Source organism: Solanum lycopersicum, chromosome 10 (genome assembly GCF_036512215.1).
Source record: "Solanum lycopersicum chromosome 10, SLM_r2.1".
Taxonomy (NCBI): Eukaryota; Viridiplantae; Streptophyta; class Magnoliopsida; order Solanales; family Solanaceae; genus Solanum; species Solanum lycopersicum.
Window position 1 is genome coordinate 2924534 of NC_090809.1, and position 68993 is coordinate 2993526.

Genomic DNA, 68993 nt, shown 5'->3' on the forward strand with positions numbered 1-68993 from the left:
TATACTTGACTCACGAATAATCTATTTTTTATAACAAGAAATTTTTTTAATATATCATCGAACTAAAGAAAAGAAAAGTCCATATTAAAAGTTTAACTCATTATTATGTCATTGTGTTAGGAGAAAATGTTCATACATATCACTTATTTTTCAACTTTGGTTGTGCAATTGTCTCTGCACCCTCTATTATATTTTATTTGTCATAACTTAATTGAATATCGACTTTATAAAAAATATAATCCGTCTTTTATATTTTGTGATCATATTTCAAAAATATATATAGTGTATTAAAATATTTTTCAATCTTATGACCTTAACATATACCATGCAAAATATTGAAATTAAAAGAAAAATACTATTGAATATATATTAAAAAATGAATGGAGAAAAAGAAACAAGATTTGTTTATAAAAAAAACATCATCTTCTTCCCCTCTTATGTGCATCATTTTAAAAGCAAAAACAAATGCCAATGTGATTTGCTATCGTCGATTGAAATTCAACAATTTAAATTATTATTCTTTTTTTTTTATCCTTGAAGGATTTAATTCAAATTTTAGGCAATTATGGATGGGCTGAATTCCTTAGAAGTTAGAAAAAGGATACGCTTCGTACTAAAAATAATAATTAAAATTTTAATCAAGAGAGAAATAATTTTATCTATGACGAAATAATTGTGGTTGGTGTAACATAATGTCAAATATGATGAATAGAACCAGAAAAAGAGAGCCAATTGTCAAATTTCTGACTTTGCAGTATGTGCCAAAAAAAGACAATTTTAGAAACGACAAAGAAGTATTGAGAGAGATCACTCTTCTAATAATAATAATAATAATAATAATAATGCACCTGTCACGATAACATTAAACAGTACTTGGTTGAGATGCTCATTTGTTATTTAATTAATACATAGTTTTGTATTTGTCTCTTATTATTTGTCACATTCTAAGGGATTATATATAGGCCTAGGCATCTAGTCGATCGAGCAAAAATGGGTACTATATTTAATGTACTTTTGAAAAGATTTGATGTGTAAAATGGTTTACGTGATAGAGGGGATGTGTAGTGGAGATTTGGGTACAATATTATGGGGTAAATTATATTTAGAATTTTAATACTCAAAGTTGATGGATTTAATGTATTAAAATATTATTATATAAAAATTTGAAGAAAATTTTATATAATGACCGATGGTGATGATGTCTAATATTAACGATGGTTATGAAAGCAGACTGTAGATGGTAGCTTGTGATTGACAGTAATGATTGGAATGGTGGTAATTTGTGGTAAATGATGGTAATTGATAATGTTTGTGATGATTAATAGTGAAGACTGGTGATGGTGACTGTTGATAGTTGTGATAGTGATGGTTATTGTAATTTTAAACGATGAGTAGTTAATGGTGTGACGACTAGCTGTAATAAACGAGTATAATAATAATTGTGGTTAAAAATAGTATGGTGATCAATAATGTTTTGTGATGATGGTGATGGTTGGTAGCTGTGATACCGATGGTTGGTGATTGTAATTGTAAATGACAGTTATTAGTGACGATAAGTCATTGTGCTGAATGTCGATTATAATAATTGTGATTAAAAATAGCATTGTGATCGATAAAAGATGGTAGTTGATAATGATTATAAAACAACTAGCAACAAAAATGAATGGAGTAGTTGAAAAATGTCTTCTCCATGAAAAATCTTAATAAAGAACTTTATAAACTATGTATGTCCAACGGTCTAAAGTTTGTTCTAAAAAATTGTAGAAATTATTAGAATTCATAATATGTGTACTCATAAAGTTCATAGTTTGTGACTTGTATTGTATTAATTAGATTATATATTCCCCCTTATCAATATCTCCTTATTCGTCATATATATTAGTAGTCACACCATCAATTTGTTTGGCCTTACAACACTTCTTTATAGATGGTATCATAGACCAAGTATCAAGTAGTGTTATAGATCATGAGTCTTTAGGATTACATTGTATCAGTTAAACACTTCAACTTATAAAATAATTAGTTAAACACATTCAGAATTTATGTGTCATGTTAATATCAAATATCCACAAAACACAACAATAAAAGTTGAAGTGCCTAAATCTACATTCTCATCAAAAGATATTTATCTGTCTTTTTAGTTACAGAAGACAAATATATCCACTATTGTAAATGGTATATGCGGATATCTTCCGTTATACTTTTAAAACATTGGTGCCATGCCATTCAAAAACTAGAATATACATACCGTTTATACTAACGGACATATACGTGTCATAATCTTATCCACTAACAACAACTTATTAAATATCATATCGACCGATAAGATTGCGCCACATGTCCCTATTTAGTCTTCCGTTAGAGTGAAGGAAGTACGTGCTCTAGCTTTCTGACGGCAGGGACAACAATATCTCAAAAGTATGATGGGGATATTTACATACAATTTGCGATAATCCAAGGGTATATTTGTCCTTTTCCCATCTATGTATAATGCCCTTTTTTTTCCCAAGTAACCATAGATACCTTCAAATTAAACAACATTTTTCCTAAACAAACTAGTCATTATACCTTGATTATCTACTATAGTCTTCCTTTTTATCCTCCACCATTTGCCCATCCCAAAGCTAAAAGCTTTTTCTTCTCCCTCACTCTTTTGTCCACTTCTACAAGAACCCAAGAAAAGCTTTACCTTTTCCAAGCTAATACTAAATTAAACTAACCAACTTTTCTCATTGAAAGTTACCCACCTCAAATCCATCATCACTACACACTACACCTCCCCACATCTCCATTTTCATCAACCAAGTAAAGGGTATTTCTCTGTTTCTTGAACTATAGCTTCAAAACCCTTTGTTCAGTTCTTTCAGACAAAATATCAAACAGTTAGAGTGCAACAACAAAACCCACCTCAAATTCATCACCACTACCTCCTACAGTCTTGTTGGAGGAAAGAAAAACTGGGTCTTTACCTGTTTCTGGAACTGTAGCTTCAATCTCTTTTTTTGAGTTCTTTCAGGCAAAATATCAAACACATAGAGTGCAACAATGAGCTAACATTTTGTGTCAATTGGTGATGATACAGAAAGAGATTACCTTGTTTTTACTCAATGGGAAGACGACAAATTAATGGTGGTATTGATTTTTGGGGAATCGTGCCACCGCCGAGTATGGCTCCGGCAGAAACAAATGGTGGTGGTGAACTAGAAGGAGATCACTGGAGAAACTTTGACAACTCTGTAAATGCTGTATCGTTTGGTTTCGTTGCGACTGCTATTCTTATTTCTATGTTTTTAGTAATGGCGATTTTCGAAAGATTTCTCCGGCGAAGACCGTCGTCTTCCGGTGGTGATCGGAATAGTTCCGATCAAATGAGAGTTCAGAGGAAACTTGATTATCCTTCTCCTGAGGTATGCTTTTATTTTCTCACTTTTTTACTTAGACGCAATGTGTGTAATTCGTTTCGTTTTATATGATATTATTTAATTAAATAATTAAGTTATGAATTAACGAAATGTTTTATTCTCATATATCAAAATTAATATTAATTTACGAAAGAAGTTTTAGTAGCTAAGTTAATTGATTATCGAGAGTTGGATTAGGACTTGTAATTTAATATGTTACTCCTTTCTATTTGCATTCTCATTAAAATGGTTTGGTTATGTAAAATCTACTAAGCTAGAGGTACGATTTAGATGTGTTTTATCTTTTTAGATTTTATTTATGAGATTACATTAAATTTGTTGTTATTATTATTGTTGATTATGTAAAAATTTTCTCAACTAAATAAGTGTGGAATTTTTTTAAAAAATAATCAATATCTTTTTTATTATGTTGCATATTATTGTTTTGAACTAAATTTAAAAGCTAAAAACACAATAAAAGAGAATCTATTGCATTATCATTATAAAATGAGAAGTTTAAAGTTTAGAAATTTTGAACATGAAAAATTAGAGAAAGTATTATTTCATAAATGAATTGAAATGTTTATTATACCCTTGGTCCATTTTTTATTTCTTGTTCCTATATTAAACATTAAATATCTATTTTTATTTGTTTAATTAAGAAAATTAAAACTTAATTTATCGTGATGTTGAGATAAAATGAGAAGTCCAAAGTTAGAGTTACTAATTATGGAAAATTAAACCAAGTATTATTTCCTAGATGAATTGAAATATTTATTACACACTCTTTGTCTATTTTTATTTGGCTATTTATTAGTATATGTTTTTCCTGTGCTTTTTGAGAGTCAGTTTAATTAATTTTTAAAATTAATTTAGATTATATTGATATTATATATTTTTTAAAAAAAATTAGATATTAATTTTTTTTTATAAAAAGTACTATAAATTGCAATTTTTTTAACATATTAATATGATAAAAAATAATCTTAAAATATTAGTTAAAATCCTATTAAAAGAGTTGATACTTTTAATTGTTCATTTAGAAAATTAAAAAAATTATTTATTGTTTGGTTTTTAATTAATTTCAAAATATATTTATTATATTCAAATAGTAATATGATAAATTTATCATTTTATCAATATTCTTTTAAGAGATGTATCAAGTCAAATATGAACAAGTAAAAATAAACAAAAAAAAAATATAAGTTAATATTTTAGCCTTTTTAATATTAAATTATGTTACTGTCTCGATCATACTAAGACGCATAAATTAAAATAGGAATACTTTATTTTCAAGGACCGCAATGATTAGGCTAACTAACTTTTTGTGACAGTTAATTGTTTTTTTCTTACTGTCATTATTGCGTCTCACATAATTATGACTATTACAATAATAACTTATAGCTGTATTATTTGAATGTGATTCTGTTCATAATTATCATTTTGTAGACCTTAGTAAAAAATGAATCATTCTTGATCATCATGTCCTTGGAAAATTTATTTTGAATTTTTGATCCAATTTATCTAACTTTAAACCTAAGACAAAAAAAAGAAAAAGTTAATTAACATTATATTAGTTAAACATAAGAGTTTTTCATAATTTATTTGACGGAACTCTGAATTAGTGAGACTCACAAGCTTCGAATAACAAATGCTTAAATCGGAAAAGAGAATGTGTCAATTATCACAAAATATAGGGTGATGAGATTAGGGGCGGATTTAAGAGGGGGTGAGGATGTTCACTTTATCTCTTCGATAAAAAAATACATGATTTTTATATAAGGTATTTTTGAATTTTAAAAGTTGGCTCAGTGATTAAGTTCTATGTTCAAGTTTCTTAGTTCTAATTTATTTTTAATTTTTTTATAGTTTTATCCCTAGTATTGTTTTAGTTATAGTCCTTTTTCACCAACTTTTTTGTAAATAGTTTCTAAGAATATTTCACATATTTTAGCAGAAAAAATGCTGATCAACATTCTTTTATCATATTGATATTAATGATATATGTTATTTGGACTTTTTAAAAATATGAACAGGTACATTTTAAATTCTCTAAAGGTAATGCATTTGTTGAGGATTATATTAAAAATATAATTGAATAATATAAGTGTCTTTTCTCTAATAGCTTAAGCTTTTAGATGATATAGTCACATGCTTCAACATGATATTAGAGCAGACAATGATTCTGAGAGTGAATTTCATGGCCACTCATGTCAAAAATAATTTTCACATGCTTGACTTATGAAAAACAATCAGGCCCGAACGTGGGGAAGGGTATTGAGGATATAATAAAATAATAAAAATGTGTTATCTCTAATATCTTAAATTTTTAGATGAAATAGTCACACGCTTCAACATAATATCATAGCAGACAAAGAGACTCATAATTCAACTTCAATACCTTAATACTTATCGATTATTTTTAATCAGCTAACTCAAAGAGACTCATAATTTTTATCAATGAACTTAAATTTATTGGAAACATCTCATTCCAAATATTTATTAGACAAGAGGTTGCCATGATGGCCCCCATTGTGTTTTCTGCATGGTACACTACCAAGTATAAAAGACTTTTTAGAAAAAGGTTTTTCTAGTTGAAGCCCATGTTGTGTGTGTCCCATTTTTATGCATATTAGAAGACATTAAAGCCCCATGATATGCTATTTTATACAAAGAGTTATTCAGAACAATAGTTTTTTAAATTGTCATTCTTGTCCCAGCATCTTGTTGAAAGAGAAACTATAGCTTCCAATGACATCCCACCATATTTTGACTTTGGAGGCCATGATGACATATGAGCTTATGTTGGGATTCAATATTCTTTTTTATAATCGCGGTGTTCGATTAAACTTGTGTGTATTTTTACTAACTCTACAAGGTACCTGCTATTTTCCCTTAGCAACTAGCAGATATCGAATAGTTTTGTCATTTTTATCTTCGCTGAAATTTTAATACTGACAGTGACAGTGTATATAACTTAAATTTCATTCTCTTTCGTTGATGATTCTAAGCTACATATGTGGAGACGTCTATATAATGTTCTTCTGTTAATACTTACAGATGACTTTTTACGTGAATGGAGTATCAGTACTGATGCCTGGGGAAGAAGTTCCTACCTTCATCGCACATCCTGTACCCGCGCCTTCTCCTATGGAATCTACATCTCAACCCCTTCATCACCAAAACGACGCGTCTCCTTCAAGATCAGCCTCAACTTCTACTAGTCATAGCTCCAGTTGACAACAATACAGATATGACATTGAAATTTATGGTTGTCACAATCACAAAAAACTCTATGTGTAAGTAGATATTTGTTAGGAAAAATGTCCACTCATACATTAAAACTTGAGGGCTTTTTAACCTTGAGGAACTTGTTATTGTATTTACATTATAGTGTAATATGATTTGAACACTGGCTTTCTTATTCCAACCCCTTCTTTATATGGAACTAGGATTTTTGTAAGTTGTTCTAAAACATAAAAGAAGTAAAAACACAAAGAAATCAAAAGGATTAAGTAACTATTTTTTTTATTATTATTATAAAAGTATTTTTCGTCTTGTATATACGTTTTTCAAGAAGGAATTGTTATCACCAATGGAAGTTGAATCCAATGATCTCTCCCTCCTACCTTCAAGTGTTGATCTTTGTTTGTGTCGGTGCAGTGACGGAATTCGAACTCAGGTTGGATAGAAAAATTGAACCCTTTTTAACATTCTGTCAAGGGTCACACTTGTGTCGGTGGGATCAAAAGTTAATATATATACATATAAAATTTAAAAATTGATATAACATACGTATATATACTGTAGTATTTTTCAGTGAAGTGGGTTTGACCCACTATAGGTCCGCCCTTGCGTTGGTGTTGAGGTTTTACCCTATAATTTATTAGCAAAAGAGATTCAAAGAACATTTTAGTACATCACACACATATTTAAGATATGATTACTCGAATTTTTTTCATTAAATTTCGTCCAATCAAACTAAGACATTTTTTCTTTTGTCCCTCCTTAAGAGCTACTCTCTTGGTGATTCGAACCAACAATTCCATGATTGGATGTGTCGGAACAACAACAACATACTCTATGAAGTTCCACTAATTAAGAGTGTCTACGAAGGCACTAGGGTAAAAATAACTTTTAGTGTCGATAAATATATACATTAACAAATTAGGGAGCTAAAACCTTTACTAATATTAGTTAATTCTCATCCGATCCAATGTGGATGAAGGTTTTAGGGACATTTACAAAGAGTACTAATTACCGCTAAAAATACATATTTAGTTATAATTAAGTTATTCTCATTAATCAATTGCCGCTAAACATAAGCCTTGGTGTCGTGAGGATAGACTGTACACAGACCTTGCCACTATCTCATACTACAACAAAACATCTTTTAGCGACAATTAATATACACAATAACAACGAAGGATAAAATCTTTATAGGTATTAATTAATTAACTTTATTATTAGGTGAGTCTCACACATCTCAACTAATCAAACTTATCCAAAATCTTCAAACTTACATAAATCCCTCCAAAAATTTTTCCTGTGAACACCCGCAAATACCTTCATACATTTTTTCTCATACATAAATTCCCCCAATTTATTCTGCTTAAAAATAGGCAAAAAAATGACCAAATGAATGATAAACAAAAATTTCATAACAGAAAATTACAAAGAAAACAAATATTCACTAATGACTCTTAATTTAATTCAATAATAATTGTGCATTGTGTGATCAATGCACATTTTCTACATCCCCAATTAGTGCTACAGATTATTATTATTATTATTTGCATATATTTATATATTTCTGTTGCATTTTTTGGGTTTGCTTTTAAGAGCATAGAGTTTTTTTTTTTAATTATTGAACAAAAAAATGGCCTTTAATGATAATCCTTTTGCAGAAGAAGCTAATGTAAATCCGTTTGCGGTATGTCTCTAGCACGATAGATGAATGCATTGTATCTGTTTTCTGATAGTATTTGCATTTGACTCGTAGTTGTCTTTGTTATTCCTCGTTCAATTATTGTGTTTCAGTTATCACATTATTTGGTTATATATGGTTGTTGCCCCCTTTTTGGTATGTTATGTTTTTCGTTATTATTTTCTATGTCCTCTTTACTTTTGTATTGTTCCGTTAGATGCTATGATGTTCGTTACTCGAGCTGAGGTTCTTTTGGAAACAACATGTCTACCTCCTCGAGGTAGTTGTAAGGTGTTTGTACACTCTACCCCCGCTTTTGAGTAATTTTGATACATTGTTGTTGTTTTGATTTGTAGTTTAGAGGAAAGTGTTGTTCATGTTGGTGGTGTGGTTTTCATTTTTTTTATGGTTGCCCTTTTGTCTTGTTAAATGCCCATGGAGTTAAAATATTGTTTTATTAAAAAAAAATCATTTTTTGTTTGAAAATCTATTGTTTTCGAGCCCTGGAATGGAAAAAATCTTGATAGGAAGTGTTTCCCTCTTTAATGAACCTTATACAACACGATATTGGAGTAATGGTAAAGTCGTCCCCTGTATGCCCTCTAGGTCACTGGTTCGAGCAATGGAATAAGTAATTAATGCTTGTTTCATAGTAGTTGTGCCTACATTAAACTCCCTTCAGGTGTGTCTTTCCTCGGACCCTGTGTAAACACGGGATGCTTTGTGAATCGGGTTGCCCTTAATTAGGAGCTTCTTTACTTTCATTGCATACCTTGCTAATGCATCATTTTACTTACTAAAATGTTCAGAATGGGAGCTCCGCTCGTGCTTCAACAGTCGATATTCCTCTTGATAGTGCAAAGGTGAGATTAGTTAGTTGACAACTTGAACTTTGTATATTTAGCTTACGAATGAACACAGTAATCGTGTGTTTCATTGTGAGACTACAGTTTAATGATCCCTTTTTAACTCGCGTAACTATTCAGGATTTGAAGAAGAAAGAGAAGGACCTACAAGCTAGAGAGACTGATCTGAAAAGAAGAGAAGAGGTAGGCTTGCCTAGCACTTTATATAGCTTTGTTGCTTGGACTCTTCTATAATGGCAACATGTGTGCGTGTCGGATTCTCTTAAAGTAGTGCATTTTAGAGAATCCGACATTGGTATGACAACATTTTTGTAGAGTCTGGACACATTGATCCGTCACATTAAAAGAAGTTTACGCAGTAGTAATTCTCTGTTTCTTACAGGATGTGAGAAGGAGAGAAGAAGCTTTAGCAGGAGGTACACATTTTCTCCATTGTAGCTCTTGAGCTAATAATCAAAGTTTTATTCGACGAATAATTTGTTCTTTTATATCTGATCTCTCCGTCTTCTTTCAACAGCTGGTGTTGTTATAGAGCATCGTAATTGGCCACCGTTCCTCCCAATCATTCATCATGATATCGCGAATGAAATTCCAATCCATCTACAAAAGATTCAGTATGTTGCCTTCACTACATTGTTAGGTACGTTGATTTTCAGGAATATTCTCAACACGCCCCTTCACATGTTGACTTTCATTCTTCTTTTCATTGAATCAAGCACGTGAAATTACTTTTTTGATAAAACATAATTGGTGAGACTCAAACTCGTGACCTTTGTCTGCTCTGATATCTTTTAACTTCAAACTTTTTGAATTGCAGGTTTGGCGGGTTGTATGGTATGGAACATTGTGTCAACCGCCTGTATGTGGATCAAAGGAGGAGGTTATTGCGAAACTAAAATCTTACAATCTTTTTAATCCTTCAGAGTCGATATCTCAAATGGTCACTCAACTAAACACGACTTTCTGAGATAGTAATAACTGTTAGTTGAGTGACGATCAGTATAAATCAACTATCTAACTTAACCTTTTTATGTATCATTATAGACGTTGGCGCATGGTTTTTCGGTCTTATCTACTTCTTAGGTATTCCATCAGCCTACTTTTTGTGGTATCGTCCTCTTTATCGCGCGATGAGGTATTATATTGTTATTGTTTTCTCATAATTTTGTAATGTTCTTATACATGTCCGTGACTATTTTCTCATATCTATTCTGTTTGCAGGACTGATAGCGCGCTGAATTTTGGGTGGTTTTTCTTTTGTTATGCGGTGAACACACACTCTTCGTCTTTTTCATTTCATTTTTTTGCACTTACTTGTCAGTTAGAAGTCAAGTTTGAGTGTCTGTTTATGTATTGTAGATTCACATTGTATTCTGCGTCTTAGCCACAGCAGCACCTCCATTCGTGTTCAGGCAGAATTCCATTACGTAAGTTTGGATTTTTTTCTCGTCCTTTTTCTATGATCGTGGTGTCTGTATCAGCTTGCCCTTTTTGACTAACTCCTTTTTTACATTCTTTGGTTCAACAGTGGTTTCATAATTGCAATTAATATTATCGGCTGGAATTCGATAGTTGGGGTAAGGCTATGTCGAATTTTCATACAAATCAAACGTCTTCTCAACTTAACGCGATCAGATGAATGTCGAATCCAGCCATTAAACCTTGATTTTACTTGCAGATATTATACTTCATTGGTGCTGGACTCTTTGCTCTTGAATCAGTGATCAGCATATGGGTTATTCAGGTTTAGACCGGATTATATTTGTCATTTTCTCTCATGTGTACACTTGGTTAAAAATATCTTCTTCTTTTTTATGTATATACAATAGATATTGAACCCGTCTCTGCTCTTACGTGACCCTTTTCATGATCTACAATATGCAGCAAGTGTTCACGTATTTCAGAGGGAGTGGAAAAGCCGCGGAGATGAAGAAAGAGGCTGCAAGATCAACGATTAACACAGTCATGTGAGAGAGCTAGAAAATTTTCTGGAGTTTTGAACTTTTGTCAAGTGTGGTGTTCTCTCATTGTTTCTTCTCACACCTTAGCCATTTTAGATAAGCTTGGTTTTTTTTTGGTTAATGTGACTTCTCAAGTACATACATAGTGGTTGTAATATGGCTTTTGGCTATACTAGTGTTGTGTTAATTCTTAAAATCTCAAAACTATTTTTCACATAACTAAGGTTATTTGGTACATTAAAGTTGTATGAATGTACAATGTGTGTGTGTTTGGTGTCAGTCAACAATGAGAATTGAACTCACATATATACCTCGAAATGAAAAAAAGATATTGTTAAGCGTTTGTCGTCCCACATCAGTAGGAAATGAGAAGTAGAGAGTTGAGAGGTAATATAAAAGACGAGATTTGTGAGTTGAGTAAGGTATACCTTTCTCGGCCTTTTGGCTAAGATCAAGTGTAGTATCTGTTCTTATCAGTTTAATATCTGATATGTGGGTCATTGACTCACACGATATTAACTCAATTTTTTAAGGGGGAGGTCCATCAAAGTAGCTTGCTACTTGGGTCTTCATGCGTCGCCTAGGCTTTGCACTACAGCCCAGGCCTGGCGCACCCCACCAATTCAAGTTAAAAATATTTGTGGAAACTAAGCAATTACTTTAGCTTATAAAAGCAAAATAACTACAAATATATACAAAATCTAAATAATATACAATTAATGTATTGTCTATATATATACTAATTTATTATCAAGCAAAAGTTTTAGTGGCCTGTTTGGATGGGTTTGATAAAAGCGGGAAAAATGAAAGAAAGAGATGTTAGGGTTATGTGAATAATTTGGAGATTGTATAAAAATATTAAGGGCAAAAAAATAAAAATATGGTCAACTTAAAACAACTTATAAGCTAAAAAAAAAAAAAGCACTCCTATTCCAGCTTTTAACTTTTGGCTTAAAATTAGTTTTTTTAAAACTTAAAATAAGTTACTTTGAGTATTGTCAAACAGCTAAATAAGTCAGAAACTAGCTTTTAAGTTAGTTTGATCAGCTTTTAAGCTGAGCCAAACAAAAATAATCAGTCTATGAATTTATATATGAACATGTAATTATTTCAAGTTTTATGATTTTTCAATATTTTTTTATTTGGCCTATGAAACTAAATTGTCTATACAGTCTCCAAGAATACAAGTAGTTCTTTTAATGTAAAATCAAGAGTAGAAACAACAAAGAAATTCTGCATGCATAGGGTGTGCTTGGTACGAAGAATGTTTTTCTTGAATTTCTTATTTATTTTCTTGTGTTCGACATATTAGCAAAAAAATATTGAAGTACTTGTCTATGATCTAAGCTAATCTTATGAAAGGTAGGGTGTGAAATGGTGGAGATGAGGGCTACTATGATGGGTTGGAAATGAGGTGTGTTAGAGGGCAAGAAGAGCACAACCAATGTGAAATACCACTTGTAAACATCATCCTTTATTTGGGTTTAGAGGGTACTTGTGTGTAGCATTTTCCTCATGTTTGCTTCTTCTTCCATAATTGAAAAGCAAAAAGGAACACCAGATGAAGATATTGCATTACATTTAGCTAAAAAAAGTATGAAAAACAGGAAACTGGGGGTAGAAGCGTATCTCAACGGCAGGGGAACCCGCCTCCCCCTGAAAATATATATGCAAGAAAGAAGAAAAGACTATGGCAGAATAAACAAGTATACTGAAATCTCTTTCGCGGAATGCACCTTTCTTGCTTACGCTAATAGCTACATGCTGATGCACAGGTAAACCATCGTACTAAAAAGTCGAAAGAACATGTAGTGAGTTGCAATGAGGATAAATATCCGGTAGTTACTTCAGATCTCTGACCTCATTTCACTATAGATGCACAAACCTCTTGCAATGCCCATCACTGGCGGGCGCCATGCAAAATAATTGTTTCAGTAAACAAATTTATTTGTAGTTCCTCTGCAACCAACTCCAACAGCTATGTATCATGTGTGGTCATTTCACAAAGCCGAGCTCGGCCAGGATTAAGTAGTGATTCCGACATCACCCAACCCTGCAAGATGTAAAATGATCAATAACCTGCATAACTAAATAAAAGGAACAGCCTCTGGTGCAAGTATACCATAATCAATTTGGCAGAACAGACTAACAGTGAATTAACTACTGTCATTCCCACTGGAGCTAGTTCCATCAATATTTTGCAATTAGGATTTGTTACATGTATAATTGCGTGTCCATGAACGTTCATAACTAGTGGCAATTAGGATATGTTACTTATTTTCTAGTGTTTGGTAAAAAAAAATAAAGAATATTGTCCCAAGAGAATTTTTATATACTTTTAGACAAAGACTATGGGAGTGGAGGTGAGGTGTGTGGGGTGAAGGATTTGGGGGAAGGGATATAGGGTCTGAGCTATGTGGGGAGAAAGATTTTGGAGTTGGGAAGGAGATAATCATCACGGAATGCCACTTATTGAACTAATTTTCCGTGAACTTGTTTTCCTAGAGAAAATGTTCTCCAAAACATCTTTGACCAACCAAACCTAGGAAAATTGGAGAACATTTTCCTCCGTGCAAAAGACACCCGATACTCCAGTTCTTATTTCCTAACTCTGTTTTCCTTTTCTTACTGAGGAGCGGAGGAGGAGCAGGAACTAAAGGAATGAGATTGAAAACTCAGCTATTCTGGTTTATTACACCTTAGCCCTTCCTGATTCTTCCTCAGCTTTGTATGTTTTTTTTTCAAAGTGTAATTATATGTGATTATAGGTACAAACAGAAGGTTCAGCTGCAATTAGAAGTAACAATTTATCTCTATGTTTCAATTTTGTTTAAAAGTTAGAAACAAAAAGGATATTCGAAATAGTCTAATGAAGTGGCGAATTTCGCTTCACCTGTTCTTTAGCTTTGCTCTTGAAAGGTATATATAAAGCAGAGACCATTTTATAAGATTCTGCAACATAAGCTTGAAGATCAGCAGTTGATAGCAAGGATGCTGAATGTTCATCTTCATGTTGCTTCCTGGAGGAAGACTGTTTGTTGGTGCATGAACGAATGATGTGCAGAAGCACATGGCCCTGTATTTTAAAGTTAATTAGGTGTGGTAAATTAAGAGTTCCACATTCATCAATGGGTAAGTCAGATGTCTTACATGAAATGCTGCTTTCAGTACATCATCAGACTTGGCTTGGTCTTTGAGCAGCACATATATGTTTTCTTTGGAAGGATTGTATGTCACTATATAATGCTCCTTCTGTTGATCGAGATTGACATGCAATTCATGAGCATGAATACAAGAAAATGGTAGAATTTTGCCACATAACAAGCAAGAGATGAAAGCTTGCTATGTACACAAGACCTCTCCTTGACATTCATCCTTCCTAGAAACATACCTCAAATATGGGCTTGACAGAAAGATATGAGTTTGGATCTTGGAAAGCTTCTTTAAATCTGGGTCCTGCAACCATTTAGTTTAAATCTACAATGAACATATCTGATGAATTTATGGCTAGGTGACAAAGGAAACAATGTATATTCCTTGTAATTACCAAGAACAATAGGCCTGTGCTGTCTCCATGGAAAATTAAATATGTCTTCCCTTGAATTTCCGTCCTGCAGTGTTGGAACTCTCCCTAAAGAGCAAGTAGCACAATAAGACATCAACTCGGAGAAAAAAGATATATGGCTGTTAATTTATCTTCCCTTTCCTGCTTTGCTTCACTCGTAGTAAGTTTTTCACATTTTTGGATAACTCCACGGGAAATCAAAATGGAGAAGAAAAGGTAAAAGAGGCAAAACATAATTTCGCTAGATTTGAGTTAATAAAATGATGGAATGTCCTATTGTAAGATGAACCATGCAGTTGTGACGACAGTCGGTTAACAGCAAACAAAATCATCGTATGAAAAGAGGCTCAATCATAACAGAAAGCAGGAGTTGTGGAGGGAGAGAAGACTGCAACCAACCTGTCCTTAGGAAAGATTCTACTGCTACTGTAAATCTTGCACGGTTCAGGGTATGCAGCACAACAGATTTCACCTAAGACATACAAAAGCAATAAAACACCTTCAGTCAAATGGGAAAAGAAAACGGGAAGGAATCAAAAGAGTTTGTTAAGAGATGCAGAACTATAAGTCAATGCACACTATTTAACCTCTCGGTAAGAGCTGAAGACATATCCAAATGAGAGGAATGCAAATGTCTTGACCAAGGATGGATTCCTTTTGGAAATCAAGATACTTAATCCTGTCCCAAGCTTCATAAGAAACAATTCACACAAGTTATTCCAGTTCAAACACATTAGTAATAAGATGCAAAATAGAAACAACTAAGCAGATAAATTTGAACTCTTATTCAAGTTGAAAATAAGCCCTTCAATTCCCCCTGAAAGGAAAAAGGAAACATTTTACGGATTGTCAAACTTGTTTTTGTTATTCTTTTGTTTCTCATAATTCTTGCTTCACTCTTGTAAATTCTTTTATTTTCTTTTTTTATTATAGAGAACTCTTACATATTCTCATTACCATAAACTGATATGTTTGGAGAGAAGTGCACCTTCTGAACAATAGATCCTTTGAGATGGAAAGTTGGTAAATTTGGTGTTTCAATGTGAATAATGTTTTAGCTTCTGAATTGTGAAAAATCAAGGCCAAGATGCTGGAATTTATATTGAACACATTGATTGAGAAAGAAGTCTAATATTACAAAAAAAAACACAATCTGCCATGTAGTATTGATATATTTAATAGACACATAAGACGAGTTGAGGTGTCTATCTAGTCATGAGCTAAGTTTGAGTTTCTAACTTACAAATCATGCCAAGTTTAAGGGGCTATCTAGGTATTTAGCTATTTTGCATTAAAGTATAATATAATTAGAATAGCATAAGTCATCAAAATTTAGTTTGAAATATCTCTCTAATAATAAAAAAGATAACAGTAAAACACTGATATTATTACTGTAAATATTACCATATTATTATACAAAGTTATACACATCATAACATGTTTCACTATTTTGATTCCTGTTCTTTAACCAAATACTTCAATCACCAACGATAAGATGGAATGGAAGTACAGTAGCCCGACAATTAGTGTAAAAAAAAAGAAAAGAAATCCAGTAGTCCAACAAATAGTAATTCATAGTAAAGACCATACTTAAGTCTTAACATCTACGAAACTCCCTGGTTCAATGATTTCTTTATTTCCGCAATTCTTGAATTAAATATTGGTTTGACTTGAACTCAACCCATTTTTAGCTGCATAATATGGGCAGATAATATTACGACCCATTTTCTATTCAACCCTTTCTAACCCGCCCAAATTTAACCCAACCCACATGTTTGCCACCATTATGTGTAACAATGAGCCCAAACTTCACATTGCATCAAATCTAATGTTTCATGAGTGGAACAAACACATAAAAAACCATACCCTCAAGATATACTGTCACAAAGTTCTGATGGTTGAATGATCAGCTTGCAGATGTATTTACCAATTCATTCATCAGTCTCATAACAAGTTATATATGTCGCAAGCTTCAGGCACATGAAATATATGCACCAGCTTAAGCGAAAGTGTTAGGATTTGTATGCATATTAAGTATCATTGATATCCTATATAGCTTAATTTACTCTGTTGAATGATATTGTAATTATGTATTGATTCTCTTTCCTTTCTAGGATTGTAATAATTTAAACTCCAATAGCTTGAGGATTTAATCAAGCAGTGTTTCTCTACCTTCCCGTCTTTCTCACAAGTGTCACTTCCAACAATAAGCAAGTGAACAATTTCAGTGAAATTCTTTGGAACAATATGAAAATACAACATAATAGTCGATCACAAAGTCAATTGCAGCTTCCTACTATGTAAAACTTTCTGGCCGTTTGTTTCAGTTTGCCTTCCACCAAAGCCCTCGGAAGGGAAAATTTGAGCGAAAAGTTAGTGAGAAAATGAGTAGGTAAACAACCACATCACTTTAAAAAACAGCAACAATGGCCATAAAATATAGTGACTACCTCTTCTGCCACTTATCCCTTTCAAAAGAAGGAAATAACAGAACTGCTACTTCTTCTTGTGACAACGACACTTGAACCAGTAATGCAACCTATAGTATATTACACAACTGTGGCCAGACCAGGATAAAATTTGTTTTGAGAAGTGGTCTCAAGTGGTCATGCAATTGAAATCAGAATACTCATATTGCCAATTCATATACTTGTTAAACATTGGATTTGATGCAATGTGAAGTTCGGGATGCTTTATGCTCCGGGCTACCCTTTTTATGTTAAGATCAAATCAATATCTACAGCACCAGAATAAGAGAAAAAGAAGGAAAGAAAGATTAGAAAAGCTTACTAAATCAGCAAGATTTCCAACACATTCCCCCTTAGCTGTTACATCCCCAATATTTTCCCCTTTAGCGAAGGCCTTATATATAGGAGTACGAGTTGAAGTAGAAGTGACAGCACCTACATTCTGCACGTGATTCAAGATAAACCTTGAGGGCTTAGCTAACTATATGTCCATGCAACAGGAAAAAATATGGAAAAGAGGACAGTGGCAAACCTTTGCGACATTCGCAGCACAGGCTAAAGGAAGAAAAAACTGTGGCACGACAGCAGTTACCAGTTCAACACCAGCTCCTAACTCCATCAGAAGATCACCCGCGAACCTTAGCTGAAGGGCAACATAATGAAACAAGCATTATAAGAAAAATGAACAAGTTTAACAAAATTACAAGTTAAAGATCAACCCTTACCCATACCACAGCCCAAACCAAGAAAACAAAATATAAACAACACAAAAACACAAAAAAAAAACAAAAGAAAATTTAGAGAGGAAACAATGGAGCATGCCTGTTTTAGATCATAATCGAATTTCTTTCCCTGCCGTGCATAAAGCATCTTCCCCACCCGACCAGCACCATCCTGAAAATTGCATACACCCTCCAGTTTGAATTCATGGAACATGAAAGGAGCTGTTTCTATAATCCATTTTGAGCTCAAGGAATATCATAAACATGTAACAGTTAAAAGAATGAGTGCATATCTATTTTGGAATTATTCAACGCTGAGAGAATCAGAAGCAACAGAACAGTCTTAAACTTAGATCTTGAGCATTCTTGACTTCTTTAGATACATAAAGACCCCACCACATACACAGAGAGAGAGACACTCAAGCCAGAAACAATTAAAACTTAAGGTTTTTTTCCTCGTTCACTGTCTCGTCACAATTTTCAGGATGGATTTGATTCAGGTTAAGAAGCTTTCCTAGAAAATAATTCCACATGATTGAATGGGCGCTCCTGCTTCTCAGTCAGAAAAAATTAAAGAAAGTATCTGCTTTTTGGGTGACAAGGATTGTAGGATAATGCTTCATCTCATATGGTGACCAATGGCAGCAAGAACAACCTAATATATTGGGAAAACTTATGAAATTATAAGACCGTAAAAAGGATTAGTGGATGCTGGGAGAAACAAAAAGAGAACTGCTGAATTGTGTGAACCGCCTCATCTAAAAGTAAAAGTTTATACTGATAGAGAATGGACACATTTATTTATCCTACTATGCAACACGCTCCGGCACATGTAGGCCTATTGTTTTAGGCCAAGCACGTGCCAATATTTTTGTCGATAAGTAATGATAGAGACTCTAAATTGTCAGCTCATGTAGCATCCAAATTGTGTGAACCAACTCATCTAAAAGGGAAAACATTTGTTTATTTTAAGTCTGTAACAAAAATAATACTTGTTATTAGGATCTTTGGGAAAATATTGGACTTTGTTGGCATATAAATAGCTTTAAATACACATGTATCTGATATGCAGACTCAAATGCCAAATTGACAACCCAACTCACCAAACTTATTCCAACTTTTTGCATAATATTTTCCACATTCTTATATCAAGTCCCAACCCTAAGTAAAATGTCAAGAGAGAGAATGCAGACAATGTTAAAGACTCCATCTGTACCTTGAGAATCCAGTTAATGGCTACAGCACCAGGGGTAGTTCTATGTTTGGAGACTCCTACTGAATTTAAGAGTGTTTGCGTCGTAAAAACTCCCATTGCACCACCAAAGAAGTGCTACAAGTGGAAATCAAGAGGTAGTTGGTTAATAACCAGAACATGTTATGAAAGATTAGCCAAAAGAGCAATCAAGACAGAGCATTTATTTTGTTGCTGTATACCTTTAGTGCCCTCCATGTCATGTATGGTACATAAGAAGGTGTAACACTGTCAGGAAAACCTTCTGGAACCACATAGGATCGTATGAATGACATGAACTCCTGCACCACGTGTACAATAAGAACATTAAAAAAGTACATTTTGAATAGAGAATCTTTGTCTATTAAGATTCATGCACAATATCTTTACTCAAACGCACAATGACCATCTTACAATATACTACTAGGCACTCCTCATAGAGACGTACTTTAGTAGCTTACAGAAATTATAAAACAAGAGAAAATGTTCTGATGATTACACTAGAGAAAACCCTTCCACTTTGCTGAAAACATGCCTAATGTTGGAATTTCAGCATCGTACACTAATATAAACAATGTGCTCATGAAACAATTTAGAGAACTTCTGCTATAGCAATTTGATTTTTAGCTCACTCGCTAGTTCACCACTTGATCACTTAAGGTCAACTGAAAATTCCTTTCAACATATTTCTCCGACTATTTGAATTATTATAGATAAAGACTATATATTCTTCACAAGAAATTTGAAACTACAACACGCATAATATAGTTCTTGTTCATTGATGTGAAAGCCATGATACTGTAATCTTCCTCATTTAAGAATCTTAAACAAAGTCTCATTTTCCTTTTAACCTCTGAAAAGATTCAGGGAGAAAGCCATGATACTGTAATCTTCCTCATTTAAGAATCTTAAACAAAGTCTCATTTCCCTTTTTACCTCTGAAAAGATTCAGGGAGACATGATGAGACGGAGCTGCTTCTACCTGGCACCTGTTATTGTGGATTGTCATACAAAAACAGGCTCTGTGATTGATTAGTCGAGGTGCCGCAAGCTGTCTCAGACACCACCATCATTTTAAAAAATGAGGTAATATTGTTTATGCAACTACTCCCTCCATCACAAATTGTTCCTTTTTAATCCGTTTCAAAAAAGAATATCTCTTTCCATTTCCTTTCAACTCTTTAATTCCAACTCCCAACGTTGCATGTTTGAAATCACAAAGATTTAAATTACATTTTCCTACATCCTAAACGTTTTTTTAGTTCAAGAGTCACAAAATTCAAAACTCTATCTCAAAGTCAAAACATTGTTTATGCAACTAGTATTAGTTTTTTAAGAATTGCTAATTTATTAAATAGCTACAGAAAGCACAGAGTATCTCCAATTCTAATTCATCAATCACATCATTGTAGTAGAGGAATCAAAATAAACAAACCTCAGCAGGAGCTTGTGGAGAGTGCAAACTAACAGCACGAATCGCATTCTTCTTCTTCTTCTTCAAGTTCAATTGTTCAGAACCTACACTCTCATCAGCAAAATACTTCCATCTACGACCATCGATCTCTTCACAACAAAGCAATCTCAAACTCGAATCAACAAATTCCCGATCTACCACTCCAAAACTAGCATTTTCCGGTACTGAACCAACCGACGTCACATATGGAGAAGAAGCAAGATCAGCACTAATACGGAGGGTTTCACGAACAAGTAATTTAGCATCCGTTGCTGTTAGCGTCTGAGATGATGAAGAAGAAGAATTCGGAGGTGGTTTAAGCTTCATTGTTATACTTTTTGGTTATGGAAGAGGAGAATCTCAGATTAACCAAGTTTTCATGAAGGAAAATTCGGAGCTTTGGTAATGTCGAAAACGGAGATTAAGAGGAAAAAGTGGTGGGACATGTGGAACACAGAAAAGTTAATTTTTTTTAAGAGGCGTACGTCGTTTGCATTACTCACTAATATTTTGGGATAAAGAAGGTGGGACCCCTATGGAGTCGGGATGACAATAGGACGGGGTAGGACCGGCATAAAATGGGTTTAGTCAATTTGAACCTATTTTGCTCCGTCCAATATAATTTTATTCTATCAATATCGATTGTGGTGGAGTGATGAGACTGTTTTTTTAATTTCGTATGAAACAAAAAATCATGTTAGAAGTGCTATCCTTGAATAAGTATGGATTTTGGATACTGGGTGAGTTTTTTCTCATTTCGTTGTATTATTGAACTATTTTTATTTTTACTATTTATAAAAAATTTAAGTTCTGTGTAAATAAAGTTTTGATTTATTTTTATTATTCTTTAATACTTACCTAAATATAACAAAATTACTTAAAATTTATTTTGGCTTTAATTTTTATATATATATATATATATATAAAAGTTGATCCAATCAATGTTCTTACACCTAATTGAATGGAATCTCCAAAATCAATCCAAACATATGTGTTCTCATATATGATCCGAACTCAATGCGTTGTGAAATAACAGATAATAATTATCCAAATATAGTACTAAGGGTCACAAAATAAACTTTACCATTTTAAAGATTTTTTATGTCAAATTCGAAGCCCCTTTTTCTTTCTATAATTGTATTAATCGTCTATGCTAATGCAAGTATTCAAGATATGGAAGAAGGTCAAAGTCTTTGCTTAACAAGATGGATGCAAGTATCCAAGGTTTGGAAAAAGATCAAAGTTTTTGCTTAACAAGATGGAGGATTAGGTTTTCGATAAATTCTTGGAGTTTTTCAAACACAGTAATAAGCAAAAATAAATAAATAATTCATATATTGAAAATATGATTATAAAATTGAAATCTAGGTTAATACAAAAAGTATATTGGATGAACACCATGTAATTCCTATTGTTGTGTAAGTGCATAAAAAGAAGGATATACATATCGTCAGCATATGTCTAACATTGAAAATAATCTCAAAGAAATTGTAAATTCTACATTTGTAATGTCACACAAAAACATACTCAGCCATTTAGCATATCATAACATAAAGTAAATAGAAATGATACGAAAATTTTAAAAACTTTTTCATACAATTAAAGTCTTTATAAAAGTAAACGGAAGTTTACAATACCGTCTCAAACCATCTAAAACATCTTGAATAAATCTTTGGGACCCAGCTCATACAAAAGTCTAAAACAAAAAAAAAGACATAATCACGTCCTTGATATTCTGAGGACTCACCAAATCTTCGACTCCTTGATCTACTAGAAACCTAACCAATGAGATCAAACTCAATATCATCGAATCCTACATTTGATAAGAATGTAGGCAAAAGTATGCATTAGTACAAAATGTAATAAATATGATAGCTAGCATAACATAAGCGTTAGCCAACATAAAACATAAGTTTTAAGCATAAGAGTTAATAACATAATCTCCAACATAGACATATATAAGCATTAGTCAACATAAGGCATAATCCATACACATATGAGTTCTATCATATTCATAATATAGTCTATACTTAGACTTTCATATCATAAGAGAATCATTTTCAGAAGTAACTCCAAAGTATATTTGTGAAATGTATAAATAAGACCCTACAATCTCATCCATACTAAGTATCCCTTTTAGGTCATCATAATCATATTCACCATCCTTTGACTTCATCTTAGTCAAACATATCATAGGAAGCAACTATAGCAACAATCCAAGCTAAACATATAAGAGAAACACTTCATAAGTAGCTCCAAGTTATACTTGTGCAATTGAGGGATAAGACCCCATAATTCTATTCATACTAAGTATCATTTTAGGTATCATACATACTCATTAGTTAGGGACTAGTCCCTCTCTTAAAACCATTGAACACTTACAAGATACTTCTTGAAACATGCCTTAGTTCATCGTTCATGGACAATGGAAATCACCTTTTAGTCCTACATATTTTGGAAGGCCTTTCAAGCTATAATCCATACAATTCATTGCTCATGACATAATACATATTAAGAAATCATAGGTATTTGCCTCCATGTTCACAATAGAGTGTTGTTTAGGTATTCGCCTTTACATTACTTTATAAGGATTATAGGTATTCGCCTCCATGTCCGTCATGATAAGATATATGTATTCGGCTTCATGTCATTCTAAAGGCTAATGGGTAACAACCTCTTGCCTTGTTGTAGAAATCATATATTAAGAGTAGTCACTACACACTTCTCATATTATGACATGGCATATCACCTCATGTTTATTAATCTAGGAATAAGGGACTTCACCTCACATTCCTCTCATACAAAGGTCCTTGGGGAATCACCACAAGCCTAATCAAATTTCATAGTCCTTGGACTTGAATTCATTTTAGGTGAGCAAGGTTCCTTTCAACAACACAACAACATATCATGATCATAGACATTTCACTCTCAAAGTATTGCTTAAAACATATACATAGATTTCATAAAATATGCATAATATCATATATGGCCCTTTTAAGGATCAAAGCTCGGATCAAATCAACACATCTAGAATTACTACATTAGACATGAATTTCATCATAATTCTAGTGATTCTATCACTTCACACAATCATTCACAAGGTAGATTAGATGGGTAAAGTCCTTCCACAACAACTCTATCTAGTAATCTACCATTATCATATAAGTTTCACTCTGAAAGCCTTAATATACATAGTTCATCATATTGACTTTTACTTTCAAAATCCTAGTAATCAACATTCATGACTACAATTCTTACCCTCAAATCTTTACCTCTTATATTCACCATACATACCTAGATTACAAGACATTCTAGTCATAAGCTTCATTCTTAAGCAATTCTAGTCATATCTCATAATAAAGATTGAATCTCAAGCATTACTATCAGGGGCGGATCTAGGATTTGGAGGTAGTGGGTGCCAGAATATTCAAGTAAGATAAAAGGATTGATTGCTTTTAATTTTGGGTCACAATTCGGAATACTAATTTTTATTTTATTTTTATATAGAAATTGATCAAATATGCATGTTGGTGATATTTTCTTTTAGATATTCTGAGATTAGAGATAACTAAATAAATCAATTTTTATTTCTTTTTGGAATTAGATGTTTTATCAGCTGAAACTTTGAGGAAAAAAAAATATTTCAATATCGTGAATTATTAAATTTCACTTCAATATTATCCATGTAGATCCACCCCTGATTACTATTCCTTATCCATCATATATACTTTAATATAATTCAATTCACGTCTATATACTTTTATTCATACACAATTACTATACACATTATCAATTCTAGAAGATCATCTCTAAGTCTTCAATTATTTTCTTTAAGGCATAAACTCACATTACTTCAATTTTATCAATTAGGATAGGGTTAGCATAGAAATCATGTAATTTCATCTTAATAACATGATTTTCTACTAATTCAATCACAAGCAATCAATATCCACTCAATTGGATTCATACTCAACATAATTCACAATATTGAAAGAAACCCTAACGCAGATTTCTTCATAATTGGGAGATTTCTCCGGGTGACTTAAAAGCCAAAATTTAGGGGGGAAAAGGTACGTTTATTTAATATTTTATATATATTTTATTCTCAAAAAATTATAATTAATTATAATCTAATAATTAATTTTTCTTTTTCAAGCGATAATATAACATTAATTGTAATATTTTGTAAGAAAACAATAAGCATATATAAATTAATGTACGTAACATAACAATACAAATATTCAAATCTCTTTTCTTGATTGTAGTTTTGAGAACTTTTCAATAGAATCAATTATTATATAAACTATCAAAATCGTTTAAAAGTGTTAAATATAAGATTAAGATTTCACTCATCAAATATGTTAATTAAGGTATCATTATTTACTTATATAATATTTTATACTGATACTTTTCAATACATAAATCAATATTATAGTGATTGTTTTTTTTTAGAATACATTCAAAGTTAAGATAATATTTTTAAAATTTAATTATTTGATAATTTAAAGTTTAACAATTTGACAAAGTCTTAAAGCATGATTGATTCAAATTAATATGAATTAGAGAAATAATTAAGAAACAAAAAGTAATTATAAATCTAATTGTGTATGATTTTTCATTATTATTGCATCAATGATAAGATTTCAAAAAATCTGTGCATAATAACTAGTACTACATCTGTCCCTTTTTTATAAGTATTTCGAAACAAGTATTTATAGAATACATAACAACTAAAAGAAACTAGACAGAAGTAATAATAAATACGTACTTCCTTTATATTCTACTTCTCAATTTTGTTTCGTAAGATCTGGTTGTCTCTTTTAATGTATGAATATCTCCTTCATCTAAATCTGGCCTCTTATTGGAATTTGTTTTTTTTTTTTTTTTGCACATCTTCAATAGGTTTTCATAACTTAATTTGGGGTTTTCGGAGGCCCTTATCATTTGGGGCCTAAAGTCACTGCTTTAGTGGCTTTAGAGTTGAGCCGCCCTTGCTCTTGAATTTGATTGAATAATAGCGAGTTGAGTTAGATTTTAGCCGATCAAAATGAGTCAAGACAATAAACAGGTTAAGACCTAATTCAATTTAAATTTGTTTGGGCCAAAATGAGTTTGGTCAAAATAGGTTAAGTAACGAATTTGTAACGTGTCATAATACAATCCGCTCAATTTTTACCAAGTTTTAATAACGGAAACTTTCACATATAGCCACTAAGAAATAGCCTGATTACTCTCCATAGATATAGTTTGATAATTACAATCTGTAGCTACATGTTATAGGGAGGAGAGAGGAGAGAGGTGAGAGAGAGGGCAAAAAGTGTGAGAGAGATGAATTGTATAAGTATATTGGTTAGATAATTGTATATCATACATATGTATTTGTATATATGGCAAGCGAGATTTGGAGAGAGAGGAGAGAGGCGACCATATTGGGAGAGGGAGGAGAGACGCGAGCGAGATTGGGAGAGGGAGGAGAGAGGCGAGCTAGATTGGTAGAGAGGCGCGAGAGAGAGAGGGTAGAGAGTGGGAGAGAGGTGAATTGTATACGTATATTGATTAGATAATTGTATATTATACATATACATTTGTATAAAAAGCAAGCGAGATTGGGAGAGAATGGAGAAAAGCGGGCGGATAGGGAGAGGGAGGAGAGAGACGAGCGAGAGAGGGCAGAGAGTGGGAGAGAGGTGAATTGTATATGTATATTGATTAGATAATTGTATATTATGTATTTGTATATTTTGGTGAATTATACATATATAAATGTGACTAATTATACAAACTTGAAGTCAGCCCATATAATTAATTTATAATGTTAGTCATGAATGGTAATTATATCAAACTATAAATATGATAAGTAATTAAGTAGTACAAGTTTATTTAACCGCGTAATTTTCCCTTTTAATAACTTTATTTATTATTCAAAAAAGGGGCAAAAATGCCCTCAACCTTTTAGAAATGGTTCAAAAATATCAATCCTTCCACCTATTACTTTAAAAAATTCCCTTTACATTTTTTAGGTTGAGGGCAGTTTTAACATGGGAGCATTTTAAAACCATTTTTAATAAGTTGAGAGTACTTTTAACACTTTATATACTTTATTATTTTTATAAGCTTTTAGTACCTAATAAAAAAAAATTATATAACATTACATATATATAAAAAAAGTATTAGGTCAAAATTTCTCAAAAATCAATTTAGGTTACATATCAATTTAATTTTAATGGGTGAGTTGAGCTAACAAACAGACGGATCAATAATCAACCCAAACCTAAATGAGTAGGGTTGGATTTGATTTAGCCACCTCGCTATTATTATTATTAAAAGGCTTGTGCCACTAGAACCCTTTGAGCTATGAAGTTCTATATCCTCTTGTTACAAGGGCCTTGTACGTGTTTGTAATGCTCATTGCTAGATACTCTGATAAATAGTTCTCGTACTGCAACTCTGCAAGCTTACCCGGTCAAAGGTTACATACACGAGAGGAATACGCGTTGCATCTTGAAACAAGAGTCACCCATACACGAGAGGAATACACGTTGCATCTCGAAACAAGGGTCACCCATACATGAGAGGAATACAAGTTGCATCTCGAAACAAGGGTCACCCATACACGAGAGGAATACAAGTTGCATCTCGAAACAAGGGTCACCCATACACGAGAGGAATACAGGTTGCATCTCGAAACAAGGATCACCCATACACGAGAGGAATACAAGTTGCATCTCGAAACAAGGGTCACCCATACACGAGAGGAATACAAGTTGCATCTTGAAACAAGGGTCACCCATACACGAGAGGAATACAAGTTGCATCTCGAAACAAAGGTGTCCTGATAGAGCTCTTTGTCAGTATTTGTTTAAATCCAACTCTTCCCGGTTATCTTATTCACTCTTTTTTCTTGCATCTGTCGCCGAATCTCAAGAGCATCAGCCCACCGGCCTACTGCTCTATACACATTTGCTAAAAGAACATAACTTAAATGATAATCAGGATTTAGTTCCATCATTTTCTTTGCAATTCGCTCTGCAACGGTAGGATTTGTATTGCTAGTACAAGCACCAAGTAGGGTAGCCCAAAGGGAAGCATCGTTTCTGAATTCCGAACCTAGAATCAAGCTTTCAGCTTCTTCTACCTCTCCAGCCCGACCTAGAAGATCAACCATGCAACTATAATGCTCGATATGAGCTTTGATTCCATACTCATTAATCATTGAGAGATAATATTTTCGCCCTTCATCAACCATACCGTTATGACTACAAGCAAAAAGAACCGCGATAAAGCTGATATAATCTGGCTTAACCCCTTCACTAATCATCTCCTTGAACACTGCAATAGCTTCTGCGCCTTTCCCATTCTGAGCAAATCCAGATATCATTGAGTTCCAGGTAACCGAGTTCCTAACATTCATTTGGCGAAAAATCACATAGGCATAATTATCAAAGCCACATTTGGCATAGAGATCAACTAGAGCTGATTCCACGATAACATCACTCCAGCCACCTCTCCTCAAATACTGGCAGTGAACTTCCTTCCCTGACTTCAACGCTGCCAACCCTGCACAGGCACGAAGAACAGTCCCAAAGCTGTAAAGATCAACCTCCCCCATTGTCCTAAAGAGCTCAATAACAATGTCAAACTCACCCTTTTGACAGTAGCCACCCATTAACGCACACCACGAAACAGAATTCCTCTTATCCATTCCGTCAAAAACACGCTGAGACACATCAACCAACCCACATTTTGCATACATATCCACTAAACTACTATCGACAATCACATTCCCACAATGACCAGCAGTCACAATCTTAGCATGAACTTCTCTACCTTGCCTCGTCCTACCAGAATTACCTAATGCAGTCAGCACACTTCCAAACGTAAACAAATCCGGGGCCAGTCCATTCTTCCTATGCATTGTATAGAAGAACCCCAAAGCCTCCTCGTGCAATTCGTTCCTCGTGAGAGAGGAAATAACTGAGGTCCAACAAACAGCATCTGGTTCAGGCAATTCATCAAACAGCTTAAGTGCATCACCTGATGCATAATTCTTACCATACATATCAATTAACGCACTCACAATCACATTATTCTCTTCAAATCCACGGCTTATCACAACCCCATGAAATCCACTCCCTAATTTCAACTTCCCAATATCAGAACAAGCTTTAATCACAGCAGACAAAGTGAATCCATTTGGCTCAAAACCCAAATCAATCATTTCCCCATATAACTCCAGTGAAATCTTAGGCTTCCCAATACGAACATACCCCGTAATCATCGAAGACCAAGCCACAACATCCTTATACACCATTCCATCAAAGAACCTCCGAGTTTCAAGAAAATTTGAACCCAATTTGAAGTAGAGAGCAAGTAAGCTATTCCCAACGAACCGATCCGTTTCGATCCCAGTTTTGATGACATGGGTATGGAATTGAACCCCATGATTGAATGAGTGAGATTTAGTACATGTCTGTATCAATGTAGCATATACGATTGGTTTTGAAGAGATTTTTTCTGTGCTTTTGAGAAGCTTTATAGCTTGAGAGAGTAAATCTGACCTGCAAAGATGGATAATTTCTGATTCTTTAGATGGAGGATTTGTGAAGAAAGTAACAGAGCTGTAATGGCGATGACCAAGTAATTTCAAGAACATTGACACTATCTGAAGATGAAGTTTTCAAATTTAGCACTCTCCGATGGCCTTTTATAAGATTCGTTCACACTCAATAAAGTCAACTTGGCTAATTTCGAATTGATATTTTAATTTTTTCATTAATACAATGAAAAAATATATCTTAAAATATTATAATCAAAATTCATATAATTTAATTTTCAAAATCATAATTACAAATAAATGAAAAAAAAATACTATTATATATGAGCTAAATAGCTTAAAATATACGATAATGATACACCCGAGATAGTCAAGAGATTATCTTTTTTCATTCAAATCATAAAGATTGTGTTTACATATTTTCTAATAGAAAGAGCGAAACAAGGACAAAACCTAAAAATTACTCGATACTAAAAAAAAATAAATTTGACAATCATGTACATAATTAAATATTGATATTATTTTACATAAAATCTTGTGTACTTCACTGTTTGGATCAAACAAGTGGTATTTTTTTATTTGTTTGTTCTCTATCTACACATTTTTTATACATATTCATTTAAGCATTACAATGTATATGTACAAAATGAGGGAAACCATTAACAAATAAGAAATTACTTCTATAAGTATTGTAAAAAAAAAAAGAAAAAAAATTGTTAATTTATAATATTTTCTACAACCTACTAGTAATTAATGGTGACCAAAGTGGAAAAGTTAGTACAATAATAAGAAGAATGATAAGGAGAATAGCAATGCAAGTACATTTTCTTGAACTTTTTTGCAACTCCCTAGCCTCTGTTAATTGTTCTGTTCCTCTTCTAACAAATGAACTTGCATGTGCCACATGACTCTCTATATCATTCAATTGTTGTCCTTGTGCTTCTACTAATGCAGCCATGTCTAGAAATATTTGATGTAGTTCAATCAAATTCTTCTCAATTTCCTTCACAGCATCATGTCTTTCTTGAATTTCTGATATTGTATCCATAATTTGCCCTCTTCCTTGTTCTTGAATCGCCTTTTGTAGGAACGACTCGCTCTCTCCACTTGATATTAAGTTATCTATAAGTTCATCATCTGCATTCTCTCCTGTTACCGTGAAGTACCTGTTATTAAACACATGAAATGATTTCAACATTTCTAAATACGTACAAGTTTTTAGTAAATAGACTAATAGTACCGTCTTGCCACAGTATCTTTATATTCTGAATTCATCTTCGCTCTCAGTGCTTGAAAATCATCCATGAGAACTTTTAGTTTCTTCCCTAAACCGCTAACTACAGAAGTCCTTGTTCGATCAGCAGAGGATCCTGGGCCACAACCCAAGTTCTTTCTATTTGCTACATTAGATCTTTCTAAGCCTTCAAGTTTTCCTTTAATAATCTTAACGCGTTTCAAAACAAGTGTCACATCTGAATCCATTCGAGCCCTTATATCCTTTACTTTTTTTGCACTATGAACGGTTTTGCTCTCTTCATTTGAATCTTGTAATCGTTTGTGTAATTTCTCAACCTCCTTCATATCCTCTTTCACATTCTCTACATCTTCGAAGAATTTAGCAAGATCAATGCTTTCGTTATGGGAAGGACCGGTGCCCCCAGTCCCTAATTCCAAATCATCCATCTGGACCTGTTGTTTTAGGTCCTGATACTTTTTAAGTGAAGGAGAAAATAAGTCATTCATTTTTATAAATAATCACCTTTTTCCTTTATTTCTTTTCGCAGTAGGTTCAATTACTTTTACTTTTTTTCTCTTGTATATGCCTTCTCTCATCAATCGTCGCCCCGGAGTAAGAAGAGAAGGCAATAAGAGAAATGGCTTCATTAAGAGACAATAACAAACCATGATCATTGTTTGGTGAAGATTTGAAAGTAATATTATTAGAGGTGAACCAGTCAGTTGTTAGTAGTAATTAAAATTCCACAAAAACAAACTTGAGGACAATAGATAATATAGGAAGATTTGTTGTTTTTTTGGCCACTTGGTATTACATAAAGAAACTTGTCATTATGAATTATTTGACCAAATAGGAAATTAAAATGCTAGATGTATATGTGTGATATTAGTGATCATAAACGTGGCTCGACGGTGTTAAAAAAAGATATGTGTCTTAAGCCTTCGAATTTAAGGGGCTTCATTTTTAATAATAACAGGTTATAAGTTATTAACTTTTAACAACTATTGAATATTATTTGTAGTAAAAAGGGATTATTAGAAGAAATTCGACGTATTTGGAGTACTTACTATATTTCATGAAAAATCATTTAAAATACCAACGGTTAAATTATCAAATGAAAACTAAAATAAATCAATTATATAAAAGTAATTAACAATTTAAGTTTAAGGCATCATTTGATTTTTGTCTTAGATCATTAATGCGCTTGAGCCGCCCCTGAGTGATCAAAGCGAAATGCATGATATATAAGTTAGACACATGTCATAATATTAACATTTCTTTCCTATATATACAAAATATGGTATCAAGTGAAAATAGTAAGATGTTTACGGAATTCGTCTATTTTTATTTATATTAAAAATAATTTAATTTTAAATTTTTTAGCTTAACATTAATGGTATGAATCTACGTCGTAGTTAAAACTACATCTTTTTTTATTTCTCAAAAAAGAAATCTTTAATTTATTTTTCAAATTTTGCGCACGTCAAACATATTATTGACATAGAATGAGATACAAGACAAATTATACATTAGAACAACACTTCCTACTTTATTTAACACGATTAACTCTTCAGATTACTTAAAAAGATAAACAGTTTTAATTGTACAAATCATTTAATGTTTTGAGTAAAATTTGCAGAAAATCTTATAATTTTTTTTGGTAGTATATTTATGTCAATTTCTATCTGGTAAAATTCTCCTAATAAATTATTTTAAAAAAATATCTTGTTATTTATGAGCAATGGAAAAGCAAACCGACCTTAGCTCAGTTGGTAGAGCGGAGGACTGTAGTTGTTGCTGGAATCCTTAGGTCGCTGGTTCGAATCCGGCAGGTCGGAATGTTTTTTTTTCCTTTTTAATTTTTTTTTTTTTTACGAAATATTTTATAATCGAGCCGGAACGATTTATAATATCAACCTATCTATTGTAAGCGTTTGAGACGTCTGGCAGGCCGGAATGTTTTTTAACTTCTTTTCGAAAATATTTTATAATTAAACCAGACTAATTTATAATATTAACCTATCTATGTAGTAAGTGTTTGAGAACACAGAGTATTAAATTTTTCTATGTAGTAAGCGTTTGAGAACACACAATATTAACCTATATACATAATAATTGTTCGAGAACAAGCAAAAAAAAATTCCGTCAAAATAAAATTTTACCTTTAAAACATGAGAAAACGCCGTTGCCGGGGATCGAACCCGGGTCACCCGCGTGACAGGCGGGAATACTTACCACTATACTACAACGACTTGTTGTTTTAATCACTACTGGTTTATATTCTTATAAGAATTTTGTACAAAATTTTGTTAGTTATAATTGATTAATACAATCTCCTTTGATTCATTTTAGATATGATCCTAAAAAATATATGATCACTGATGATGAGTCAAAATCAAAGTGTCAAATGCTTGCTAAAGAATTTGGACTTAGTTGATAAAGGACATAAAATGGACTAAAATGCTTGAACCCCTTTCATGGAGTTGCAAGTGTAATGGTGATTTTAGAATGTACTAATTGTGTTTGAAATAGTGGTGATACGATATTCAGATTCGTGATTGATTTTTTTCAACTGTAGGTGTCCTAATAAAGAAACTAAAATGGCATAGCAAATAGTTTGCTACATATAAATTTTTTTAACATATTATCAACGAGATGAAGAATCATGGGATCATGAAAAAAGGACTTCATCAAACTAATTAGGGATTTTTTCATAGACAGAAACATTGGATACAAGGTCACTCGCTATCAAGAGTTACCATAGGAAATTAAAATTTTCTTTTTGATGTTGCGAATCACATAAAAACAGAAATTTTGATGCGTAATAGTAACATAAGTCTTCCTTCCGATATATATTGCAATATTTCCAATAACATGTTCTTACTTTGTCTTTTCCTTTGTAAGCCATCAAATTTGGTCACACCTTTCGAGTTCTTTGGAATTCTATATCATTTTCTAATTTCCAAATAAATTATGTTTAGATATTAAATCGAATTCAGAATTCACACCGAATTTATAAGGAATCAAACTCATTAAAATTTTTTATCCAGTTAAATAATATTATATAAGTAGGAAAAAAAGGTACTAATTAACACGATACACTTTAAAATCAATTTATAGATTACCTTATATAATTAAGTTAGAAATTAAACTAGTTAACACAATATATTAGAGTCATTTAATACATTGGATGAAGATATATCATAGGATAGGATTAAGTTTAGAGTTAAAAATTATAATTAGTTAACTTTTAGGGTTTAATTATCGTACTTTCCTCTTAAATAAAACACTCTTTTGCGCTTTTCGTCTCTTTCTTTCTCTCAATTCATCAATGGCGGCTGATTCAGACTCCTTCTACTTTCCTCTTGAACTTTTAAGAGAAATTTTACTGAAACTTCCGGCTGAATCGTTAATTCGATTCACAGTTGTTTGCAAATCATGGTATTCACTTATCACCAGTTTTCCTTTCATCTCAGCTCACTTCGCCCAAACCTCACATTCCGAAACCCTTTTTGTTAGGCGCTATGACAGTTCTCGCAACAGAGAACACTATTTATTGTTTGAAGACTCTAAAAATCGACCCTTTAACTTGAATTTCACATCGGAACTGTATTTCCCATTCAGTTGCCCACTTGGGTATTTCAGAATTGTTGGCAGCTGCAATGGCATTCTGTGTTTGTCAGATGATTTGTTTGGTGAGTTACGGAGTCTTATTTTGTGGAATCCTTCTATTAAGAAATTTATAATTTTACCAATGCCTTCGATTAATCCTCAGTCGCCTCATATGTTTGTTTTTGGATTTGGTGCTGATTTGCGTGAGTCTGATGACTACAAGTTGGTTAGACTTGTGTATCGTAAGACCGATGATGTTGTGTATAAAGATCCTCCGGAGATTGAAATTTATTCGATTAATAGTGGGGTTTGGAGGAGAGTGATTGGGGTTGAGATTAAGCATTGTGTAGTGGAGTTTATGTGGTCTCAGGTTTTTGTGAATGGAGTTGTACATTGGATTGCGTATGATGTGGTTGCGAATGGTGGTGAACTTCGGAGTTTAGTTATGACGTTTAGTATAGCGGATGAGGTGTTTGGGGAGATTATGTTGCCGGATGCTTTAGTTGGTGTAATTGCAACGAATTTATCGGTTCTGTTGTTTGAGGAATCGCTTGCTGTTGTTAAGTATGAGAGGGAGATAGATGTTGCTTCATGTGAAGTATGGGTGATGAATCAGTATGGAGTTTCGGAATCTTGGAGTAGATTGTATAGTATAAATTTGGTTGCAGGTATGGAGAGAGTAGTTGGATTTAGGAAAAACGGTGAAGTTTTGTTTTCAACTAGGAGTAGTGATTTGGTTTCGTATGATCCAAATAGTGGACAAAATAGGGGTCTTCGTATTCAAGGGAGCTCTCGCTCGTTTTATGTTCAAAATTACATGGAATCACTTATTTTGCTTAAAGGAAACAATGTCGTTTCGCGTGGGTTGTTGGAATGAATGGGAGATTTATGGACGGAATGAGTAGCTGGACTACAAAAGTTGTCGATACAATAAAGAAGAATGTGATCACAAGGCAAGACATTTTACCAAAGTTAATGGTTGTTTCAAGGTAGTGGACGTGATGTTTTATCAAATTTGGTAGACATTGTTTAGAGCTATCTGATCAGAAAGGTAATATATACTGAATGTTGAATTACATGGAATCACTCAATTGTATGATATATTTCTAAGTTCATTGTGAAACCTTATCCTAATCAAGCAATGGACCTTGTCTTTATTCGTCGATTATCATATCGAGTGTCATATTATTTTGTTGTAGCTACTGTGATTTTCAGTGTATTTTTTTCTTTTTGAGCAAAATATGGTTAGCCCTTTTAAGATGATGTTGCTACTCTTCTTTGTATATCAATCAAATATTTTTAGAACGATCTGTACTCGGAAGACTTGATTTCTTTTCTGCCATTGATGCGAAAATCAAATACAAAACTCGAGTTCAAAATTACATGGAACTTCACAATAGACATCTCTGTTTCCCGGATATGTCAATCTTGATGTACTACCCAGCTGCTACCGGGGGCTGTTTTCATACCCCTCTTGATCATCTCTCTTCTGAGTTTTTCCGCTTCCTCAAATCGGCCATTACTGGAATAAATTCTTGCCAGAATCACAAAATTTGCAGGATTCTCAGGCTCTACTTCAAATAAAGCTCTTCCAGCTATTTCTGCTAGCTCGACTTCTCCATAAGTTCGACAAGAAGCAAGTAGTGCTCCCCAAGCTTTCGCAGTTACTTTCACTGGCATTTTCCTAATAACGTCATACGCCTGATGCAATCTTCCTGACCTACTCAATACATCTATCAAACACGCGTAGTGATCACTGCTTGCTTCAACACCATAGCGAACACTCATACGAGAAAAGTACATCTGTGCTTCATCAGCTAGTCCAGCATGACTACAAGCTTTCAAAACCCCAAGAAAAGTAATTCCATCAGGCTTGATATTAGCCTTCTGCATTTGCTCGAAAACTTCAAGCGCGGTTCTTGCTTGACCATGAAACGCGTAAGCTGATATCAAACTACTCCAAGCAACCACATCCCTGTTTCTCATACTAAGAAACACAAGATGAGCTTTCTCAAGACACCCGCAACGCCCATAAGCCTCGATTAATCCACTTCTCAATTGCGGATCTGGATCAATATCATTCCTTATCGAATACCCATGAATCTGTTCGATCAAATTCACATCCGCCATACCAAGACAAGCACGCAACAACGCAAGAACCGTAATCAAATTCGGCTTCAAACCCATCCTCCCCATCTCTCTGTAACACAAAACAGCCTTACTAAACCCATCCTCTGTCTCCGCCAACCCCGCGATAATCGCGTTAAAAGTAGAAGAATTAGGCTCCACATCCATCACTCGAAACAACTCCAACGCCCTCCCAACCTCATCACAATGCGCGTAAACCGAGATCATCGAGTTCCAAACCACTACATTTCTCTCCGGAGATTCATCAAACAGTTGGCGTGCGTACTCTACAGAGACACATTTCCCATACATGTCTACTAATGCACAAGCAACAAAGGGGTTGGAACCGAAAGAGGCTTTGATTGTGTGTGCGTGAATGGTTGCGCCGAGCTGAGAGAAACTCAGCGCGGCGCAAGATTTGAGGGCGAGAGGGAACACGAAGGGGTCGAGTGAACGAGAGAGAGTTGAATGGATTTGGTGAAAAAGAGAAAGAGCTTGTTCATGTTTGCCTTGATTGACATGAGATGTTAAGAGTTTTGTGTAAGAAAGCAAAAGTTTGAAGTTTGAAGAAAAAGAACTCATTGCCTTGTGCTTTTTGCCGCCTTGTTTTGAATATATATATATACCCAATAAAACAAAGTCCCTTAATTTATTTTGTTTTAAGCAAACGCAGTTATCTGATGTGGAACCAGAGTTGTGAGGGGTATTGATAGAGAATACATATGTTGTTTCAGAACTCACTAATCCAATTGATAATGAAAATATTGTAGAATAATTGTGTTTTACTTAAGTCATTTGAACACATTAGAAAACAAATGAGACTAACACGGTTTGTCTTTATTCCTTCAATCAAAATTATTACAATTCGAACACAATTGAAGGCATTTACAATAGAAAAACCGATCGAAATCAACCAACAGTGTTTTAAAGGAAAAAATTATGGGTGGTTCAATGATTCAATAGAAAAATGACGTGGTTAGGGTACCCGAAGAAAAAAACTTAACAAATTTAAGGATCTGTTTATGTATTTGGCCAGAAAAAAAATATAGGCAATTGTTAATATGATACCGCACTATATATGATATTAATAATATTTTTATCAAGTCATACCAATTAAAAAGTAATTATATAAAAAAAAAATCTAATTTATACAACACATCTGGAAAAAAAATTTGATTGTAGCAAAAAAAAAATAAAATTGCACTAAAATACGACTATTTTCCTATTGAAACACACAGCAGACCCAAAAAATTGTTCTTATCTCACCTAATATTTACATAATTTATGCATAAAAATTTTCAATTTATAGATTTATGAATTTTTCGGGTCGGGTCACCGGGTTGTCTGGCGGGCTACCGGATTTTGCAAAACCCCAATTTTCTGGTAATGGCAAAACCCTAAACCCTTAACAACAATGTCGATTACTCTCTCATTTTTCTCATCTTCAATTCCCACTATCAAGAAAACCCATAAAATCTCCTCAAATTTTCCTTCAAATGCTTTCTCTCATAATCAAATTCTTGATTTTCCCTCATCTGTTGCCAGAATTAAGCCTTTGAAACTCGAATTGAAACACAAATGTTGTGGAATTTTCACTAGTGATTGTGGATTTCAGTTACGTAGGAAAAATGGGTTTATTGTGGAAGCTGAGAGTAGTGGAGTAGATTATGGGAATAGTGTTGATAAAGCTGAAATTGATGTTCGTGGAGAGAGCACAATGCCTGATAGATTCAGATACTTGACTAAAGAAGCTCCTGATAAGCCTGTTAGATGGCCTTGGTTCATAGGTATATCAAAAAACTCTTATCATATGTTCTTTTTGTAGGGAAAAAAACTGCCCCAAATAAAGTAGAATGGTTATAAATGATTCATATAGTTGACCCCAGAAGGCATAATTGATTGATTGATATGTCTTTGAAACTAACCTTTTGGTAATTTGGCTTTGGTATTGCTGTATGAGAATTGAAAGTTGCCCTTACAAAAAGAAAAGAAGTCAGCTTTTTTTTTTTTTGTTTTACTTTCTTTTGATAACAGTGGTATTTGGACTAGCTTGCTGGCAACTCGACTAGTTTCATGGTGTACCTGCTACCTTCCGCCAACAAAATGGATATAAATATATAGTCGACCCCAAGCAGGCTTAGTTGATTGATTGATATGTTTGTGAAACTAATCTTTATACAGTTTGATTGTACTCTAGCTTTTGTTATTATGTTTTACTTAGTTTGATGTTTCATGTGCTGTTGTTTGCTAGTATAGTGATTAGGGAATTCGTAATGGGAACAGATGAAAGATATTGAGATGAGGATAGAGATCATTCTGTGCAATGAATGAAGTCTGAACGAATGCTGCTCTTATTTGAATGAAGGGGAAAAAAATGTGATCTTTATAAAATGAATGTTGTTATTTCCTACCAGTAGTTCAATGGCTTAAGATAATAGCTTAATAATGGTAAACTAGGACTACCTATCCTCCTGTTTGATTCTGGTTAACTCTCATCTAAAATAGATTCTCGTCTCTTTATATTTAGTAAAGTAGCTGATATAAGAAAGGCACCAGAAGGAGGAATTGAACTTTGCACAATTCCAGAAAACCATGCACTAGTTAAAAGCGGTCTCAACAGTCACTCTATAAAGCCATGTGCATGATACAATCCCATTCATATCTGCTTTGACAGAATTGTTTCCTTGAGGATCTTTTTTCACAATTTACACTCTGTTCTAGGTGCCTCAGTTACCTTTAATTTTTGTTCTAGTTTTTTTGTGTTCTCGTCTTCTAAGGTTCATGAATATACTACAAGACAGTCCACTTTCTTCAACAGCGCTGAATACACAGCAAATGTATTAATTTGTGCAATCAGTACGTATAGATAGATTCTTAAGTTTGAGAACTAGTTTAGATCTTGAGCCATGGGACAGGTGAACCATATACCTATAATATCATTTGACTGAGTACCTATTATTGAGTGGTATAATATGTATGATGACTGAGTTCCATAGAATCATAATCCCCCCCCCCCCCTCTCTTTCCCATTGAATGAGTATAGCTGCTGCTGAGTCGTTGGGTGATATTAGTGGTAGCGCAGCTACATTTTCGAGCCTTCAGTAAGCAGGTCGCTATTCTCTTTATCTAATGAATGCCACAATATTTTGAACAATTCTTCAAAATTGATGAGGGTTTATTGTTATGTCTTTGTTTGGACTACATGATAAGTACATAAGCTGCTTGATAATATTTTTTTATTGATACTAGTAGAAAGAAAGCCCAAGATACCACGTAGTTTTGGTGGAGAACTTGCTGGGAACACGTATCTACTGTTAGAGTATTGTGTACTTGTTAATCATTTGATTTTCTTACGATTCTCATTTGGGTAGTAAATCACATTCGTGTTCTGCACTTTTCATGTGTAGCTCTCTATTTATGAATAAGTGTTCCAGCTATAAACATAGAGTACTTCGCTGACTCCGCAATTATTGTCAATATGCAGCATTAGCCTTTCTTCTATATGCCTGGAGGACTGTCTTATGGGAACTGGGTAATTGGAAAAAGGCTGTGGATGCTGTCTTCCGATTTCTCGGTTACATCTCGAAACTTGCATTCGCTGTTGTATACTACTTCATAGGGGATCAGATCACAGCTGTAATTAGATTTATTGAATCATCAATTTATTCCATTCGAGCTTTCTACTCCAGTGTAATTGCATATGCACCAGTACAAGAGCTGACAACAATCATCATTTTGGCCTCTTGTGTTCTTGCTATTGGTGAAGCGGCAGCTCCAGATTCTGTGAACAGCCAACCGTACCTTCTTACAGCAGCTGGAATAATGGGATTTGCTGCTGTGAGAGGTTATATTTCCGAGCTGTTCTTTTGGTTTATACTCTTAGGCTTGTTTTTCTTTGCTCGATTTATCAAAAAAAGAGATTATGTGTCTTCCGCAATGCCTGCTGCTGCTGCATTAGCTGCTGTGGGAGAACCTTGGGTTAGACTGGTAGTAATGGTCTCTTACGCAGCTTTGGCCATTCTGCAATACTCTAAAACACCTTTCAATAAAAGTGAAGGGGAAACTATCGGTGCAGTTAGGAAGGTCCCGGTTCCTCTGATATGTGCTGCACTGGCCATTGGTGTTCGACTTGCTGCAAAATGGGCTGGTTATCGACATTTGACTTGGATGATCGTTTGATATGCACCCCTTTCGAGCTGGTAGAGCATATTTAGTTGTTAGTTTCTACAGTGAGAGCATGTTCTCTCATTTGGCAGAATTGCTTGTTGTTTCTCTTTTTATTGCCTGTCCAGTTCTTTTTGTACAACTTAGAGCTTATTTTCTTTCAAATTTTGCTCTTGACTGTACTAAAGTTGTAATCTTTATTGCCTTCTACATATATGAAATTTCTCAATTTTGAGTTCTCTTACAGTTTTGGTCCAGTTTACCATTGTTATTAGCAAATCATCTCGTATTCATCATTGTCATTAATGAAAACTTCAACATGAAACAGATGACCTTCACGTGTCCAAATTATTCGAGAAAAAAAGGTTAAATTTTATTTTTCGGTGGGATTATTTTATCCCACCTTCTATATGGGATAGTATTCACCATGGGATAAAATAATTTTTGGGATCAGCTAATATCTCAAATAAAAAATGGGATAAATTAATCCCAAATTTTATTTCGAGTGATCATCTTTATTCCACATGTCAAATGACCCCATTATATTTCATTTTTAATTGCGTAAACAGATATCTAAACTTTGATTGGTATTCCTAAAATTATTGATATGAGAAAAATATGTATATTTCAAAAGTAGTTATTTCATCATTCAATGTTATTACTTTATATGTTTTGTTGCCGCTTTAACTATTTTAAGATTGAATAATGTGATTTATTTGCTTAATAGATAAATCCTTAACATCAATTTACAGAATAATAAAATAAGGCAAAAAATTGGTTAAAAGAACTTATTATAATGAGAAAGTATATAAATACTCATCTGAACTTGGCACGAAAATTTACTTTAGTACTTAAATTATACGGGTGTTTATATATCCCTTAACATATTTGATGTGAATTATTTTCAACCCTTCAAACACCAGTCATGTGCGTGTGTTGTTACAACTTAGAACGGCTCGTTAGTCATCTTTTAACATTTTTAAAAAAATTAAGTTTGCCCCTCCAACGGTATTATCCGACCCATTATCCATTTTAAGAACAATTTTCACTTTTTAAGAACCCTAATTACCTCTTCTCCCTCACCAATCCAATCATTCAAAAATGGTAACCTAATTTATCATATTTTTCTTGATTTTTCTCAAATCTTAGCTCTTCAAACCTAAAAATGAATCTTTGAAAGAATTATTGTTCTTTAAAATGTAATATTCAAACTTATTCTTCTTCATCTATTATTTTGATTTTTGTTTTCTCACTTTTCATTTTATCAAGATTGTCGTTACTTCTTGAACAGAAGATTTTGCAAATCATTCATTTCTTCACGAAAATTTTAAATTCAGCAAATCCTTCACGCTAACGAAAGAAATATCTTCAGATTAGGTCTTGCAAATTTGAGAGAATGAGACTCGGGCTTAGAGATTGGGTTGTATTTTGGAAAACTGGTGGTTTATATAAAACGGGTAAGATATTCTTTATATCCTTAGAGACGTGAACCAATGAAAACGTGTTTGTGTAACAAAGCCCAACCTTCAACTAGGCTGGTGTTTTTGAAGGGTTGAAAATAATTCATATAAAAGATGTTAAGAGATATATAAATACTCAGTTTAAATACTAAAGTAAATTTTGGCCCAAATTCAGAAATTTTCTTAATGTATTTTCTCTATAATCATAGCATAAGTGTGTTGATTGTCTCGTTGATGAAAATATATAAAGAGATAATAATTTGATAACTTGCATAGTAAAATAGAAGTTCTTAGAAATAGTTTGAGATAGTCATGATACCTATTATTCAAACTGAGATTTTCTTTTTAAAAAAAAAAAGAAGGAAAAAGAAATAATCACATAAATTAAGATAGAAGAAGTATCAATAAAAAAATCAAACATCAAAATTTATCTATAATTAATGGACCAAAAGAACTATTAATTAGAAATACTAAATTGACATATTAGATTGACTTTGGATTAGTTAAGATGAATTAAGTTAATAAATGGGTAAACAAAACAATTTCACTTTTTGAAAGTTTTTGAAATTATTTATTGTGGCAGATTTTGGTCCCAACTCTCTCGTTTGCCATATCTCGTTCGCCTCTCTCCTATCTCGCTCGCATCTCTTCTTATTTATATGTATTTCATAGCGTATTTAGTGACAAAAATACATGTATTTAGGTGTGTTTGACTTGAAATTTAGTTAGTGAGACAGTATGTAACTATTTCAAACTATTGAAAAGATTAGTAAATATGATAATTTTTTTGTAATTGAAATTTCTAGCTTTTATTTAAATATGGTAGAAACATTTATATGACTAAGAAGTTGTTCTTTAATAAATAAGTGAATTAATGACTCGTTCAAAATTTATTTGGCTAAAATGGATTGAATCTGAGCTAAAATGCATAAAAATCCACCTTGTTCAATTCTTTCTAAATTTTAATTATTTTATATGCTCTTATTTAATCAATTTTTAGTATCAAATTAAATTATTAGTCCTCTTTATTAACACTCAATATCAAATAAAAAAATTAAACTAAATAAATATTAATACACTCTTTGATGGGCCCAAACTTAAACGGGTCGAATGGAATTAGGATTTGATGGGCTAACAACTCGGATCCAGGACAACACAATTAGGGTTTCGCCGCCCCCCTTTCTCTTCTATATAATGCTAACAACTCTTCATCTTCTTCATCATCAATCACTTCTCAATCTAGCCTCCTCCACTAACCCTTCAATGGCGTCTTCTATTTACTTTTGTCAATTTTGTTGTAGATCTCTGCACGTAGCCTCCCGGGCTCATCCGATTTATATTTTTTACATGAAGTTAGAAGCCCCAAAGCTCGTGCTATAAGTTTTTTTGCCGTTTAGTGTTGCAGTATTAGCCCTTTTGTACCTTTAATCCATGGCTTATCTGTGTCAAATTAACGGCTAAATCCCATTTTTTACAACATTGTTTTTGTTAATTATGATGCCTCATATCACCTTTAGCTTTTCTTCTAAATTCAATGAAAAATATAGCTAGTCAACGAGGCATATACCAAATTGCGGTGTTTACGTGGGGTTTATGCATTTTTTTCCTATTGTTTTACTCCTAAGTCCACTGCTATATTATTGATTGATTCTCCAAAAATATTTTTCTTTTTTGAATTTTGGCTATGATTAGAAGATTTATCCGCGCTTCTGAGAGTGATCTATGAAGCATATGATAAAAAAAATGGTTGAATTTCTTAATATGAGCCTAATTTATTTATCTCTTTGTTTGAAATTTGGCAGTGATGATATAAATTCAGCTTTAATGCCAGTTCTGCTTCTGATTTTCTGTGATTGATAGAGCTGTTCATATTTTCTGAGCCTTAAAATTCTTGCTTTACATTTTTCATTAGTTGAGTTTTATCTATTTTTTTGTTAATTATAGGCCAGTGATGTATGGTAATTGTCCGTACCATTTGAGGAGCTTTTTAGCTCCATTGATGTTATATTACCTTTAGCTTCTGAGGCCTTTTTAGTTTCTTCCTCGTTGCGTGAATTTGAATTAGTTGCGTGAATTTGAATTAGTGGAGCTCCAATAGCTGATTTATCCTTATTTAGTTGAGCTCCAATAGCTGATTATCCTTATTTGTTTATGTTGCGTGAATTTGAATTAGTCGAGCTCCAATAGCTGATTTATCCTTATTTAGTTGAGCTCCAATAGCTGATTATCCTTACTTGTTTATGTTGCGTGAATTTGAATTAGCCGAGCTCCGATAGCTTATTATCCTTATTTCGTCGAGCTCCAATAGCTGATTATCCTTATTTGTTGTTGTATGTTGCGTGAATTTGAATTAGTTGCGTGAATTTGAATTAGTCGAGCTCCAATAGCTGATTTATCCTTATTTAGTCGAGCTCCAATAGCTGATTATCCTTATTTGTTTATGTTGCGTGAATTTGAATTAGTCGAGCTCCAATAGCTGATTTATCCTTATTTAGTCGAGCTCCAATAGCTGGTTATCCTTATTTGTTGTTGTATGTTGCGTGAATTTGAATTAGTCGAGCTCCAATAGCTGATTATCCTTATTAGTTGTTGTACATAATGAATGATGACCATTTTTAAGGCTTCTTTATCTGGTGGTTGAAACATAATCCATTTTCGATCAACTCGTTCCCTAGAAGCAATATTATTTGTGTTGCTCTATCGTATTTTTACTCTTTTCATAACCCCTTTTTGTCAATTGTGTTTGGAGTAACACTGTGGAGCAGCTACATTGGAAAAATACTTGTGCTTATGATGATATAGTCCATGTTAATGAGGTGTGGTGGATCCAAGACCTTGCTTTGCAGGGAGAACCACTTGGTGAAACTATATTACATATGATCATATTGGATTTTTTCTGAGGCTTTGTGTTTTGATGAAATATTTTGAGTTCACTATACCCTTACTCCTTTAAATTTTGGGTGTAGGGTCTGATAAACTCATATAGTGTTTATGAGGTGTTGTCATCAGCTTCTTCTTTTGTATCAAACATGTTTGGAGTTAAATAACAGCACTACATTTTCTTTGTCATCGTTCAGATTCTCTAAAAATGTTTGTTATACTTTCTTGTTGTGGTTTAATGTTTGATGAATTGAGTTTACTCGGGTCCTCATTTGTTTTTATTAAGATTAAGGTCTGAATTTGAATACACATCTTAATATCAGGATTTGCATTAAGATTTGAATGTTTTGATGATCTGAATACATATTTGAAAGTAGAACTGAAATTAAACATTATATTAATAAAATAATTGAAGTGTTACTTAAATTATTTTGATTGATATCACGAAAAAAGGAGTAAAGTTTGTATTAAGTATTATAAATATATTGTTCGTGAATTTAATACAATTTTAGTTCAATTATAAAACATATGTAATACAATTACCTTTCTATAAACTTCATATTTTTCGAGTTTCAATCTAATATTTATCCTAAAATCAATTATAAACTAAATTAAATCCTCTTAAAATTGTGCTATAAATTGCAAATGATATTTTTCGATTACTTTAAAAATAATCCATCCAAACTAATTACAAATTCATAAATTTCCAATAATTAATTTAAAATTTGAATTTTTATAATGACCATCAATATTGAACTTTCAAATCTATACTTTTAAAGATTTGAAATTTCTATTTGAGAACATGATATTGTACATTTTTTTTATTTTTCTATTTCTTCTCTTCGTGTTTTTAGAAATAACTAATGAAATATAAACAAAAAAACTGGTTCAAAACAATTATTTAAATAATTTTTTTTAAAAAAAGAAGAATAAAAAAAAAGAGAGAGAGAAAGTATGATACAGAAAGAGACAATGAAAAAGAAAAAAGGAGGAGAAAGAGGCGAAGGTAGATATGCAGTACAATTTTTTAATTTTAAAAAATTGTTATATTTAGTTAAAAAATTATATTAATATAAATAATAAATATTTATTTAATATTACCTTTTAAATTTATTTTCCTTTTTTCCTTTCAGATACTTAAATTATAAGTCTTACGATTGAACACTTTAAAACCAAGCCATTTTTGCAGCAAGCCCAGATGTTTTATGGGTAACTTTCAAATCATACTTAGGTGAAATTATTACAAATAAAAAAATGATACCATTAATTGATAGTGATTTTTTTTAATTGAATTGAATCGATATAAAATCTTTGATATATTATAATAGTGTATTCAACATATTGAAAATTTAGATACGCCTTTAATGTCACATCAAGGAAATACAATTTGTGGCTTAATATTTCGATAAAAGTCGTTTTTAGTTTGAGACGTGACAAACGAAAATACTTGACAAGAGAAATCATGCCTGTTTACCCGACAATTGAAGGTGTCTAAAATGTTTATTTTTTTTAATTAAAGAATATTTATTCACTTGTATTGAGGTGTTTTGGAAATAATTTTTTCTGTATGAGAAGTGTTTACTGAAAATTTTAGAAAAGAAATAAGCATTTTTAAAGTAACAGAAGCTAAAAGAAAGTAATTTTTTCGAAGGAATATGAGAAAAGTTATTTTTAAATTGATTAGCTAAATATAAATTATTTATTTTTTTAAAATGTATTTTAAAAAATTATTTGGGACAAGATTTTTTTTCAAAATAAATATATTATGAAAGTTTAAAACCTTTGTATAAATATCGATTTCGTTAATTCTCAGTTTCTCCTCCTTTTATTGGACAACTTGCACATTTTGGACAAAAGGAACAAAATATGAGTTTAATTAAGCAATTTATATGGTTGGTGTAAATAATTTATATACCAATTAATCAACTTTTACTTGTAATGCGTCATATTTAAAATTCTTAAATCTCACATTTTAAGAAAAAATATTTATAGAATTATTTGGATGATCACAATAAGAGTTTTTGACCAAAATGAGCTATTTTTAAAACCAATTCACCAAAATAATACGTTTTTAATTTTTTTCACAAAACTAGTATAAACGTACTTCATGGTAACGTTTTAGGATATTTTCATTATAAAAATTCAACGGACAAAAAGTTAACGGGTTGACGACGTTAAACGCATAAACGTAACTGTGAGTAACATTTTAGGTGTAAAACGTTACTCAAGAGTACGTTTTTGGAGAATGCAATCACGGGCCACTGACTCCAATCCTGCAAAGGCGGAGTCAAATCATTTAACTGTAAAACGTTACAATGAGTAACGTTTTACACCTAAAATGTTACTTTGACTCCCGTTTCTTAGATTTGATTGATTGATAGTTGAAGGACTGGTGCAAAGCTGTGTGTAGAAGATAGTAGGATAAGAATGAAAGTGAAGTACTCCCTCTTAACCATACTTACAGAGGAGTCATTGTTGATATAAACGATCGAAAGATTTCATTTCAAGCTTTATCTATCTTTCTCTATAGGACATTGTGTAAACTTCATCTGATATTTGGGCAGATATGCGGAAAGTGTTATAGCAAAGGTCAAATTGACCCAGTTAACAGTTGAGTGTGTAAAGAAATTATGAAACTTTTGTTGAAAGAAAACGAAGAGTTTCTGAATGTACATTTAACGTTCCTAAATGCACTCTTATTATTTCTCTGATCATTGCTTTTAGAGTATAATATATTTGTGCTTGAAAATGTTTCCAAGTTGATGGATGTCAAGAAAACATCTCACTGTTTGTTTGTAGTTCTGGCTTAAGTGGTAAGTTTCTTATATCATATTTTGCGGTTGTCTAAAGGAATAGAAAAGATATATTTTTTTCCAAATAGCTATTGGTAGTCTTTGGGATGCTTTATTTGAACGAGCGTGTTCTGAAATAGCTTTTCTATCTTCAAAAAATTGGGGTAAAGCTGTGTATATTCCACTTTCCGTAGACCAACATCAACTCCATTGGAGGTTTTAATATCTCTATCATATTTAGGAAAAAAATTAAAAATTTCTAATATAGGAACTGCCATTGTAAGTTAGCAATGTATGAGCCGCAACCGTACTTGCGTACACAAAAAATTAGTAACTCTTTAGATTAAATTTGTCTGATTTAGTGTAAATACAATTAATATAAATACTCTATTTCTTATAATATTTGTATCAATATGAATGTTACCGAGTCTGATACAATTATGAAAAATAAGAATTAATAATAATAATAATAATAACAAATAATAATAATAATAATAATTTTATCCGTCCCCATTCCTTCAACTATCAATCAATCAAATCTAAGAAACGGGAGTCAAAGTAACATTTTAGGTGTAAAACGTTACTCATAGTAACGTTTTACAGTTGAATGATTTGACTCCACCTTTGCAGGATTGGAGTCAGTGGCCCGTGATTGGATTCTCCAAAAATGTACTCTTGAGTAACGTTTTACACCTAAAACGTTACTCACAGTTACGTTTATGCGTTTAACGTCGCCAACCTGTTAACTTTTTGTCCGTTGAATTTTTATAATGAAAATATCCTAAAACGTTACCATGAAGTACGTTTATACTAGTTTTGTAAAAAAAATTAAAAACGTATTATTTTGGTGAATTGATTTTAAAAATAGCTCATTTTGGTCAAAAACTCTCACAATAATAATAATAATATATCTTGTATGATTTCGCAAGTGACGACTATGAAGGCGAACGAGAGTGTATACAAACATTATCGCTACCTCATAGATGTTGAAAGGTTGTTTTTGAAAGACCTTTAATTCGAGAACAGCAAATTCACAAAGAAGAAGAAAATAGTGTAGAAAACATATGAACTAACAAAGGAAGGCATATAAGAAAGAAACAAGAACAATAAAATAGTGTGATAGTCGAAATACATTAAACAACAAAATGATGGATATCCTAATTAAATTCACCACAAGCCAAAATCCTCGAAAAACAAAAACAACCATTCCCTAACAGTAACCTTTTACTCAGATATGCGACCTTCATAACCTCTTATCTAAAGGTCATGTAACAAATAAATTAAAAAATATGTCATGTCTTGTACGATTTCTTTACTAATACTTCTTCGGTCTACGTCTCTCTCATCAGCCCCACTATAACGAATCTCTCAGACCTTTTTACTGGGCATCTAGGCATCTCTTTTCCACATGTCCGAATTACTATCTTAATTTTTTTCCTCATCTTGTCCACCGCAGAGGCCACTCAAACTTTAATACGGAAATGCCCATTCAGAATACCTATACTCCTAGAATGCGCCCACACATCCATCTTAAAACAACCGCATTTCCTGAACATAAAAGTTTTTGACTAATCAACATTTAGTCTCATACAACTAAGTCAGTCTAACCACCACTTTATAAAATTTAGTTTTAAGTTTTGATGGTATCTTTTTGTTATACAAGATGTCGGATGCAAGCCTCCACTTCATCCTTGTCTCACTAACACAGTATGTGACATCATCATTGATCTTTCCATATCCTTTGATTTGAGACCCCAGATATTTAAATCTTTCACTGTTGGGGATAACTTGAGTATCAAGTCCAGTCTCACTTTGACGCCCATTTTATACGTTTCATTATTGAATTTGCACCTCAAATACTCTGTCTTGAACCTGCTCTTTCTAAACCATTTAGAATTCAAAATTTGTCTCCATGTCTTCAATTTAATATTGATCGTGATGTGTGTTTTCTCAATCAAAACAATATCATAAGTTAATTACATACATCAAAATATCTCATTCAGAATATATCGCGTCAATTTATAAAGACAAATAGAAACAAACTCAACACTGATTGTTGGTGCAACTCAATCTCAACTACAAAATACTTCGAGTCTTCTCTACGAGACTGGGCCCCTTCTCAAAGATTTGATGGAATGGCCCACCCCACCCAAGAGTTCTTAACTCACCTGTAAAATTAAAACAAAGAATATCAATAGGAAAAAATTACAAAAGTATACTACTTAATACTATTATTAACAAAATATCAATATATACTTATATTTAATTACAAACTAAGTTTTTACATTTCATACATAATTAAAAAAATTATTTTTTATTTTTATTCGGAATTTTCTCTCTCTAGCTTTTAGTAGTTTGTGCCATATTAAATGGAGTGTAATTTGGTATTTAGATTATTAATAACTAGTGAACTTAGTCGCGCTTTGTGCGATAAAAAATTATTCGTTAAATCTGCTAAATAATTAATTTTTTGAATAGTTGATTATTAAATATATTTCTAAAAATTCTTTATAGCCTTTAATCTAAATATATCAAATTTTAAGTCTTAATTAAGTTTATTATTAGTACTTAAATTTTATATCTTTTATAATTTGAAATCGCTTAAGAATTTTTGAAATTATAAAAAAAAAATCCTAAATTTATTCTCTTTTATTTTAATAAGAAAAGTAAATTTAATGTAATAAGTTGAACTCTTTATGAAATTTAAATTTAATTTAATAATATAATAAGTTCAATGTAAATATAGTTTTTTTCTAAATTTTCTCTCTTAATAAACATACCCATATTCACACGTTTTTTTTATTTCCTTTTTTTATGTTTTGTGTAGTTATTATTGAGATTCCTTTTATATACAGATTTTGTGGTAGCAATAAAGTTGGTACAGTATTATAATTGTGTTATAGTTCCTAGAAATATTATAAATTCCTTTTCACACGTTTAAGTATTTTTTTTCATTTTACGTATTATAGTTTTTTTTTTCTTCGTATCGAGTTATTTATTTTATTTAATGATTTTTAAGGTTTATCGTATCAATAAAATTAGTTTTGTCAACTTTCAATATAGCAAATAAAAAATTATAAATAAGTTTTTATTTTTAAATGAGTCCTAAAAAAAAGACACGAAATATGAAGACGCAAATTTTTAGTGTACAATGAATTAAAATGGGAAGAAAAGAAATAAAAATAATTTTAATGGTCAATTTTAATAACATAAGTGACCATTCAAAGAATTAACTTAAATTTTTTAATGCTCATAACCATTAATTATATAACAATGAAACTTTAATTTGGAAAATATCTTTTGTTAAAATAAAATAAAATAAAAATAATAATAATAATTTTCATCCATACAAACTTAGGAGTTAGTTAAATTAATTTCAGAATTAAACATAAAAAAGATAAAAAAAAAACACAAGAAAAATAAGGATAGAGAAGAAAGAGTAAAAAAGAAAACATGAATTGCACGTAACATATGCTTTCTCTATCTCATTTTATGTGACATTTTTTATTTTTTTTGAAAATAAAATAATTTAACTTGACCAGATATTTGTGTATGGAGTCTTCAAAATTTTGAAATGAAATTTATATATTTGTAAACTACGTAAAGAGTATTATAAATCAAAACAATCGATAATTCAAAATGTTAAAGGATATATGAAAAATTTATGGTCTAAGATAGACTTGTTTGAATCTCAAAAACGAAAAATATCACTTAAAATGAGACGAATAAATTAATATAATATAAGATAAAATAATTCCTCACACTATTAATATTAATAGTTGTGCCTCACAATAAAATAATTCCTCACACAAAGTCATTGCCCTTTTCCCTATTATAAATTCTATACTAATCAAATTTAATATATGAGAATGTTGCTTGTGAGTGAACCAAAGAATTATTAAATTAACAGTTGTAAGATATGTCACATGTATAAACCTTAGAGAAACCATCAATTTGGGAACATCTGACTAAAAAAAAATTAAGACTATGAAAAAAGATTAACTAATACTCCCTCTGTTTATATTCGATTCACAATTGTTTGTCAGGCTAAGATCATACATTTTTCTCAAGGAAAATTTTATATAAGGTATAATTTGACTAATATAACTTTACTATAGCAAGAATATTAAAAATTTACATAACTTTTCAATTGAACAAAATAGAGTAATTATTAAGGTCAAAATTTTAAAAAATCACTATTTAAATTTTAATTGTTTAGATTGACAATAAATATTATACATCTATTTTTAGTATATCTATTTTTATTATATCTGTCGAACAATCGTCAACGGAGGAAGATTTTTCTTTTTTTTTTTTTGGATAAACCAATTCTCAAATCCCATAGTTTGGACCTAAAATTTTTATTTTTTAAAAAGTTGTCAGACTGGTAATATTTTCAGACAACTCATATGATGACACTATTATACTTAGTATTCTTTTCTTTTTTTTCACCACTCCTTTTGTCTCATAATTACTCATTTTTATCCATTAAATCAAGATTTTGACAGAAATCTTGAGAAAAGATTCAATCTTTGAACAATTTAAGAAAGAAGATGAGGGGTTTCACATATTTAAGCAAAGTTCTTCATAGTCATTCTTCTTATTCTAAACTTTTGGTTCTCTGTTCTATCAGGTTATTCTTTTTGATCCCTTCATTTTTGTTAAATATTCTTAGTGACTTCATTTTTTTTTTTGTTTCTTGATGATTTTTCACTAACTTGTTTGTTATTTGTGTAATATGACTCTGATTTTGAACCAAACAACTCCTAAGAGCTTATTCACTTTAAACTCCTTTATTTCATTACTCATTTGATTCTTAGGTAGTTAGCTTAAATCAAGATTTGACAGAAATATTGATAAAGTTTCAATCTTTGAACAAAAAATGAGGGGCTTTAGATATTTTAGTTAAGCTCTTGGTAGCTATTTTTCTTTATCTCTTCCTTTGGGGTTCTTGATTTTGTACTGAAAGGAGAATATCTAAATTTGTTTTGACACTTGAACATATTGTCATTTACTCTTAGATCCAGAGAAGCTAAATGAGAGTGTTAGAGTTTTTAGAAAATGGACCAAAGCTAAATGAGAGTGTTAGAGTGAGTTAGAGTTTTTAAGGAAATGGACTAATGGGTTGCTTATATGGACTCAGGCACTCCTCCGAGTTAACTTTCGAGATTGAGTTAGGTCCAAGTGTCATATCTTTTTAGGTGATCATTTGTTGTTATGACTCCACATGTTGGTTTGAATAATGTGAATTTGTATATTACAATGTAAACACTTAATGACCATTCTTTTTTTAATTCACATGGAGAATAGCTCGAGTAAATCGGATGCTCTACAAAGGTAAAATTGTGTAGCTTGGATTTAAAAGTGGCAATAGAGTTTTTAATGAGCTGAGCTTGACAAAATATGAAGGACGTGAACTGGTTTTGGCTTTTGGAAACTTAGGTCTCTGATTACAAGGTTGTTATGGCTTTCTTACTTCGTCGTTTCTGTTTCTTATAGTCCTAGACACATGCCTCTTAGTTGTATACAATGAATTACGTTTATAGAGTTCACAACGAGAGCAAATGCATTTATAAACTGACCTACTAAACTATAATGACTCACTTGAAGGATTGATGTTTAATGAATGAAATGTTATGGTCCTTTAAAGAATGATCTTTTTCATCCATATTTCATAGAGGATTTTGCTACTTATACTTTTCTTCTGGCTGTTACAGTACTGGAGGTCTGTTGGTGTATGCGGAATCAAATGTAGAGAGTGGAAAACAAGTTGTTGAACAGAATCAACCAGAGTCTAAGAAGAAGAGAGTAGTGGTGCTTGGAACAGGATGGGGTGGTACCAGCTTCTTAAAAGATCTTGATATTTCTTCGTATGATGTAAAAGTGGTTTCGCCGCGGAACTATTTTGCATTTACACCACTGTTACCTAGTGTCACATGTGGTACAGTTGAGGCACGAAGCGTAGTAGAGCCGGTCCGGAACATAATAAAGAAGGTAAGGAAGTTATGATAAGGAACTTGCTTGCATTTCGTTTGTAGTTTTATGTTGTAGTCACAAGATTTGGAATTAATAGTATAGCTTTGTGCACTGCATCTTAAAAAAATTCTTTTGCCCCTTCAATGCTTCCTCTTTCACTGGGTTTTCGATTGTTCTAACCTGATCCCTGGAATATTACATTTAGTATGTGCTAAAGTTTCTCCAAGGCTGCCTTGTTTTCTTTTGAAGATTTTTCTGCCTCTTATTGTTTAATTTTTGTTGATTGGTCCGGCAGAGAAGTGGAGAGATTCAATTCTGGGAAGCAGAATGTCTGAAGATTGATCCAGAAAACCACAGAGTATCTTGCCGTTCTGGTATCAATGATAATTTGGCAGGACATAATGATTTCTCCCTACAATATGACTATTTGGTTGTCGCAGTAGGAGCTCAAGTAAACACTTTTAACACACCAGGTGTTATGGAACATTGCCACTTTCTGAAGGTAGGATTCTCTTTCATAAAGCCTTTCTCAACTTAGTTGGGGATGCATGCCATTTATTTCCTATGTTGCACGAACTCTCTTAAAATATTGCCGGACAGTGTCAGATCCTCCAATAATACACTACTGATGGAGAATTCGACACTCACCTGATGATATTTCTTAAGAGTTCGAAGGACATTTTTTACTCCTGCTAGGGACGTGTTGTATGCATTTTTGGACCTGATCAGGTTGAGACATCTCTTATTTTTCTTGAAGTGTAAAATTTCCTTTCTTTAAAATAAATGAATCATGTTTCATACAGGAAGTTGAAGATGCTCAAAGGATACGGAGGACAGTAATAGATTGTTTTGAAAAATCTGTCATTCCTGGCCTAAGTGAAGAAGAGCGAAGGACCAACCTCCATTTTGTTATAGTTGGCGGTGGTCCAACTGGTGTAGAATTTGCTGCTGAGCTACATGACTATGTTTATGAGGATTTAGTAAAAATATACCCTTCTGTTAAGGATTTTGTGAAGATAACAGTTATTCAGTCCGGAGATCATATCCTGAACACGTAAGATGCACCATTCCTAGATTCACTTTACAACTGAACTTTTAATGCATGCTACAGCCTCTTTGATATAGGTGTTGTGCTGAAAGATTTGAGAGTAAGGAAGATAGAGAGGTGTGAAGAGAGTTAAATTCATACAATGTGCTTCTTGTGGGCATTCTTTTGTTATACTTCGCATACACTTCCTAATAAAGTATATTTCGTGTTCGCAAGCTAGGGTGAGTTTAATTGAATAAGTGAGGATTCACATAACCGACCACAACTTGGTTGGGACTAAGGCATTGTTTTTGTAATTTCCACTCGGTTAAGAGACAAGAAGAATTTTTAATCAACAACCCTTAAATCGCAAATTTGTGTCTCTGCAGATTTGATGAAAGAATAAGCTCATTTGCTGAACAGAAATTTCAAAGAGATGGAATTGAGGTTTCGACAGGTTGCCGTGTCACTAGTGTGTCTGATCATTTCATCAGCATGAAAGTAAAATCTACAGGAAAAAACGTTGAAGTACCTTACGGGATGGTTGTATGGTCAAGTGGAGTTGGTACCCGTCCATTTGTGAAGGATTTCATGGAGCAAGTTGGCCAGGTATCTTGCATTTCCTTTCTCTTTGTGTTTCATGGCGGTTTCTGCACTAAATGCATACTGAAAAAGTTACTCTTTTTGAGCTTATTAATTAATCACCATTTAATTTTTTTCATTTCCCCTTTGAAGGAAAAAAGACGTATTCTAACAACTGATGAATGGTTGCGAGTGAAGGGCTGTAGTAACGTGTACGCACTAGGTGATTGTGCATCTGTTGATCAACGTAAAGTAATGGTAAAAAAGCCTTACTTTAAATAACTGTACTTAAATATTTAATCAATTTTTTATCTGTAGTACGTTCAATTCTTTATCTATGGTGAACTTCTTCCAGACGTTGATAGTGAATAGTCCATGATTTATGGTCCATAAGGATAATAATGCTAGTTTGTTGTGTCACGTCAAAGCAAATACTTTTGATGTTACTCGACGTACAATAATTTTTTAGTGCCCATGAAATACATGCTGCATGAGGATGATCATGCATCTTATAATCTCCGCAATTATGTTTTCAAGATACTACTTTTATTGTCTTTCTATCTTCCCCCTAAATTTTCATTTCTGTGTAACTACGCGGTTAGGAAGATATTTCAGCCATTTTTAAAGCTGCGGATAAGGATGACTCTGGAACATTAAGCGTCAAGGAATTCCGAGATGTTTTAGAAGACATAATTATCCGTTATCCTCAAGTGGCCTTATATCTGAAGAACAAACATTTGTTAGAGGCGAAAGACTTATTTAGGGATTCAGAGGGAAATGAAAGAGAGGAGGTAGATATTGAAGGTTTTAAGTTGGCCCTTTCTCATGTAGATTCTCAGATGAAAAGTTTACCTGCCACTGCTCAGGTACTTCTTCCATTGTTCGTATTTCATCCCTGTTTCTCTTTTCACCGATTTTGCTCGGACTCTCCAAAAATTATTACCGCACCCTTGTTGGTTCTATCAAAAAAATGCACTACTTTTCAAGGATATGTTTGAAGAATCCGAGCAACATGTTTTTCACTCAGTATTCTGCTTTAGTTTCGATTTCTTATCTTTTCACATGCTTTAGGTTGCTGCTCAACAAGGTACATATCTTGCTAGATGCTTTAACCGCTGGGATCAATGCAAAAGTAATCCTGAAGGACCTCGCCGTTTTAAAAGCTCTGGACGTCATGAATTTCTTCCCTTCGAGTATATATAACTCACCTTTTTTGAATCTTTCTTTTTCTTATTTTCATTGTTGCATGTAAGCATACTGGGATAACTAACTGCTAAAGTCTGAGCCGGAATCATTCTCGAGAAATTGTTCTTCCATACAACAAAAACTTTTTGAGATAATGATCAAAAACACATTGAACTATCACTTTTTTGCAAGTTTCACACCCCAACTATCATATGTTCCCTTTTCTGACCTGACTATTACCAACTGTTCTACTTTCCTATCTAAACTATCACCATCTATGTATTAAAGCATACCTAGGTGAGTAGATCGTGATAGTTTATGTAGGATAATGGAACAGTTGATAGTTGGCCTGATCCGCTTTATGTATGATGATAGAGGAACAAGGACTATTTGATAGTCGGGATACAAAATTCGCGAAAAAGGGATAGTTTTGGTGTGTTTTTACCAAAAGTTTTAACGCTTTTATTAAAAAACATTTGTGACTTTGACAAACAGATCAGAAATGTGGTCACTGGCCCTTTATCATTTCAGCTTCTTTTCTGCAGTGTGTTTTGCTTAGAAAACCATCGAATATACACTTATCAGCAATTTCTTCGATGTTGTTTAGCTGCTCATGTTGTTTATTGACTCTATGATCTTGGCTTCTAACCTCCTTTTCCTATCGGTAAATAGATACACTCATTCACAATAAATTTTGTTGTGCTATTTCAGGTATCGTCATTTAGGGCAATTCGCCCCTTTAGGTGGAGATCAAGCAGCAGCAGAACTTCCCGGAGACTGGGTTTCTATGGGCCATAGCACACAGTGGCTATGGTACTCTGTGTATGCAAGGTAATAATTGACAGCTTTCGTATGACTTGCTTATGATATTAATATATGCGCGAGACTTTCCTTTTTAGTCTGTTCTAAAAAAAAAAACCAATCCATCTTTCTAGTTATTAGGTTTTTAATTTCAACATTGGCATCTTACTCATACTTACACTCGGAATGACATGACACAAGATTAAACGGATATCTTTTGGTATGTTACAACTTTAGTTTAAGACGATAAGATTCAAAAGTCTTCTTTACATTCTTAAACTTCGTTGTCCAATGTTCAGTCAAACCAAGGCATGAAATGAAACGGAGGGAGTGTATCGTTTCTTCCTTCTATATTCAAAGAGTCTAAATCTGATATTTTTGTTTACATTTCAGCAAGCAAGTTAGCTGGCGCACGAGGTACTTAGTGGTTGGTGATTGGGTAAGAAGATACATTTTCGGAAGAGATTCAAGCCGGATTTGATGAGTTCAACGCCACATAGAAGGCGGTGCGCGTGTTCTTCACTCTTTTGCTTGACATGCTGAGGTTGTTATGTTTATGCTTGAATCAGGTTACATGCCATTGTATTTGTATCTATTTTTCATGATCAGTTCCTGGAGAAATACACTAAGAATCTTTGCAACTGTGAATGTATAAACTTGCTCCTTAACAAGTGACTGAGATTGTTAATTAGATTGTAAGTTATCTCCTTTTTTTTTTTTTAGATTCAAGCATCTCGTGTTTGAAATTTATTGACCTGATTAATTTGAATTTGCGTGGTAGAAAGCAATTTTTGTGCCTGGTGTCATTCCTACTCAGTTGAATTCGGTTATATCCCGATTGCCACATGTCACCTTTTGATATGTCCAAATGTCAAATTCTCATTTTTGACTATTTATGATTCTCTACCCGACAGAAGTGACTTGAATTGAAATTTCTAACTAAAGGCAAATGTACTTTTATAGTTCTATCACACTCTCTGATGGTAATTGTAAATTTGTAAGCTATCTTAATACATTGTTAGTTACCATTAAACAGACATTAAATATCCTCCACCTGAATCATGAACGGAATAAAAAAGTGGAAGCTTCCTACAAGGAGGACGAAAAATAAAATAAATAAATCAAAGATTATTGTAATTCATTTTGATATATTATATATCACATTACAAAAAGGATTGAACTACACAAAAAGAATAACCTTTGATTATTTTCATTCTGAGAAAAATATTTACACCAAACATTAAAAAAAAAAAAGTATGAAACAAAATTGTAAAAGTTTTTGTATTTGAGTACATTATTACAATTATTATTTTACTCAGCGAATGATATTCATATTGGAAATCATATTAAATTAAATACTTCTCTTTCAAGCAAATATTATTGCTAAAAAATTCGTCATTTGTTGGATTCCATACGCTTGAACGTATATAAGATTTGAAGTTTATGAATTTTTATATCGAATTTAAGTTAATAAGCAAATAGTAATTGACTTTTACAATCAATTATTTATAGATATTTAATGATATATGAAGGATCTCGATGAAAATAAGTGGACTAGTATGAATCTATACTTTTCAGCTAAGTTCGCTCTTAATTTATATGACATAGTTCGATTTATTAAATTCAAACAGTTTAATTTTGATCGAGTCGACGGATAAGACTGCGCCACATGTTCCCTTTTAGTCTTCCGTTAGAGTGAACGACATATGTGTTTTTGGACCGTAGACACGCCAATGTCTCAAAAGTATGACGGGAATATCTGCATACCATTTATTGATAGTTCGAAAATATATTTGTCCTTTTTACCTTTGACTTATTATGAAATTTTAAAAAGTAAATAAGATTTTTGAATTTTGTAATTATAAATTAGAGATAATGTGAAATTTTGTACTTTCGTTATGTTTTTCGAATTGTTTTTGGGTTGAGTTGGACGTCATTGAAATCAATCTTTCTACCTGATCCTTGAAATGGACATAAAGTCTACATGTACTCTACCTTTTCAAACCTCACTATTGTCTGAGTACTCAATTTATATACATTTGCAGCACTACACATTCGCGTTTTTTAACGATGATGTTTGAGTCAATTTATTATTATATCGGTTATTTCATAGTAAAATGATGGTGTTCATTAGCATAAATACTGAGTGATTTTGCTTATTAAGATAATTAGGGAAATAAACAAAATTACTTACTTTCTCCGTTTAAAAAAGGATGACCTAGTTTGACTTGGAACGAATTTTAAGAAAAGAAAGAAGACTTTTTAATCTTGTGGTTCTAAATTAAAGTTAAGTAAAATGTACCAAAACGTCCTTAATCTTGTGGTCTTAAATATTGCCACGTGGAAAATTAAAGCTATTGTCAGAAAAGGAAAGGAAACATTCTTTTTTAAACAAACTAAAAAAAATTAAAAACATTCTTTTTAAAACGGAGGAAATAATACTTTTTTTATGCTAGTATAGAATTTATTGTGTGATCTTTTATGTTTATTTTAGAATCGAAATGATAAATTTCAAAGTACTAATATATAAGAACTAAAATTGAGACTGAAGGGCATTCCATTTAATTTGTGTTATTAAAGGATAAGACTTATATAACCTGAAAATATCCATGTTTGCTAAGTGTAAAATTTTATTCCTCTTGGATATTTATTTTATATAACTACCTATGAATCCTTTTTTTATTTATATTCATTTTCTTTTAAGTTTTAGATCGAATTAATTCATTGACATTAAATAATTCATGACAGAAAATAAATAAGATCCTTACTTGTTTTTCAAAAAAAATATTTTTAGTTTTGTGAAAAAACGTTTCCCTCTGTACCAAACGCACCCAACATGGTTAATTACGGTATATTTTTACTTTATGAATTTAGTAAGGTAATACTATAACGTTTTTACAAATTAAAAATCGAGATCATGATAATGATATTGTGCGTAGCTAGTGTAAGTGAAAAATATAACTTCTAACATATCACAAGATATCAATTTTTATTTTATTTTTTGTAATTTTCGTACTATTATTTAGACAATTTTGCTTATCAGCATTTACTACCAATAATTTAAGATTGCAACTCAATAAGAACCGCAACCACCTAGGATAGTCCCAAAAAGGGGGCCTGAAGAGACGGAATATACACAAATATTAACACTATCTCGAGAAGGTAGAGAGACTGTTTCCGAAAGACCTTCGATCAAGTAATGAACATCAGAGCAACTAAGAGAAGAATACAAAAGTAAAGAGAACATAGAAAATAATAAGGAGATTGTAACTCGTGTAAATAAAATCATATTGTAAAATCTATTAATCAAGTCATAGAATCATATAGCACATAATAATTTTCTTGAAATTTCAAGTTACAAGACAGATATATCTCCCATCATTTCCAGAATACTACACTAAGAAATTTAACTCACATTTACACTGTAATTGATCAAGAAATTAGTATGCAAAATACTGAAATGTCAAGTCATAATATAGCTCACAACTCACAAGAACCATTTTGCATCTACAATATATATCACAGAATTCATTAGGGTGAAGATTTTGGAAAAAAAAAAGTTGGGATTAAAGAATCAACTGATATGTGAAATGTCAACTTCCTCAGGAATTTTGAATGTGTCTGCTGCCCCGAATTTTCTCTGTTCTTCCACGACTGAATCATCCTCTTCGCCATCACTATCTCCGTCATCACAATCATGATTGACATGACCTGAAGGGTCGTGTACACTTTTGGATCTGCAATCGTGGGTAGCAAGCATCTTAACTTGGCCAAGATGCGCGATTTCTACCACAACTGTGTCATCATCTACGGGGAGAGGCTGCTTCCATGGTTCTCCATCGATCCTCATGAACGTGTGGTCAGCTGCACCCTTATGAAACTCAAACCGGATACGATGTGCCTACAAACAGGGAAATGTAACAAAAATATTCAAAAGGAGAACGCAGCTCAAGTATCAGACGATGTACCTACAAACAGGAAACTTATGGATCTTATATGCAGTATGAAAGTTTAACATTTGGACCATCTTGAACCAACTGATAATTGATCACTAAAGTGATAACACGTGAAGTTTACATATGAATATCACTGATAAGGCATGTCTATAAATGTTCAATGCATAATATATACACGACCTTATATTTGAATAAACATATTAATATCCCAAACCTGTGCAAGCCGTGTCCCATGTCCATTTGGAGCAAGAAGTACCATTCCATGCCAAGCATTTCTAAAGCCAACAACCTCAATGAGGCCATCATCAACATATGGAGGAGTCAAGTCCCTCTGTCATTTACATTGGTAAATACATGATTAGAAAAAAAGCGAGAAAAAGGTTTTAAGACAGAAATCTATTGATGTGTTCACACATAGAAAACAGAAAAAAGGAAAAGACGGTAGATGGTCGAAGAAGTAAATAGAGTACAGACATCTCGGCGTTTGTTGCTATTTGGTGTTCCCCAAGGATTTAGTCCACCAGAAAAGCTAGGCAAGTTTAGGCACACAATTGACCTGATACTGCAAGAACAATGGGACAACCAGAAGAGGTAAAGTGTTTATAACTCAAATGTTGTCATGTTTAGCAATCAACTTGTAAAACATAGAGACAGACGTCACAATGCAACCAGAATTATATTACAGGAGGCGAGTCATAATCTCTTCTAAAGTTTCCTCATAACAACAACTAATTGATGCTACCTGGGAGGGATGTCAAGGTCTTGCCATTCGCCGTGCTTTTTCATTATCTTAACTTTGGCCAGTTGAGCTATGTTCCTGCAGTAAATGTAAATCCATATATGCTCATACTATATACCATCAAAGAGGCAAATAGTAAAGATAATGAATCCTATAAATATTTACTTGAACAATTGTTTTTCCGCTTGATATTATAAAAAAGCAATTTGCATAAATTTATCTGCGCAAGTTATGCGTCAGATAAATCTTGTATTAGTTACTGAGTTCTCCACAAAATTTGTTTTTTCATGTTCAAGTTATATAAGTCCGAGGAAAATATAAATGGTTATTTGAGGATCGTATAAAAGGAGAAAGAACTATGGCTATTTGGTTGTTCTCAAGAGATTTAGCTAAGTTAATCATATCAAGCTAATTAATTTCCTTGTGTACATGAGAGTTTCCATTAAAATTATTGTAAGAGAAGATCTACAAGAAGTTATGAATTAAGCATACTGAAGATTCACCTTGAAGAAGGATGAACAAGGGATGCAAAAAACCATCCTTGCGTACAACCAAGCCTTGCATATGTACTCTAATGAGAAAGCCAGAAATCCATAAGTCAAACTTTCATAAATAATAGCACCAAGTTTCGAATAAAATGAAATGCTTGCTCTCAAGAAATAATCTAGGGTATTGCATTTTTATAAGCCTAGAGTACAGGAGGACACCATAGGCTTAATCTCAGAGAATGCTAAATCACTACCTCAAGGATAAGTACACAATAACTTCATTCAAGCACGAACACTGGCAATAAAGTATAGAGACTATCAATTCTATTTACACGATAAATATTAACCTGAACAGAAAATAAGATATCCCTTTTCTGATAATACACAATGTGATAGCAAAAATATTTTCAATGTACTGTAACAATTTCAAATTTTAAAAAACCTCTCTTTACCGCATGTCTGAAAAATGAAGATGCAAATGAGCCCTTCCGAAAGATTAAGGATCTACACGAATCCCTTCCTTCCCTCTCTGAAAAGAACCGTCACATCTCACCCATCGTTTTATCAGCTAAGTCAATTGCTAAAATTCATAATAATTTTGTTTTTTATACTTTTTCAGGTATCACAGAACTAGAATCTATTGAGTTCAAGAAAGATATTACTACAAAAGGATACAATGAGTCAGATAATATATGAAAATGGATCCAAGTAATCTTAATTCCTCACCTTTCAAGAATAAATGCATAAAAATGGAACCAAGTCATCTTAATCCTTCCATGCACTTCAATACCTGATTGACAAGCTGGTTTTTGAATTTTTCAGGATGCATCTTTCGTTCTGAATGAAATGCATATGACACTTGTGCATCCATCCCTGATGACACAGAGAATTTAAGATTAGATGTGTTACTAGATAAACAATAGTACAAGCAGCATTGTACTTTCAAAATACACTCAGGTTTCCTTTTCGGGTTTGAGACATAATTTGTAGCCACCTTATTCATGTCAACTACAATACTAGGATGCTTTCGTATCCAAATACAGGTTGTCATTCAGTTAAATCATTGTCCAATGTAGGCCTTCACAAACTTATTAGCTCTGATTTATTTAAAAAATTTATCAATTGATTCTTTCTAGTTTTATAATACAAAAAAATTCCTTCCTTGTTTCAAAACTTACACTTTGAATTAATTAAGAAAGACACCATCTTTAAAAAAATTAGAGATTATTCTATTTTGATACAAGAAGGTGGATTTTCAGGAACGAAATGAAAATGTTGGATGGCTTTCAGGAACATATTTCGTAATCAAGAGAATATTACTTACCCATGCTGAAATAATTCCAGAATCCTCCACGAAATGTATGGCATCCTTCCTGTGAGATAATTAAATAAGTAGTTTGGTTATTGCTATAAAAAGAAAATTTAAAAAGAGGAGCTTATGCTCTTCAATTTCAACAAAGATAAAGCTTGTAACAAACAATAAAATGGAATATGATATCCCACAAATTGCGCATGCACGTGTCTGCTGTCATTTAATAATCAAATTAGAAATTTTTATAGGAATTTCATACAGAAATTACATACCTAGTCTGCAGCACGACCTCATATGTGCAAGTAAATACTTAAAAATTTTCGAAAATTTCAAAGTGTAATGAATGTGGAAGAGGTATTTAGGTTCTTAAGTGTACTTTTGTCTTTCAATTTGCACCTTCTTCTCTGTGAAGATTATATTAGAATATTTTACGCAAATAACTTGTATTCAGATAGAATATAGGTCAAGGAATTATCACACTGCAAGCAATTGTAAAATATGATATTACAATTCAACCATATACTCTTTTTTAAATGAAGTCGCCTTAGTACAGAAAAAGGAAAAGAACAACAAACAAAAGAAAAACGTAAGATAATACCACAACTTGGTTTATGGAGTAGGAGCTCCAGTGCTCCACAGAGGTTTTTCATACAGCTAAATCTCAAAAAGAATGTAACACAAAAAGAAAAGTAAAGATAACAGGGACCTTAGGTGCGTGCACATGTAAGATCGAGCTAGACTAATATGATACTGTAATTTTTCATGTTAGACAATAGAAGTTTCCTTATGAACAGCTCTCACCACATTAAGATCATCAGAAGGAGCCACCCGGTGAAACGCATGCAACGAATGAGGCAATTCAAGTGGTGCAATAGGATCACAGCAACCCTCTTTTGGTGCTCTCATCCTCATTAGAATGTGCCAACTGTTTAAACGTCAAATCTTTCAATGTTTGCTGATTGGTCCAATCAGTGTGATCAATTAAACTATAAAATCACTTATAATATTGTGAGTACGGTATAAAATGAGACGAATCATCAAACCTTAATAAGAATATCAGATATAGCAATACTAAACTTCCATTAAACTTCTATAGATCAAAATTTCCAAAAAACTTTAAAATTTTATGAAGTTCTGAAATAGTTTATTATTGTTGTGCAATATTTTAACCAAAAGGTTTTAAATAATAGACATAAATGATAATTTTGTAACACAGATCTATCAGCTCTGAATATATAATTTCCTTAACACAACCATAAAACAAAAGAGTTTTATAATATCAACATTGCTAATGCTACTTCTATTTTGTGAATTAAGCTTTCATGCTATCAACAGTTCTCACAATAAATATAATATCTACAAAATGTTGCCCGATCATAATAGTGCACGGAAGAAATTAAAAGAAGGGTGTGTATACTTCCAGTATCACTTTTTAGTTTACTGCAGGATAAACTATACAGGTAAAATTATATGAAGACATTGCAACTATTCCTTTTTGTCTATCCGGGCTACTTTTTTACTTCTAAATATTACCTTTTCCCTTTTCTTTCTGTTCTCGGGCAAAAAGAAAAAAGAAACATTTTATTACTCATGAGCCTTACAGGCCCTGCATTGTATTCACTATAATTACTAACTCTCATCTCAATAATATTAAATGGGATACTTAAATTTGGTTAGAGCATACAATATTTCTGGTTTGTATCAGACACTGGCAAGAATTTTAGTGAACAATTCAACATCCTTTTAAAGGAATCAACTTTCAATTTAGAAAAGCTCACAGAGCCCAGAGGCCACTATAACATACATAAACTAACTCTTTGAATAGTTTGAATGGAATAACCTGTCTATCTTCATTTCTTTTGCATCCATCACTTTCTTCAAGAATGAGATAACCGAGTTTTGGTCGGTTCCTGGATTCTTCTTTCCCTGCCAGTTACACCAAATGCATATTAATATGGTCTATCACCCTCTATGATGAATTCTGATCAATGTATCACAGATGAGATAAACTTGAAATCCAGCATCTAACTTAGGTGGAAAACGTAAATGAGCTGGTTTGCCTACAAAATCTCATGTGATAGCATAAGCTAAACTAAAAATAATAATCACTCAATGAAATAGCAGTAAACATTTTAACAGTTGTCACACAACTGACTCTATTTGCAGCAATCATTGACAGAAAAATATATGCAGCACATACTGGGGAGTTGCGCTGTTCAGCTAAGGACCCTTACCCAGCCAAAAGAGAATGGAAGGTTGTTTCCAGTTCCCAAAGGCACAGTAGCAATTGGTGGTGGCTGAGATAGTTTGAGATCAGATACAACTCCAAGAAGCCAGCCAGCTGTGCCATCGCCACCTGCAACCTAGTAAAGAACTGTGTCAAGGCTAAATGCCGGAAAGTAATCATCAGGTAAATTTATAAGAAACTCGGTAAATATAAAGCTGTACTCACAATAATCCTCAATCTCTCCTCAAGTTTCACGGCAAATTTATCACCATTGCTCTTTAGCTTTTCTAGATTCAGATAGAGTCTGCGTAAAACACTATCAGGAGTTTCTTTTCCCAAATCAAAAACCTGAAAAGTTAAAATGCAGCTATGTGAGGGATCTGCCTAAAACCACAGAACAAAAACAGAAAAGACAAAATGATAAAAGAGAGCCATACAATTTATATATCAAGCTTAAAAATGAAACAGTGAAGTGGTGTCTCTAAATTCTATATCCCATTAAAGGTTTAGTGGTACTGTCACAACCTGAGGCCTAACTTTTCAATTGAGAATTCATAAAGATGACTCAAAAATGATCTTGTCTCACACTTTATGTTCACCAAGCTTTGCTATGTGAATCGATGCAACCAGCGTCAATACCTGATCTTTGTTAAGAAGTGATTGATATGTATTAAGAAGATCTCCACCAAGTTGACCTCCACTTTTAGAGTTGATGAATACTAGCACGGGACATGTAGGCACATCAGGCAATTTTACATCATCACTCCGACTTGCATCCTCTGAAAGTATATAGGTAGGGATATAAAAATCTTTCTTGATGTCCTCATTAAAATTGCTTTCGGAAGTGGCCATAACTAGCTGTACCTGCAAAACTAAAAAGAGTTGGTGAAAATAATATATATGAAAAGACAAAACCACCACTTGTTCAATACATGAATATGCTACAATTTGTTATATATACAGTTAATCAATTAATCAACTATTCCTCAATCTCAAATTAGTCAAAAACAGTTAATGAATCCTCCATATTCATTTTTCTGCAATGGTGGTATTCGGGTCACTTTTGTGCATCTTAATATCTACTTGTTAGCCTGCTAAAACTCAGTTAACATGGGACTCCAACATTAGGTAACCAAGCGTCAGGATGAGTTTTGAAAACACATTAAGAAAATGGACCTTGGACCTAATTCAACCTCATAGGTAGTTCAAGCGGCTAACATTGCCCAAAATCATATACAGAGACTATGGTCCAAAACATCAAGCAACATAGGATTCTAACAAAAAACATTGAAGTTCATATCCATTAGGTCAACATTTCCATCTAACAGTCAAGCAATTAAGAGTATCCAATACAAAGTCGGCACTCATTTACAACACTCAGAGCAATAAAGAGTGTTTATTTTTGCAACCCTTCACTGAATAACGTAGCTTTTTGAGTTAAGGGTCTATTGAAAACACTCCCTCTACCCCCACAGAGGTAGGGTAAGATTTGCATACATTTTACCCTCCACAGACCCTACTTGTGGAATTACAAAGCATGTTGGTTTTGTTGTTAAGCAATAAAGAGTATTTCTTCTTGCAACCCTTTCCCAAATAACTTTGCTTTTTTTGCGCTGAAGGTCTATCCGAAACAACCAATCTATCCAAAAAAGGTAGGGGTAAGATTTGCCTAAATTTTACCCTTCCAAATCTCATTTATGAGATTACACTGTATATGTTGTAGCTGTTGTTAAGCAATAAAGAGTGTGAACCATACAAAGTTAGCATTCATTTACAACATCCAAAGCAATAAAGAGTGTTTCTTCTCACAACTTTTCCCCCAATAACTTCATTTTCTTTGAGACGGAAGTCCATTGAAAAGATTCAATCTAGCCCACAAAGGTACGTGGTAAAATCTACCTACATTTTACACTTCCCCCACCCCACTTGTGAGATTACAACGGGTATGTTCTTGTTGTCAAGTCACAAGTGTGACCCATATTAGTGAAGGGCGTTCAACTTTTCTTCTCAATTACATTAAAGGTGTGCGAAATTCAATATAACCTCTATACACCATATAATTTTCAAACGAAGGGTGTGCATTAGATCACTCTTCGCCTAAGGTAGTTCCGCCCATGGACCCACACATAATAGCAATCATCTCGACAAGCAAAAAAGCCAAAAACATCAACATTTTTCCGTGAGCAAATCAATGAATTACATCTTAAACGCAATTCAGATCATAAAAAACATGATCACAAAGGAATGCAAAGAGATTAACAATTACTTTTTTATTCCAACGATCAAACAAACATTGCAAAGCGAATTGAATTCGGATGAGAAATTTGCGGGTGAAGAGAGAATTTACCTGAGAAAACAGAGGATTGGGTTGAGAAATTCCAACTGAAACAGAAAATGCAACTACTTTAGAGAGAGAAGAAAAAAAACAATTGGATCTAAAAGTATCCAACGAGAAATAAGAAAGAGTATGTTTAGGGCGATGGTTGACTGATTTGCTAATGAATTAATTCGAATTCACATCGAAAAGTTAACTTTAACTTGCCTTTGAATCATAAAGAAAGAATATTTATGATTCCATCATAATTTGTTTTGTTAATTAACTCAACAGTCATCCCTCAATTATTATTACTAGAAGGGATGTGCATCGATCGGTTTGGTTTTACGTATTATCGGTTCGGTTTTTAGTTTTAAAATATGCTAACTCAATAACAAATCAATAAGAAATTTTTTATCGGTTCGGTTTCGGTTAATCCAATAAGAAAATATTGATCAAATAATATATAATAGAACGTATGTTATAATTACATGTTACCAACTTACCGCCAAAACATAATGGAAAACTTTGAATGTTGATCAAATTACTGACATCCACAAACTTGCAAAAGCTATCGCCTACAATTACGAACTAGAATTAAAACTAAAATAAAATATTTCAATGAGACAATCTTGAACAATTGCTTGCTCCACCAGATAATCAACAAAGTTCTCACCAATTTCCTAATCAAAAAATCACGTCGCCTAAAAAGCTAATATTGAATCTATTTATGTATTAAATTATGTATATTTAATATTGAGGAAGGGTAAAGTAGTAAATAACTATCGTCTTATTGGGTTATCGTTTTACCCAATAACCCAATAGGAAAAACCGAAACCGACCCAATAACCCAACAATTATTTTTTCTAAACCCATTAAAAACCCAATAACCCAATTACAATAACCCAATAACATTTTATCGGTTCAATTTATTGGTCGATTCGATTTTTACACACCCCTAACTAA

General features: G+C 32.6%; 10 protein-coding genes and 9 non-coding genes across 21 annotated transcripts; 13 read left to right on the top strand and 6 right to left on the bottom strand.

The window, feature by feature from the left end:
• The first annotated feature begins 2041 nt into the window (after positions 1-2041).
• LOC101259084 (uncharacterized) lies at positions 2042-6831 on the top strand. The gene is made up of 2 exons (XM_004248103.5): positions 2042-3407; positions 6462-6831. Exons 1-2 carry the CDS (start codon positions 3108-3110, stop codon positions 6639-6641), a joined length of 480 nt encoding a protein of 159 aa, XP_004248151.1. The 5' UTR covers positions 2042-3107; the 3' UTR covers positions 6642-6831.
• A 1292-nt stretch (positions 6832-8123) lies between these two features.
• On the top strand, positions 8124-11777 carry LOC101258790 (secretory carrier-associated membrane protein 2-like). The gene is made up of 12 exons (XM_004248102.5): positions 8124-8334; positions 9138-9191; positions 9315-9377; positions 9577-9610; positions 9712-9834; positions 10012-10074; positions 10239-10329; positions 10416-10461; positions 10554-10621; positions 10723-10771; positions 10873-10938; positions 11079-11777. The coding sequence occupies exons 1-12, from the start codon at positions 8281-8283 to the stop codon at positions 11163-11165; spliced, it is 798 nt and encodes a 265-aa protein (XP_004248150.1). The 5' UTR covers positions 8124-8280; the 3' UTR covers positions 11166-11777.
• LOC112940206 (U2 spliceosomal RNA) lies at positions 11580-11774 on the top strand. Its single transcript, XR_003244163.1, has one exon. It is a non-coding gene; the product is annotated as a U2 spliceosomal RNA (small nuclear RNA).
• Positions 11778-12717: 940 nt separating the features above from the next.
• On the bottom strand, positions 12718-21077 carry LOC101258196 (protein root UVB sensitive 6). Its single transcript, XM_004248100.5, has 13 exons — positions 20577-21077; positions 19345-19443; positions 19127-19240; positions 18011-18082; positions 17721-17831; positions 17511-17630; positions 15308-15409; positions 15120-15192; positions 14703-14786; positions 14547-14611; positions 14306-14407; positions 14049-14231; positions 12718-13208 (listed from the first exon to the last, which is right to left on the bottom strand). Exons 1-13 carry the CDS (start codon positions 20919-20921, stop codon positions 13134-13136), a joined length of 1545 nt encoding a protein of 514 aa, XP_004248148.1. The 5' UTR covers positions 20922-21077; the 3' UTR covers positions 12718-13133.
• A 5655-nt stretch (positions 21078-26732) lies between these two features.
• Positions 26733-29624, bottom strand: LOC101257609 (pentatricopeptide repeat-containing protein At1g03540). Its single transcript, XM_004248420.5, has one exon. It carries the CDS (start codon positions 29245-29247, stop codon positions 27454-27456), a length of 1794 nt encoding a protein of 597 aa, XP_004248468.3. The 5' UTR covers positions 29248-29624; the 3' UTR covers positions 26733-27453.
• A 222-nt stretch (positions 29625-29846) lies between these two features.
• On the bottom strand, positions 29847-31049 carry LOC101257900 (syntaxin-124-like). Its single transcript, XM_004248099.5, has 2 exons — positions 30389-31049; positions 29847-30314 (listed from the first exon to the last, which is right to left on the bottom strand). Exons 1-2 carry the CDS (start codon positions 30889-30891, stop codon positions 29882-29884), a joined length of 936 nt encoding a protein of 311 aa, XP_004248147.1. The 5' UTR covers positions 30892-31049; the 3' UTR covers positions 29847-29881.
• A 1090-nt stretch (positions 31050-32139) lies between these two features.
• TRNAY-GUA (transfer RNA tyrosine (anticodon GUA)) lies at positions 32140-32223 on the top strand. Its single transcript is given in 2 exon segments — positions 32140-32176; positions 32188-32223. It is a non-coding gene; the product is annotated as a tRNA-Tyr (tRNA).
• A 342-nt stretch (positions 32224-32565) lies between these two features.
• On the bottom strand, positions 32566-32637 carry TRNAD-GUC (transfer RNA aspartic acid (anticodon GUC)). Its single transcript has one exon. It is a non-coding gene; the product is annotated as a tRNA-Asp (tRNA).
• A 1079-nt stretch (positions 32638-33716) lies between these two features.
• Positions 33717-35255, top strand: LOC101257310 (F-box protein At3g07870-like). Its single transcript, XM_004248419.5, has one exon. The coding sequence runs from the start codon at positions 33717-33719 to the stop codon at positions 34872-34874; it is 1158 nt and encodes a 385-aa protein (XP_004248467.1). The 3' UTR covers positions 34875-35255.
• Positions 35256-35309: 54 nt separating this feature from the next.
• LOC101257019 (putative pentatricopeptide repeat-containing protein At1g03510) lies at positions 35310-36706 on the bottom strand. The gene has a single exon (XM_010328755.4). The coding sequence runs from the start codon at positions 36704-36706 to the stop codon at positions 35420-35422; it is 1287 nt and encodes a 428-aa protein (XP_010327057.3). The 3' UTR covers positions 35310-35419.
• A 583-nt stretch (positions 36707-37289) lies between these two features.
• Positions 37290-40532, top strand: LOC101257605 (uncharacterized). Its single transcript, XM_004248098.5, has 2 exons — positions 37290-37911; positions 39609-40532. The coding sequence occupies exons 1-2, from the start codon at positions 37539-37541 to the stop codon at positions 40301-40303; spliced, it is 1068 nt and encodes a 355-aa protein (XP_004248146.1). The 5' UTR covers positions 37290-37538; the 3' UTR covers positions 40304-40532.
• Positions 40533-43053: 2521 nt separating this feature from the next.
• On the top strand, positions 43054-43213 carry LOC112940239 (small nucleolar RNA snoR134). Its single transcript, XR_003244204.1, has one exon. It is a non-coding gene; the product is annotated as a small nucleolar RNA snoR134 (small nucleolar RNA).
• Positions 43214-43427: 214 nt separating this feature from the next.
• Positions 43428-43517, top strand: LOC112940235 (small nucleolar RNA U36a). Its single transcript, XR_003244200.1, has one exon. It is a non-coding gene; the product is annotated as a small nucleolar RNA U36a (small nucleolar RNA).
• A 24-nt stretch (positions 43518-43541) lies between these two features.
• Positions 43542-43634, top strand: LOC112940218 (small nucleolar RNA Z223). The gene has a single exon (XR_003244183.1). It is a non-coding gene; the product is annotated as a small nucleolar RNA Z223 (small nucleolar RNA).
• Positions 43635-43691: 57 nt separating this feature from the next.
• LOC112940238 (small nucleolar RNA snoR117) lies at positions 43692-43777 on the top strand. The gene has a single exon (XR_003244203.1). It is a non-coding gene; the product is annotated as a small nucleolar RNA snoR117 (small nucleolar RNA).
• Positions 43778-44534: 757 nt separating this feature from the next.
• Positions 44535-44651, top strand: LOC112940219 (small nucleolar RNA Z278). The gene has a single exon (XR_003244184.1). It is a non-coding gene; the product is annotated as a small nucleolar RNA Z278 (small nucleolar RNA).
• Positions 44652-44696: 45 nt separating this feature from the next.
• Positions 44697-44808, top strand: LOC112940231 (small nucleolar RNA snoR97). The gene has a single exon (XR_003244196.1). It is a non-coding gene; the product is annotated as a small nucleolar RNA snoR97 (small nucleolar RNA).
• Positions 44809-51705: 6897 nt separating this feature from the next.
• On the top strand, positions 51706-57779 carry LOC101257306 (external alternative NAD(P)H-ubiquinone oxidoreductase B1, mitochondrial). Its single transcript, XM_004248097.5, has 10 exons — positions 51706-52053; positions 53138-53414; positions 53692-53898; positions 54200-54450; positions 54813-55032; positions 55159-55263; positions 55608-55871; positions 56077-56198; positions 56902-57021; positions 57385-57779. Exons 1-10 carry the CDS (start codon positions 51974-51976, stop codon positions 57470-57472), a joined length of 1734 nt encoding a protein of 577 aa, XP_004248145.1. The 5' UTR covers positions 51706-51973; the 3' UTR covers positions 57473-57779.
• A 2483-nt stretch (positions 57780-60262) lies between these two features.
• Positions 60263-68266, bottom strand: LOC101257014 (diacylglycerol kinase 5). 3 transcript variants are annotated; one of them, XM_004248096.5, is made up of 13 exons: positions 68061-68266; positions 66353-66577; positions 65939-66061; positions 65721-65849; positions 65327-65412; positions 64288-64411; positions 63499-63547; positions 62965-63047; positions 62190-62257; positions 61690-61764; positions 61422-61509; positions 61162-61278; positions 60263-60892 (listed from the first exon to the last, which is right to left on the bottom strand). In XM_004248096.5, the coding sequence occupies exons 2-13, from the start codon at positions 66563-66565 to the stop codon at positions 60566-60568; spliced, it is 1482 nt and encodes a 493-aa protein (XP_004248144.1). In that variant the 5' UTR covers positions 66566-66577; positions 68061-68266; the 3' UTR covers positions 60263-60565. The 3 variants fall into 3 exon arrangements, with proteins under 3 accessions (XP_004248144.1, XP_010327056.1, XP_069146202.1); XM_010328754.4 differs by having other exon boundaries at positions 66353-66585; positions 68061-68253; XM_069290101.1 differs by lacking the exon at positions 68061-68266 and adding an exon at positions 67757-67810.
• Between the last annotated feature and the right edge of the window lie 727 nt (positions 68267-68993).

What these genes read in the sequence shown, in the direction of transcription:
- LOC101257609 (XM_004248420.5), bottom strand. Translation starts at nt 29,247, where the DNA reads ATGTTCTTGAAATTACTTGGTCATCGCCATTACAGCTCTGTTACTTTC.
- LOC101258790 (XM_004248102.5), top strand. Translation starts at nt 8,281, where the DNA reads ATGGCCTTTAATGATAATCCTTTTGCAGAAGAAGCTAATGTAAATCCG. An exon ending in TTCCTCTTGATAGTGCAAAG is followed by an intron (nt 9,192 to 9,314) that starts GTGAGATTAGTT and finishes GTAACTATTCAG; the next exon opens with GATTTGAAGAAGAAAGAGAA. An exon ending in GGTTTTTCTTTTGTTATGCG is followed by an intron (nt 10,462 to 10,553) that starts GTGAACACACAC and finishes TATGTATTGTAG; the next exon opens with ATTCACATTGTATTCTGCGT.
- LOC101259084 (XM_004248103.5), top strand. Translation starts at nt 3,108, where the DNA reads ATGGGAAGACGACAAATTAATGGTGGTATTGATTTTTGGGGAATCGTG. An exon ending in TTGATTATCCTTCTCCTGAG is followed by an intron (nt 3,408 to 6,461) that starts GTATGCTTTTAT and finishes TAATACTTACAG; the next exon opens with ATGACTTTTTACGTGAATGG.
- LOC101257306 (XM_004248097.5), top strand. Translation starts at nt 51,974, where the DNA reads ATGAGGGGTTTCACATATTTAAGCAAAGTTCTTCATAGTCATTCTTCT. An exon ending in TCATGGAGCAAGTTGGCCAG is followed by an intron (nt 55,033 to 55,158) that starts GTATCTTGCATT and finishes TCCCCTTTGAAG; the next exon opens with GAAAAAAGACGTATTCTAAC. An exon ending in CATGAATTTCTTCCCTTCGA is followed by an intron (nt 56,199 to 56,901) that starts GTATATATAACT and finishes GTGCTATTTCAG; the next exon opens with GTATCGTCATTTAGGGCAAT.
- LOC101257014 (XM_069290101.1), bottom strand. Translation starts at nt 67,795, where the DNA reads ATGCACACCCTTCGTTTGAAAATTATATGGTGTATAGAG. An exon ending in AAATTATATGGTGTATAGAG is followed by an intron (nt 66,578 to 67,756) that starts GTTATATTGAAT and finishes TTAGTTTTGCAG; the next exon opens with GTACAGCTAGTTATGGCCAC. An exon ending in TTCCATTCTCTTTTGGCTGG is followed by an intron (nt 65,413 to 65,720) that starts GTAAGGGTCCTT and finishes TGTAACTGGCAG; the next exon opens with GGAAAGAAGAATCCAGGAAC.
- LOC101257900 (XM_004248099.5), bottom strand. Translation starts at nt 30,891, where the DNA reads ATGAATGACTTATTTTCTCCTTCACTTAAAAAGTATCAGGACCTAAAA. An exon ending in AAAGATACTGTGGCAAGACG is followed by an intron (nt 30,315 to 30,388) that starts GTACTATTAGTC and finishes GTTTAATAACAG; the next exon opens with GTACTTCACGGTAACAGGAG.
- LOC101258196 (XM_004248100.5), bottom strand. Translation starts at nt 20,921, where the DNA reads ATGAAGCTTAAACCACCTCCGAATTCTTCTTCTTCATCATCTCAGACG. An exon ending in CTCCACAAGCTCCTGCTGAG is followed by an intron (nt 19,444 to 20,576) that starts GTTTGTTTATTT and finishes CACGTGGTGCAG; the next exon opens with GAGTTCATGTCATTCATACG. An exon ending in TGACATGGAGGGCACTAAAG is followed by an intron (nt 19,241 to 19,344) that starts GTATACAGCAAC and finishes TTCCACTTGTAG; the next exon opens with CACTTCTTTGGTGGTGCAAT.
- LOC101257605 (XM_004248098.5), top strand. Translation starts at nt 37,539, where the DNA reads ATGTCGATTACTCTCTCATTTTTCTCATCTTCAATTCCCACTATCAAG. An exon ending in TAGATGGCCTTGGTTCATAG is followed by an intron (nt 37,912 to 39,608) that starts GTATATCAAAAA and finishes GTCAATATGCAG; the next exon opens with CATTAGCCTTTCTTCTATAT.
- LOC101257019 (XM_010328755.4), bottom strand. Translation starts at nt 36,706, where the DNA reads ATGAGTTCTTTTTCTTCAAACTTCAAACTTTTGCTTTCTTACACAAAA.
- LOC101257310 (XM_004248419.5), top strand. Translation starts at nt 33,717, where the DNA reads ATGGCGGCTGATTCAGACTCCTTCTACTTTCCTCTTGAACTTTTAAGA.